We start from the raw sequence: 72089 nt of genomic DNA, 5'->3' as shown, positions 1-72089 counted from the left end.
TTTCTTATAATTTATTCAAATAGCAATAACGGAATATCAAACTAATAACATGTCATATATTTTGTTTAACACTAGAAAAATCAGGAAGAACCTACAAATTTTGAATTGTTTTGGAAGGTTTAGTAGACAATCAGGAACGCTATAATGAATAGTCTGATAAAATAGAATTTCATACAAAAACCACATCTAGAAGCTTCGAATGGTTATAAAACAAAGTTGGCTTACTACATTGGTACATATCATACCACTCCATGTTTGTGTGATTTAGTATCAACATTTAACTACAAAAACAGATTTATTAGGAACAAAATGCAAAATTTGAGTTTTTTTGGAAGGATTGATATATATTTATGAAAGTTGTCATGAACAATTTAAAAAAGAAAAAAACATACAAAAACCCACACAAAAGGGGTGTGAAATGATGTATTTGTTGTTCTCTTTGCACAATATGACCAACTGCTATGTTGGTTTTTGAAATTCCTATATGAACATGATATAAATATTGAATAAAATTCAAGAGAACTGAAAAATCACTTATATCACAAACTGGCTTGTTACATCTAGATGAATAAGAAAGAACCTGCAAATTTTGAATTGTTTTGAAAGGTTTAATACATAATTATGAAGGCTATCATGAATAGTTTAAGAAGTAGTTTTGAGTCTCTCAGAAGTTTCAGGCATACTATAAAATAAGTTTTGACTCTCAAGATCATATATGTCACTGCTTACATGTTGAAACTATTTCAATCAAAGAGCATAACAATAAGATACTATTTCATACAAAAAAACGTCAAAGAGGCTGTGAGCAAAAGCGTGTTTCGCCTCATGGTACATATGTGATGAGTGAAAAAGAACCTAATACCTAAGAAAATGCAAAAAGACATTCAGATTAAATTGAATATCATGATAAGCTAATAACATCATTACATATCAAACGAAAAGCTTCAAACAATCAGATAATAAGGTTTGCATGTCACTGTATTAGAGATTAAGGTTTTGTTAACTGAGCTACAATACAAACAAATCGTCGCAAGCTAAAGCTTAACAGCCCGATTCTCCGTGGAAGCAAGGAGACAACTCGAAACTTTAGTAATTATGGAACAAGTGGCCAAGCAAATATGGTTAGACCAGTTGATTCATCTACAACCAGGAACATACAAATGAAAACTTAACAATGATCACTTTTCATGTATCTTAGCTTGTTGTTCATCAGAATAATTAGCTTCTTTTGTAGCCACAGTGAATCTTAGCAAACATTGCTAGAGCTTTACTATATCATTGTCTAATGAAAGTAATTCAAAAGCACATACTCACTCTTATTGAAACCAAAATCACAAGAATCCATCAAAATGGATCAATCCTATAACTGTTTCATCAAATTGAGAATTGAAAAAGTAACATTGATACGAGATACCTTTAATACAACGAAATCAAATTTATTACTGAGACAGCGGAGCTGCGATTTGAGCTGAGGGAGACAAACGAAGATGATGACGGCGTAGATGATGACGGCGGAGATAATGGCGGCGGAGATGAGTAGTGCTGGAGATAATGGCGGTGGAGATGAGTCATGCCGGAGATGATGATGTCGGAGATGAGAGACGATGTCGTGATTATGGGTTAAAATTTCAATTATTTTTTTATTTAATATAATTAGAGAAGGAAAGGGACATAAGGGTAAATGATCCTATTAAATGAAACCTAATTTGGTGATTTTGAACCCTGAATTACGAATATAACAAAAGCTGACAAACGCATAAAATACTATCCTATTTAAATATATAAATATTCAAAGAAAATTTTGTTATTCACATTAAAAAATTATACTATTACTCAAAACAATATTTGAAAAAATTATGCTAATAAATAGTACTATAAACTATAGCAAATCATTGGAGAATGAGTGATAATGAACCTTCATTAAATTGATTGAATTTTATGCGATTGTGATTCTCTCTATATTTATGGTTTGTTAGTTTGCTCTATATTCTTTTAGTCATTTTTATTTGACTTAAGATTTAGATTTTTTTTTTTGGAATTTTAACATGGCTTAGTATTTTTATGACATATGATTTTTTTCTTTGACCCATAATGATTCTGTTGTGTCTATGATTCAAATTACCCTGAACAAATATGTTGTTCGTTAAAACCAAAACACGAATTATTTTACTTGGTTGTTATTGCACTGGTTATTGAAAATGTTGTAATACAATTTTGTGAATATAATTATTGTAATTGACTATTAAATGTTTATTTACACCAGAAAAACTTGTTAACAAATAAAATATATATTTCAAGATAACATTTAAAATGACAACATACATATAATTTATGTCAGATCAAACACCCAAATATACAATATATATATAGTGAATATGTAATAAACAATAAGATGATGGAAGACTGTAAATTTAAAACTAATTATTAAAAACATTTATTAAACTTTCTGCACATGTAATTCCTAAATGTCTCGACAACACCATTAGGTTTAGAAACAATATATTCTTCATGACTTGTTAGTTGTTTATTGCAAAACGTTTTGCAATCTACTTCACAAGTTGCCGGATCTGGTTTTCCGGATACTTTCATACACTGATTCAAGATGCAATGTTTGACACATTTCTCAACATTGGTTGAAAGAGAAATTTGTGCCGAAATCATCATTATATAAATAGCTACTATCATGAAAATAGTGCTTGAATTTTTCAAAATTTGAGTTTTCATAATGTATATACGATTACAACAAATGTAAATGTGTATGAGTTTAGTATTTTTTTAGATCGTGAACAAGAAGATTCTGATATTGTGTTAGTCTAGGTGAATTATATAGTAAAGTAAATCATGGGTATTTTTAGAAGTTTGTTTTAGTTAGTTTGTTGTTTCTTTTATTAATATATATACATCGATTAAGTTGTGTGGAACTTACCTGTATTTGTTTGTTAGCTATCTAACCAATTTTTGTTATAACAATAAAATATATCCTTTTTATCCGCAACAATAAGATATATTTTTGGTAATTATTATAGTCTTATATTTAAAAATATAAATGATATCATAGTATTACATCAAAACTTTGTGATCTAAACGCGCAAAAAATATGTTTTTATTTTGAAATTTTGAAGTATAAAATTATTCTTTACTTTTACAAAATTATGAATTTAAGTTTAAGTTTGAAATATGTTTTTAAAGTTTCTTATAATTTATTCAAATAGCAATAACGGAATATCAAACTAATAACATGTCATATATTTTGTTTAACACTAGAAAAATCAGGAAGAACCTACAAATTTTGAATTGTTTTGGAAGGTTTAGTAGACAAGCAGGAACGCTATCATGAATAGTCTGATAAAATAGAATTTCATACAAAAATCACATCTAGAAGCTTCGAATGGTTATAAAACAAAGTTGGCTTACTAAATTGGTACATATCATACTACTCCATGTTTGTGTGATTTAGTATCATCATTTAACTACAAAAACAGATTTATTAGGAACAACATGCAAAATTCGAGTTTTTTTTGGAAGGATTGATATATATTTAGGAAAGTTATCATGAACAATTTAAGAAAGAAAAAACATACAAAAACCCACACAAAAGAGGTGTGAAATGATGTATTTGTTGTTCTCTTTGCACAATATGACCAACTGCTATGTTGGTTTTTGAAATCCCTATATGAACATGATATAAATATGAATAAAATTCAAGAGAACTGAAAAATCACTTACATCACAAACTGGCTTGTTACATTTAGATGAATAAGAAAGAACCTGCAAATTTTGAATTGTTTTGAAAGTATTAATACATATTTATGAAGGCTATCATGAATAGTTTAAGAAGTAGTTTTGAGTCTCTCAGAAGTTCCAGGCATACTATAAAATAAGTTTTGACTCTCAAGATCATATATGTCACTGCTTACATGTTGAAACTATTTCAATCAATGAGCACAACAATAAGGTACTATTTCTTACAACAAAACGTCAAAGAGGCTGTGAGCAAAAGCGTGTTTCGCCTCATGGTACATATGTGATGAGTGAAAAAGAACCTAATACCTAAGAAAATGCAAAAAGACATTCAGATTAAATTGAATATCATGAAAAGGTAATAACATCATTACATATCAAACGAAAAGCTTCAAACAGTCAGATAATAAGGTTTGCATGTCACTGTATTAGAGATTAAGGTTTTGTTAACTGAGCTACAATACAAACAAATCGTCACAAGCTAACGCTTAACAGCCCGATTCTCCGTGGAAGCAAGGAGACAACTCGAAACTTCAGTAATTATGGAACAAGTGGCCAAGCAAATATGGTTAGACCAGTTGATTCATCTACAACCAGGAACATACAAATGAAAACTTAACAATGATCACTTTTCATGTATCTTAGCTTGTTGTTCATCAGAATAATTAGTTTCTTTTGCAGCCACAGTGAATCTTAGCAAACATTGCTAGAGCTTTACTATATCATTGTCTAATGAAAGTAATTCAAAAGCACATACTCACTCTTATTGAAACCAAAATCACAAGAATCCATTAAAGTGGATCAATCCTATAACTGTTTCATCAAACTGAGAATTGAAAAAGTAACATTGATACGAGATACTTTTAATACGGCGAAATCAAATTTATTACTGAGACAGCGGAGCAGCGATTGGAGCTGAGGGAGACAAACGTAGATGATGACGGCGTAGATGATGACGGCGGAGATAATGGCGGCGGAGATGAGTAGTGCTGGAGATAATGGCGGTGGAGATGAGTCATGCCGGAGATGATGATGTCGGAGATGAGAGACGATGTCGTGATTATGGGTTAAAATTTCAATTATTTTTTTATTTAATATAATTAGAGAAGGAAAGGGACATAAGGGTAAATGATCCTATTAAATGAAACCTAATTTGGTGATTTTGAGCCTTGAATTACAAATATAACAAAAGCTGACAAACGCATAAAATACTATCCTATTTAAATATATAAATATTCAAAGAAAATTTTGTTATTCACATTAAAAAATTATACTATTACTCAAAACAATATTTGAAAAAATTATGCTAATAAATAGTGCTATAAACTATAGCAAATCATTGGAGAATGAGTGATAATGAATTTTCATTAAATTGATTGAATTTTATGCGATTGTGATTCTCTATATGTTTATGGTTTGTTAGTTTGCTCTATATTCTCTTAGTCATTTTTATTTGACTTAAGATTTAGATTTTTTTTTTTTGGAATTTTAACATGCTTAGTATTTTTATGACATCTGATTTTTTTCTTTGACCCATAATGATTCTGTTGTGTCTCTGATTCAAATTACCCTGAACAAATATGTTGTTTGTTAAAACCAAAACACGAATTATTTTACTTGGTTGTTATTGCGCTGGTTATTGAAAATGTTGTAATACAATTTTGTGGATATAATTATTGTAATTGACTATTAAATGTTTATTTACACCAGAAAAACTTGTTACAAATAAAATATATATTTCATGATAACATTTAAAATGACAACATACATATAATTTATGTCAGATCAAACACCCAAATATACAATATATATATAGTTAATATGTAATAAACAATAAGATGATCGATGACTCTAAATTCGAAACTAATTATTAAAAACATTTATTAAACTTTCTGCACATGTAATTCCTAAATGTCTCGACAACACCATTAGGTTTAGAAACAATATATTCTTCATGACTTATTAGTTGTTTACTGCAAAACGTTTTGCAATCTACTTCACAAGTTGCCGGATCTGGTTTTCCGGATACTTTCATGCAATGATTCAAGATGCAATGTTTGACACATTTTTCAACATTGGTTGAAAGAGAAATCTGTGCCGAAATCATCATTATATAAATAGCTACTATCATGAAAATAGTGCTTGAATTTTTCAAAATTTGAGTTTTCATAATGTATATACGATTACAACAAATGTAAATGTGTATTAGTTTAGTCTTTTTAGATCGTGAACAAGATGATTCTGATATTGTGTTAGTCTAGGTGAATTATATAGTAAAGTAAATCATGGGTATTTTTAGAAGTTTGTTTTAGTTAGTTTGCTGTTTCTTTTATTAATATATATATATATACATCGATTAAGTTGTGTGGAACTTACTTGTATTTTTTTGTTAGCTATCTAACCAATTTTTGTTATAACAATAAAATATGTCATTTTTATCCACAACAATAAGATATATTTTTGTTAATTATTATAGTCTTATATTTAAAAATATAAATGATATCATAGTATTACATCAAAACTTTGTGATCTAAACACGCAAAAAATATGGTTTTATTCTGAAATTTTAAAATTATTCTTTACTTTTACAAAATTATGAATTTAAGTTTAAATTTGAAATATGTTTTTAAAGTTTCTTATAATTTATTCAAATAGCAATAACGGAATATCAAACTAATAACATGTCATATATTTTGTTTAACACTAGAAAAATCAGGAAGAACCTACAAATTTTGAATTGTTTTGGAAGGTTTAGTAGACAATCAGGAACGCTATCATGAATAGTCTGATAAAATAGAATTTCATACAAAACCACATCTAGAAGCTTCGAATGGTTATAAAACAAAGTTGGCTTACTACATTGGTACATATCATACTACTCCATGTTTGTGTGATTTAGTATCATCATTTAACTACAAAAACAGATTTATTAGGAACAACATGCAAAATTTGAGTTTTTTTGGAAGGATTGATATATATTTAGGAAAGTTATCATGAACAATTTAAGAAAGAAAAAAACATACAAAAACCCACACAAAAGAGGTGTGAAATGATGTATTTGTTGTTCTCTTTGCACAATATGACCAACTGCTATGTTGGTTTTTGAAATCCCTATATGAACATGATATAAATATTGAATAAAATTCAAGAGAACTGAAAAATCACTTATACCACAAACTGTTTCATTAAATTGACAATTGAAAAAGTAACATTGATACGAGATACCTTTAATACGGCAAAATCAAATTTATTACTGAGACAGCGGAGCAGCGATTGGAGCTGAGGGAGACAAACGTAGATGATGACAGCGTAGATGATGACGGCAGAGATAATGGCGGCGGAGATGAGTAGTGCTGGAGATAATGGCGGTGGAGATGAGTCATGCCGGAGATGATGATGTCGGAGATGAGAGACGATGTCGTGATTATGGGTTAAAATTTCAATTAATTTTTATTTAATATAATTAGAGAAGGAAAGGGATATAAGGGTAAATGATCCTATTAAATGAAACCTAGTTTGCTGATACTAAACATAGAGAATTATAAAAGATAAATATTATAATGTTTGCTTTATAAGATACTAAACATAGAGAATTATAAAAGATAAATTTTAAATTTTAAGAAAAATGTTAAACAAAAACGAATTGTAAAATCCTATAAGTACAATAAATTATTTAATAAAAAACGTGAAGAAAAACTAACTTTTAAATAAATAATAATACTTTTTAAAAAAAAACCTTATTAAATGAAAATCGTAGAAGTACTCTTATTTTTTCCTTAAAAGTAAGTAACTTTCATTTTTAATAGATAATTCTATGTTAAAAAAATTATGACCAAAAATTACTACAATATTTAATATCTATATTTAGATAATTGTAAAAGATTATATAAAACTTAGTTTTTCAAAGTTGGTAAAACATGACAGTAACACATGACAATTATATATTTAAGATTGTGACATGTGTTAAACTATCCCATAATTAAAAATATATATACTAACATAATAAATAAATTTAGTTAAAAATAGTAACTATAAATATTATTTTATTTTAATTTACAATTTTTAAATCCTAAACAAAATAGAATTTCAATATTGTGACATGTGTTAAAATTAAAATATCTATGATTAAAAATATATATACTAAGATAATAAAAACGAATTTTGGAAAAGAGATTTTAAAAATTATTTGAAAATATAACAAAAAAAAGCATGGTATGCAAGAGGATTGTTCAATGGTGATTCAGAATGGAAAGACGCTATGGATGAAGCATCACAATTTGAATATCCTTTCCAGTTTTGCCATCTTTTTGAAACATTGTTACTTTAATGTGAATTATGTAGTCCTTTTATTCTATGGGAGCATTGCTGGCATTACTTACCTGAAGACATATCCAATAAAGAGATATATTTTCAACTTCATGGACCAAAAGTTCAGTGATGAAGAGCTACAAAGTTACACACTTTTAGAAATAGAGAGGATTCTAACATAGAATGATAAATCACTGACTGATTTTGAAGACATGCCAAAGGCATAAGAAAGTGTATGAAGCTGTTAGTAACTCAATTACTATATGAAAGGAAAAACAATTTCCTGAATGGACGAGGAGGAACAGGAAAAATATATATGTATAAGACAATCATTTAAAGGTTAAGATCAGAAGGAAAAATTGTGCTACCATTGGCATCATCTGGAATTACAGCTATACTTTTACTTAATGATAGAACATCACATTCGTGTTTCAAGATTCCGATAGAACTTCATCAAGAAAGTATGTGCAATATTAGTCGTTGTACCATGATTTTTGCATTTGAAGCTCTTGATAAGACTCTGCGAGATGTACTCTTTGTGGCAGATCCAGATGCAGCAACAAAACTCTTTGGAGGAAAAACAATACTTCTTGGTGGTGATTTTTGACACATTCTTCCAGACATACCACAAGGCAGGAGGTAACAAACTATTATGGCAACAATCAACCGTTCATATTTTGGATTACTGCTCTATATTCACTCTTGAGAAAAATATGAGGTTGCATTAAGCTCGCAAAGAGTTTTCTAAATGGTTATTAGGTATCAGTGACGGCATAACACCTACACCAGCAAAATACAAAACCTCGAATGAATAAATCAGCATAATTGAGATAGACAACAAACTGCTCTTGCAAACCAATGCAGATCCTGTTGTATGCATTACAAAGTCTACATATCATATCAAGATTTCCAAATTCATTTTAAAGACAAGAATATCTCATCCAAAGAGCACTATTTACTCCAAAGAATGAAACGGTGGATGAAATGAATAACTATATGTTAACTTGCTTAGACGGTGAGTGAAATAAATGTTTGAGTTTTGATACTATCAGTGACCACAAGGAAGAAGTGGCAAATCAGCATATCCTATATCCCACAGATTTTTTAAATACGTTGAAATTTTCAGGGATTCCCAAATCACAAATTTGATATCAAAATAGGTGTTTCAGTCATGCTACTAAGAAATTTAAATCAACGAGAGGTCTTTGCAATGGAACAAGGTTACTAATAACTCGCCTAGCCAATATATGCCAGATGGCCTTTCAAACTAAAAAAAACGTCAATTCCCTAAATGAGTTTGTTATGCAATGACTATAAACAAGAATCAAGCTAAAATCTTAAACAAAGTTGGTCTATATATTCTAAGTCCGGTATTCTCTCATGGAGAATTGTATGTCGCACTATCAAAAGTCAATACAACGGCAAGGCTTAAGACTCTTAAAGTAGGCACAAAACATAACGACAATAGTATTCTACAAAATATTGTATAACAAGAAGTAATATATGATATATAGAAAAAGCGGTTAAAGTCACACCGTTGATACTAAAGTAAACTAATTTCATATTCATCTAGAAATATATTTGATATTTAGCTAACTATCAATAATACATATTGATTGGTGTCGGGTAACATTAATATTTTGAATTCTGTTGTTTTAATTTTTCTTAAGCAACGTAAACAATATCGAGAGTTTACAAATATATGTTTCAATTAACTACCACTAATATTATTTTGAAAAATAATTCAAAGTGAAGTATTTATAAAAAAAATATAAAAATGCTATTTTAAAAACCATGATTACTGAAATAGAAATACTAATCAAAATTTATGTAAAAAAAATATATTATTATTACTAAAATAATTCTTACACCAATATATACTGAAAAAATCAAAAACTAATTTGAAAAAAAAAATATTTCATTCTTTTTTATGTTTTCGTGACTAAAGCACGTGACTATGATGACATGCTCGCTTTTTTATAATATTTTTAATTATTTAATTAATAACAAAAATTAATAATAAATATAAATAGAAAATATTAAAAAATAATAAATATTAAATAAATATTCAAAAATCAATTATTTGTAAAATCAAAATATTTTCTTAAAATAAAAAGCACTTTGATTCTGGTTAAGTTGCTGTATAAGAAAAACATTAAACTTTTCAAAAATTCAATTTTTTTAAAATAATATTTTTTTAAAAATCAAATATAAAAGCTCTGAAAAGATTAAATAATTTCAGACATATTGTCATTAATAGTGATAATTTTTGACATAACAAAATTAACACCATTAGAAATAATATTTTATTTCTTCAAAAAAATAATAATATTTCTTAAGAATATTTTTTACATCATTTAAATAATAATTTTGAAAGTTGTGATGCAAATTATTTACATCATTTTATTAATAATAGTTGGAAAATAATTTCTCAGACAATAACATCATTTAAATAAATGATTTTGAAAGTGGTGATACAAATTTCAAAAAGTATTTAGAGCTTTTATTTGAATTTCATAAAACAATTTAGAGATTTTTGAAAAGTTTAAAAAATTTCTTATCTGTAAGAAAATATTTTTATTTTTAAATAAAAATATCAATGTTTTTATTTCTAAAATTTATTTGTTTCCTATTTTTATATATTTTTAATTAAAAATTAAAAATAAGAAAAAATTGACACGTCATTATAGTTAGAGGTAAACAAGTCAATTTTTAGCTTGATGAATAAGTAAGCCAGATTGAAAGTTTTTTATGATACAAAAATTATCTTGATTGTTTAATATTCTAGTTAAATAACTTTGTAGATTAAGATGTAAGTGAATGTAATTTTGAAGATTTTTATGCGATCTTCTCATATATGATTAATCAGAAGTGTATTTATATGTTGTGTCTTACACTGACTGCATCTAGGATATATGTCTTGCAGATATTTACAAAATATTTGTATAGAATCGATCATTTGGGTTATAATATATTTGTGGTTGTTTTGTTGCATTTCAGTAACATGTCATATGTTATTTTCACTTACTATTTAGTTATGAGGTTTATATCAAAAGTAAAAATTTAGAATCAGAAATGAATATACTTAGTCTTTAAGTAAATCTTTTGATCTTTGTCATGAACTATTTTTAGAATGTTGAGACATGATAAAACAATTTTTTTTTTTTTGTAAATATAAGTTACACTTATTTTGACACTCAGAAAAGTTACCTTACCTGAAAGACTTTAGTGTTTATAGTGATTTTAACGCTTATAGATTAACGATATATATTAGTTTTGAATAAGTCATATTTAAAAAGTTTAAGAAAACAAAAACTCAAACTGCTTCAGTAAATAAGTCTCTTTACGAAAAGTTGAGTATGTGAATTGGATCATAGTAAGTAAATAAAGTAGTCGAGATCGAGTCATTCTGAAGAGACGCTCGCTCCAACCCGATCTGATTTTCATGGGAAAAATGACACTATTGTTTCTCTTCTCCTTAGCAATAGAGTCTACATGTAGATTAGTAGCCTTAGGAATATAAGAAATGCTAAATCCTGAAACAACTGTTTCGTAAAAGCCGGAATGAAACTAATTCGGAGACAAATGCCGATCAATTAACTGGGTTAAGAGCATCTCCAATGTAAAACTCCATTTTTTCCTTTAAAATGGAGTAAAAGTGAAAATAGAGTAAAATTGCTCCAATCCTACTCTATTTCTCACTCCATAATGGAGTGATGAACAAACAAAAACGAAATTACTCCATTTATAGAGTAAATTTCATTATAGAGTAAGATATGAAGTTGAGTTGGAGCATTCCTTACTCCCTATTCACTTTTACTCCATTTTAGAGGAAAAAATGGAGTATGGATGGAGATGCCCTAGCAATCATGTCCATCAAGTTTAATCAAAATCCATTTCTATCTGGACAGCAGTAATATGTAATTCTCGAAGTCGAGATTGAGTCATTCTCATGAGACGCTCGATCGAACCCGATCTGATTTACATAGAAAATGGCACTATTGTTTCTCGTCTCCTTAGCATGGAGTCTACGACATTGCCCATATTAATCTCTTCATCTCAGCATCGAAAACCGCAATGTGACAGCTTTATAAAAAAGTTATAATATTTATTGAACCAATTAATATGTACATCAAAATAAAAAATGGCGTTAAGACAATTTAGGTGTATCGACAATGTTAGTTATAGTAACTCGGTATTTCTATTTTCTATTGTTGATAATAAAATGAACATTACATACAAGTTTATTTTTGCAAATTATAAAATACATGAGTATTTGTTTTATGTGCAATTAGAAAAAGTTCAAGAGTTTCTTTTTATACATATAATTTATTATTAATCGAGCTAAATATTTATAGTCAGAAACTATCTGATTTATAGTCGGTCAATGTGTAAAAACTTTAGGTGCACTCAAAAATATTGTCAACGTAAATTTCTTTTCTAGACAAACGGTATTTGAGCACCATCTCAACTTTTCATTTCTTTTTTTTTTTTTGAAATTCACATGGCCACAACCACAAAACACCAGTTTCATGTTCTTTAGACAGAAACTAAAGAAAAATCTGTCAATCTTGTCGGCCTCGATTATGACAATTTTCCGCTTTTAACCTACCATGCAACAGTGTGACACAAGAGATGAACGCCACAAAAGTGTTTATTATCGTTTAGAAACTAAGATGCACTATGAACCGCTGATTTACACCTAACAAGGAAACAAACGAGCCGCCTCATTCCACGGAAGTTTTGAGCTTATAGCAAATTGCATTAGACAATGAAAGAAACACATATAAAAGGGATAACCAAGAAGATAATTGCACAAGTCAAAAGTTGAGATGGTAGAAAATAAACAAATCAGGCGTTGAAGAGTCTCCTTAAAGGCCCATCTTTGCGGTCTTTGGCAGCTTCAGTAAGAGCAATGAACTTCTTAAAGCCAGTGGTTGCAGCTCCTCTGCCAAGAGCCGCTGCTCTCGTCAACACGTCCTCGCTGTTTGCTATGAATCCAGCGGCCGTAGCCTGATTAGTGATTGCCATTGGCGGTGCAGGTGTGGTTGGAACGGGTTGTCGCATTGCAGTTGAAACAGAGGGCTGTGTAAGTCCTGGGCCATGCTTGTTGAAATCATCAAGTATACTCTGCTGATCAGCTTTCTTAAGGCCCTGCATCAACACCACAAAACAATCCAGAGTTAGTTGCGTGACAGTCCAAACTGTAATATATACAATATTGTATAAAATTGGTTTTTAGAAAATCACCTTAAGCTCCAAGATGCGCTGAAACTCCATGGGAGTTCCTTCTGGAAACAGTGCACGGTAAGTGTCAGCCACTGAATCGATTGGAGAGAGTATGACCTTAAGGAGTGCTTCAGCTCGGCTCATTTCACGGCTCACAAACTTGGAATAGCTGGCAGCAGTTGAAGTCTGCAATGATAATTAAAGATCAATCGAAACCAGAAAAATACATCGTGTCATATTTAAAGGCTAAACTGGTATATACTATATCATATCGACCCTATCACTGAAACAAGATTATAATACTCGATGGGTTTTGGGCATCACGCCTTTGAGCAGAGTATGCTCAGATAACGTCAGTAGCCATATTTTCTAAATACAGAGTCACCAGCAGAGGCAGATATACATAAATTGGTACCGATGAGCTAACCTGTCTGGCAAGGGAAGGAATTTCTAGAAGAATCGTCTTCATGGCTTGAGTATCTAGTAACATCTGTGCAACCAAAAAGAAGGCTCAGATACATGATGTGTGAGAGTGATTTCCCGCAGCTAACATTTTAACTCTCAAAGCATGAATATGATTATTCCTAGAATGAATGCTTCCAGCACTAATACTGAAGTAAGGAAATGAACTGAATAAATAATGAGACTAAAGAGTCATTTCAACAGCAACAACAAGCAGAGAAGCTGAAAGAGAATGGGATATAAACAAACTGAATTTGGCACTAGTCTCTGGATACACCTGATAAACTAGATAACAATTTTTTCTCACATGGATTTTAGCCAAGTCACTAGTTGACTACTATAGAGAAATTACAACGGAGAGAATTAGAGTTATGCACATGGAGGATATAGAGCAAGAAGGCTGACCTGTTGGGCTCCAGTTTCGGATAGTTGCTTGCATCTGAAAATATTAGCATAGAACCGTGGTCCAAGGGATGATGCCAGCTGCACAAAGTTTTACTAATAAAAGGCCGTTCTCTATAAAGTTGGTCAAGTTAAACATCGTGGAACTATTATTGAACGAAACAGAAATCTATTTCTATTTTATACAAGACGCAAGCACCGTATAATAAATTTGTTGGGGTCCAAAATTAGTATGAGGAAGTACTCATCACATCACAAAGACATTCAAATTATACATTCTATATAATTACCTTGTCAAGGAAGAACTGGAAGTACACTGGTGTTAAGAGGTTCCCAAGGACAGGAATACTGCTGCTTAAAATTGTATTTATTCCATTCACGTACCTGCAAGAAGATACAAGTGCATGTTACTTACACTTGGTCATATAATCAGAAAACAATAGAAGCTTTAAACTCCAGTTAGATCTTACCCAGACTGGTCACCCACACTGTCAAGTGTTCCCCATGGAACACGTGTCATTGCTGCCATTTCATTGTCAAATTTAGTTTCAATTCCAAGGACCAGCGTCACCAATGATTTTGTTATAACGGCAGAAAATTCATCCTGCACAGAAACACAGCTTAAGAAGAATCCAAAATAAGTAGCAACTCAAAGAAAACTATAAGTCCTTCATGTTATCAGTACCTGGACCTCTGACATGTCTACGCCTTCAGCATAATGCGGGTCAATAATTTCTGAGACTTTTTCTGCCAATTCACCAGACTGCGATACAAATAACATATAATTCTTGTGAAGTGCCAATTGTCATTCAGTTCATCGAAACTTTTTGACAGAATCCTACCGACATCGACACACATCTTGTATCCCGGAACAACACAATCGTTTGCATATATAGAAGCAGCAGAGAATATATTACCACATCACAGATATTTAAGAAAATTTGCAAACAAATAACTTCGGTATAAGATCACATCACAAAAACATTGAGTAAGTAACTAGACCCATGAAATTTTCTTGGAACTTGATGTGAAGATTGATAGTATCACAGCTGGTCATTTACATGACTGGCTTTATACAACCCCAATTAACCTCTCCCAGCAGGCTACAAACATGTATCACCTATATGCTGCATGCTGAGGGTGCTAAAGGTGAAAGGAGGGAAGTAACAGAATGATATACAAAAAACAAGCTTACTGTTTTGTGGCAATACTCGGCAGAATTAACTATGTAACATATCACCCTTTCATCTCTATCAGAGACCTGCATAGAAAAGATGAAAAAGGATAAACTAAGTCGCAACGCAGACATGAGAAACAGGAAGAAGGAAGAGATGCTCAGCACCTTTATCTGTCCGTCCATGCCTGTGGCTGCAGCAACGATACCGGTGCCTCCTTTAGGGAGCTTAAGAAATAGCTTTGTAGCGTATGCCTTCAGAACTCGTTGAAAGACCTGTAAAGAGGAGACCATTTCAAAAGAATGAACTCGGAATCTCCATCCATCTAATATGGGACCGTGAATTTGAGCATTTAAAAAGGCCTGCAAACACTATTAAAGAGCACATGTGTATACGTCCTCCCTTGTAGAAACCTAGGCGGCTTGGAAAGCTGATCTAACGACAAGGTTTGTCCAAATAAAAATTATGATACTCCACAAACAAAGCTGGTTCTTATAAAAAATAAAACATTGCCCGAATACCCAGTAATATATAAAATACATATCGACGAATGAAAAATGTACCTTGAACAAATTGAATAAAGTCTGGTTCTTAGTGAGAACACTGCACCGTTTCAAGCTCTTCTTTATGTCGCTAAATAACTGCAAACAAAGCAAATAGTAACTGCGTAACAAAACAAAATTTGAATGGCTACAGAAGATAAGATATAATGTGACAGATACAGTTTGTATAGGAATCTTACCAAGTTCTCACAGGCTAATCTACTAATATCAAATTGATTATGATATACCCAGTTTCACATAGAAAACTTTTCCTACTAACTACTCAAACATCTCTTAGACATGACCCGGGTTTATTTTTGTCAGCTCAATGGGTAATGACCGAGTAGGTTCTGGGTTTCAAGTAGAGAGTTCTTTAACACATCTGTATAAAGAATCAAACTACCCGTGCCACAACCTAGTGCAAGTCGTGAATCATTTAATACAATGAATAAAGATGTAAATCTCTGTCAAAGTTAACACTCTCAGAAACCCAACTTAAAGAGGCTTGCCTAGGTACTCACCTGAGTGCTGCTATGTAAAACATTATTTTGACTTCCATCCTCAATATCCCATGTTTCCTCCTGATAAAGAAATGCAAATTATGAGAACTTGACAAAGCTTGGATCAAAAACAATTTCATTATGCGAAAAATTTAAATTACTTGAACAACTTTCTCCAGGCGTTCCATAAGTGTCTTCTCTTCCAACTCAATATATGGGGTTAAATGAGGTTCGAAGCAAGAAGAGATAATTCCACGGAAATTGAACTGCCAGGTCGAGATTTACACCAGTGAGTAAAGAAATCATTCAAATGATACTATGATAGAATAGCTCAAATGGATAAGGAAAGTCTTATATCAAAGCAAATGTTATGCCTATTACTAGCCACTTTCACTTGCTTTTTAAGAAACTCTAGAACTACAATAGAAATGACAACAGCCAAAATCAGAGAGAGATAACAAGAAAAAGGGGATGTACCCCAGCTCCAGGAGCAGATAAATCTTTGTTTCCGGTCTTTTCCTGTTGAAATAGAGAGCAAAAATTATCATAATAAAATTTAAGCGATCATATAACATTACTATACAGTTTTCCATAGTACATATGAAGAAAACATACATTTTCCCCGGATTCTTGACCAGCAGCAAATTTCTTTTCATACTTCTTGCGAATTTTGGATATATTCTGACTATTGTTTTCCCATGTACCAATTTCTTCAATGTCATCTCCGATATCACTAGTAGGAACATCACCACCAAATTTCTTTTCAAGTTCCTTTTCAAACTCCACTGTCCTTTGTAGTGCCTAATCAATCATATCAAACTTTAATAGAAGCCTGAAACATTCCACAAAATATCAAGAAGTAACAGGATTTCATGACATCGAAAAAGAGGGACAGCATAATAAGATTTATAATCATCAGATATTCGCTTCAGAGGTGAAACAATGCTGTTATAGATATACAATCCATCTGATAAATATAATGATTTTTAATGATATGACAAGCATGTGTATGCTACTATTGATCAGAGAGACTATGGCTGACCAGTAACAATGTCGCTACTTCTGGTTTCTCTTTCATGTTGACCAGAATAGATTCTACTTGTTTCCTGAAAAACATGATGGGAACACATGACGTTTAAGAAGGTTACATATTGTTGTTAGATTAAGATTAACAGTTAATACTGCCGCCGCTATATCTTTCACAGCGTAGTGACTACTACAATGCAGCAAAGCATACAGCCATACACACCAAAAAAATGAATCATCCATATACTGAAGCAGAACTTAGAGATACTTACAACTATTCTATCAAAAGGGGATGTGGTACTTATAACCAATTAACATTTATCATTTGTCTAAAAGATTTAACTGATTTTTGATTAGTAGTAGCTATTATAAATCATGCATTGGTTATAATTTCCATAACTATGGTCCATAACCAAAAACTAGTCACTCATATACCAATAATTCTGTATCAAAACTTTTCCTCTTTATCGAATTTTCATTTACATTTTCATTTACACCACGCAAAGTAGGGTTGTTATTTAGCTATGTTGTAACAATAAAAGTGTGGGTCAAATATCTAATTCAGAAGAGTAGGGGTGTTATGTTGCCATGCCCTAAAATTTTAATGAGCTCCAAGAGTAAAAATGAAGAATATTTGAGCAAATATGAAGATAATAGAAGGCCAGAGATGTTCATCAAAAAGTCAAAGGTAATACCTTGTTTTCTTGCAGAACTGGATGCAAAGTCTATAAGGCACATGCCAAGAAGCGGGAAAAATCTTCCAAATTTCTTCATTTGTACGGATTCGACGCTTTATCCATGCATATCTCCGCTCTGTTTTATCCAGCTTTGCCAATTCTGCCCGCAAGTAACCACTTAGCACTTATGTAAAACAACACATGAAAAATGTACGGCATTGTGCAACATACCAGCTCCTTCGAAAATTTGTTCATATGAGGTTAGCTCCCGGCTACAGAAGTTGTTTACCAACTCTTCCCTGACAGATGACTCCAGAGCATCAACAACCAAACAAGAATCAGATAACTGTTGTAGCAAATTTGTTTCCTCTGTCTCTTTCCCGGTACCTAAACTGAAATCACAACAATATACATTTTTAGGAAAAGTACCTTTAGGAAATTAACAAATAAAGGGGGATGTGGAGAGTGGGAGGGGGAGGGGGAATTTTATATAAAAACCAACAATTAGGAGTGTAGCACCAAGAAAAGAAGCAGTCAATAACCTAATCACTATGCAGATACTACTCGTACAAAACCGCATGCCAGCCAACAAGCATGTTGTACCAATTTCTGACATCATATTGCAAAATTTATCCCCTGATACGTTGCAATATTCTACGGATTGAAGATAAAGAAATTAAGAAAGAGAGGCAGGATCAATCACTAGAACTACAGTGGACCTCTTTTGGCTATATCTGTAGAACTATTTTAGCATAAATTACGGTAGGATCACTAGAGGCATTACCTCGAAAAATCAGAAAATACATGAGACTTGAGGACTTGCTTAATATTATTAAGCTTTTCCCTCAGTTCCATGATTTTAGGAACATCCCTATACGCTTCGAAGTGATTACATAATTGGTTTACGGCCTGAAACATATTACAAAAATCAACATTTTAAAGATATAATCAGAAAGTGAGAATAGTCATCTGCTAGTAAATCCAGCAAAGTGTCCTAGGGTTTACAGTTGATTGTGAAAAAGAGAAAGAGCTGCCTTGGGCGAACATAAAGAAAAAAAGTAAGTGAACTCTACAACCAACGTAACAGAAGCAACAGACGCATAAGATTGTTGAACTAAAATAAGAAGATACCTCCAGCTGTGCAGCTGCCTCCTTGTATTGTCTTTTTGACGCCATCACCTGAAGCTGTTCAACAGCAGAGACTGCCATAGCAAGGTAGCGAATTTTATCAATGTGGTTTGTGTACTTGGTCAACTTATACTAGGCCGATGACATATATTTGATTACCATGTAAAGATTAACATAGATCCACAAGTAGATTAACCAGAAACATCATGCATAACTTGGAACCCTATTTATATAGGGCTTTATTTCACTTAAGGTGTGATTCTGATTTCAGGATACTATGCCCAGATAAGTTAAGTTAAATTGCTGCTAACTGACCTAACATTGTGAGACGATGAAGAGCAGTGATGGTCGTGGTTATGTTCTTTTTTGCAAAATCTAACTTCTTAATGTCACGGCATATTTCTTGCACCATTGCTTCACTTTGCTCAGCTTTGGATTTAATCTCTTGAATCTTATAGGAGAGTTCCTGTGTTAATTAAAAGCCAAAATCAAATCCCCTTGCGACTGAATAGATAGGAGAAACGAAAAAGGAAATGATATATTAAGAGTAAGATGGATACAATACATAACAACGTATGAGAAAACTAACCTCCACAGCACGCGTAGCATCAGCAAGATCTTCTTTCGCTTTAGTTCCGGAGTTACTCTGGAGTATGATTTCCATCCCAAGAATAAGATTCAAAACCATATATTATTCTTTCAACACAGAAAAAAAATGTTGCTTTTTTGTGCACATCCACAAGAAATCGATAAAGAGTGACTCACAAATGTTCCAGACAACACTAAGTATTAAGAATTAAAAAAAAAAGGGAGCTACAAACTTCTGTAAGGGAGCAATAAGGAAGAAGCAGATCTGACCTGTTGACGAACAGCAGAAAGAATGCTAGCATCAACCCGGCGAATCTCACCATGAATCTTTTGCATAAGCGGCTCAACGCCAGATAGCGATGCTTCTGTAAAGGGAAACACACCCATTTTGAAACACATGTTAAAGCAAGAAAGTACCAGTTCATCAGCAGCAGCAGAACTACGCGTCCTGATTACAGAATCAAAAGATAAACAGCTCCAAACCATAAAGAGCATGACTGTTCTGAAACAAAAGATCACCTGTTGGGAACATCTGGTTGATATACTCCAACGCACTCGACTTATCCATGGCTTGATCAAAACCAAAATCACTCGAAATGATCTGTAAACCGAACATAAGGGACAAACTCTTTTAGCGGGAATGAACACATGGCCCCATAAATTAGGCAACGCAACCATTACTAGATCACGAGTTGCGAATACTTTTGCTGAGATCGGGGACAATTAGTGTGACAATCGAAGAAGCTTACAGAATTTGAAGACGTAAGAGAGAGAGAGAGAGAACGCAACGCATACCTGAGTACAGCGAGGACGATCGGCAAACGGCGGCGATGAATGCCGGCGACGGCGACTGAGATCGGATCGGATCCCAACGGACGATCCAAACACTCTGGATTGAAAATTAGATCTCTCTCTCTCCCTCTCCCTCTCCAACTCCAAGGTTTCTTACAATACCGAAATAATCCGAACCGATCAATAATCATGAACCGAACCGAACCGGTTAAGAAGTACCAGTATGTAGATACACAATTTAAGCTCCGGTTTGTTTTGGTTTTGTTTCGTCTAGTCGTCTACAACGGTGAGAGAGAGTTAGAGTACTTCTTCATTCCCTGCATCGCGAACTTCTTGAAGAGAAATGGCTTCTTCTTCTTCTTCCTCTTCGTCTGCTCTTTATAGAATCTCAAATCTCCAGAATCATATCTCCCCTCTTGAAGCAACCAACAAGGTTTCTCTATAAAGAAAAAGGATCCTCCTTTTTTTTTTTTTTTTGCAGTCTCTTGTTCTGATCTTGATTTGCTTTCTGTTACAACTGGGTTTGAAGCAGCTTAGGAGTATTGTCAAGATATCTCCACAAGTGTCCGAAGCCTTATCCAACGGACGTGCTGTGGTCGCTCTTGAGTCAACCATTATCTCCCATGGTTTAGATTAGATCATTTGCTGTTTCCAAAACTCAAAGCTTATTGGTCTGATTTCAACTGCATTTTGGTAGGGATGCCTTACCCTCAAAACCTGCAAACAGCAAAAGAGGTGGAGTCTATTGTGAGAGAGAATGGAGCAGTTCCTGCCACAATAGCTATCTTGAACGGAGTTCCTTGCATAGGTGAGTTTGTTCATTTTGGTTTAATCATTAAATGATCTGATTATGTGTAAGCACTAGACTTTCTTGTACGTGTTTTCTTCTCCTTATAGATAGATGCTAATTTGTGGTGAACAGGTCTGAACGAAGAAGAACTAGAACGTCTTGCATCTCTGGGGAAAAGTGTCCAAAAGACTGCAGGCAGGGACATAGCATATGTTGTGAGTCACTCTATGCTCTCCTCACTTCTTGTGGCTACTATCATAATGTTCAACCGAGATCATAAGACTTGCTTCTTCTGTTTAAGGTTCTTTTCATAGTTCATAAAATCAAAAACTGCATCATCAATTCAATCAAGCTAGCTTCTTTAACCTACCTATTCTTCCATATATTGCCTTAAAAAGTTTAACTTCAGGTGGCTACAAGAGGAAATGGTGCAACTACAGTCTCTGCAACCTTGTTTTTCGCTTCTATGGTAACTCATTTGGTATTATTGTTATCATTTATACTCATTTAATCCAAAGGACTTTGGTTGTTGTAGGTTGGCATCCAAGTCTTTGTAACCGGTGGAATTGGGGGTGTACATAGGCATGCCAACCAAAGTAAGTTTCATCTCCATTTTGTACCCTTTAATTTTCAAAAGTTCTATCTACGTGGTTAGAATCTCTGTTTGGATGCTACTAAAGCCAATATGCACTCCCCAAGCGATGCTAATTTGTGTTTGTGATGCAGCTATGGACATATCATCTGATCTTACTGCACTTGGAAGGACTCCTATAGCTGTGATATCAGCAGGCGTTAAATCCATACTTGATATTCCAAAGACTCTTGAATATTTGGTAACAATCTTAAAAGTTGAGCTTCCTACATAATGTTGTGATGTCAGAATTTGAGTTTTGAAAAGAGCTATTCGTTGGCAATGCAGGAAACTCAAGAAGTGTATGTTGCTGCATACAAGAGCGATGAGTTTCCGGCATTTTTCACAGAAAAAAGCGGCTGTAAGGTGCAAAATTGTCCATTAGCACTGATCTTAATCACTTGGTTCTACTTAGACGTTTAGTTCTGATGTGGATATATTGGATTCTTTAGGCACCTTCTCGTGTAGATAGCCCTGAAGACTGTGCTCGAGTAATAGGCAAGTGTAGACTTTGTCTCTAAATTTCCTTTTCTTAAAAGTATTTCATATCTCTTACCACCGTGAGAAAACCACTTTTGTCAGATGCAAACAAGAAGCTAAACCGTCAGGCAGGGATTCTATTTGCTGTTCCAATCCCGAAACAGCATTCAGCCGCTGGAAATCTTATAGAATCAGCAACACAGCGTGCTCTTACAGAAGCAAGGTCCATAGGGAGTAGCTAATATCTTCCATGCATACTTGCATCAGAATAAATTAAAGGCTTTGCTTCTTTTTCTTATTTCATCACAATCTGAAACCTGAATTTGTTTTTTTTTTCAAGGGAACAAAACGTTACGGGAAATGCAGAAACTCCGTTCTTGCTTGCACGGGTAAATGAGTTAACTGGAGGCACTTCACTTGCAGCAAGTATCCTTTCTCTGGAGGTTCCCTTAATCTCTTATGATAATCTACCAAAATCTTTCAGTGTCTAGTCACTTTAAGTAGTTCAGAAATTTATATTGTATCCAAAACAGCAATGTCTCAGTTGAGTTCCTTGACACAGTTTCAGACATTGCGCTTGTGAAAAACAATGCACTTATCGGTTCGCAGATTGCGGTAGCCCTTTCTCAGCTAACGTGAGCTACCTTATCAATCTAAAGCTCAAGCTCGATTCAGGACTTCTCAAAAACGTTCTGGATTGGTAGTTATCTAGTGTTTTTTAACGTTTTTCTTTAACCCAGGAAACTCTTTTAAACATATTTTCACATGTTTATATTAAAATTTATTTTATATATCATGTGGAACCTGATTTACCGCCTTGTGTAACGTTTTTCCCTGAAGATTAAGCTATTTAATTATTGATTATATATCATAGAGGATCTCAAGGAAAGATCTGTTCTAGAGTAGTAACACTATCTCTTGCTTTAAAGCTCTCTATAGATTTTCTTGACAACAATGGCTGCATTCACCGTTGACTTTCAACTCTGCTTCATCGCCATCCTCGTATGGCTCTTCTCATGCTTCTGCCTCTCTGCTTTCTTCTTCAAGAAACGAAAGGAGCCAGAACTCCAAGACTGTAATCTACCTCCGAGCCCACCGTCTGTTCCGGTCATTGGTCATCTTCACCTTCTCCTCTCTGTTCCAGTTCACAAATCATTTCAGAAACTCTCTCTTCAAAGTATGGTCCTCTCCTTTACCTTCGCGCCCTTACTAGCCCAATTGTTCTGGTCTCATCGGGCTCCATGGCCTAACGAGGTTTTGAAGATCCAAGACCTGAACTTTGCTACTCGCACCCGCCAGGATCCCATAATGGAAAACTCAAAATACTTTTTGGATCTTTTGGCTTTATCTCAGCTCCTTATGGAGATTACTGGAGGTTCATGAAGAAACTACTAGTCACAAATCTTCTGGGCTCTCATTCTCTCGAGCGGACACGGCTCATCCGTGGGGAAGAACTTATGACATTCCGTGCTATGTTACGTTGTTTGACAAGGCGACAAAGAAAGAGGCTGTTGATGTTGGTAAAGAGATGATAAATCTGACGAATAACACCATTTGCAGGCAGGGGCGGACCCATGCCTTCATGAGGTGTGGCACATGCCACAGACTAAGTTATAAATATTTGTATAAAGTTAGGTAAAGTTGGAAATTGTCAGCTCTGTTGGTTTAAAGTATTCATTAGTGCCCCACGTATGCTAAGTTCGAAACGTTAACTGTTTTTTTTTTGTTTCCAGATTCTTTTACACATATTTTTCTAGATAAAAGAATCTCTTACACATCTTATTATATTTTAATCACTTATCTATAAAACAAGTTTTCATTTTTCCAATGTTCTCAACTACCTAATAGAAAAATTTTCTTTTCTTATTTTTCTTTAATATTAGTTTAACTTTTCAAAATAAAAGTTAATTTATTTAAGTTTAACTTTGAATATTTTTTTTATCAAGTTTGTATTTTACAATATTTAAATTAAAAGTTTAACTAAAACGAATCATTTTCATAATAAAGTTATATATAATATGAAGTTTTTGTGGTATTACTTAAAAATATTTAACATTATAAAAAATGTTTTATTTTTATTTTACTCATTTAAAAAATAAATATAAAAATTATAAGAGTAAAGTATTTTTAAAATATAATATAATTTATCATAAATATTACTGAATAATTTAATTAATAATTATTTATATATATATATTTATGATAGAACTTTACAAATATATATTGTGCCCCATGTTAAATTAGTTTCTGGGTCCGCTCCTGTTTGCAGGATGATCATGGGGAGCAAATGTTCAGAGGAGAACGGTGAAGCAGATCAACTTAGAGACTTGTTGACCAAATCACTTAGTTTGGTGAGGAAGTTCCTTATAGCTAGCACGGTTGGTCGACTTCTCAAGAAGCTCGGTATCTCGTTGTTTGAGAAAGAAATCATGGAGGTCTCGCAGAAGTATGATGAGTTGCTGGAAAAGATTATTAAGGAACGTGAAGATAATCCGAACAAGAAAGAGGACAGATACCTGATAGATGTTCTGTTGGAAAGTTTGTGCAGACGACAACGCTGAGTTTAAGGTTTAAGGAACCCAATCAAAGCGCTTTTTGTGGTAATGTTCTAAAAACTTCTTTTCATGTATGTTAGCAAAAATAAATAAAAAGAGTTTATCTTCAATGGCTACCAGATAATAAAAGATCATATGCAAAGTCTCTTACCTTTTAACATTGTGTGTAGGAACTTTTCCTTGGGAGGCATAGAGACTTCAGGACAAACAACATCGTGAATAATGGCTGAACTCATTAACCATCCAGAGATGCTCAAAAGATTGAGAGAAGAGATAGAATCTGTTGTCGGAAAAACGAAGTTGATTCAAGAAATAGATCGCTCCAACCTGTCGTATTTGCTGGCTGTGGTGAAAGAAGGGCTTAGACTACACCCACATTCGCCAATCGTGGTGAGGAATGCAACTGAAGGGTGTAAGATCGGAGGGTTTTACATACCACAGAACACAACGATGATCATTAACACTTATGCGGTGATGAGAGATCCAGATTCATGGGAAGAACCAGACGAGTTTCAGCCCGAGAGGTTCATGGTTCCTCCTTCAAAAGGGAATAAAGAAATGAGAGAGCAGTTAGATTTGAACTACATTCCTTTTGGGAGCGGAAGAAGGGGATGTCCTGGATCAAACTTAGGTTCTATCTTCGTTGGACTAGCCATTGGAACAATGGTACATTGTTTTGACTGGAGTATTGATGGAGAGAAGGTTAACATGGAAGAGGCTGGAGATGTGAACCTGAGCATGGCTCATCCACTTTAATGCACTCTTGTTGCTCGAGACCCTTTGGCCAAAACCTGCAGGAAAGTGAAACAAATCTGTTGAGGAAAGATATAACTCTTTCTCCAAATTTCTCATTTCTCGGTCCTCACTATCATTTCAGACAAAGTATGAATCCACGTAACACTTGTATTGAATTGCTGCTCATTATAGAATGAATCCACGTAACTTTAGTATTGTAATGTTTGATTCTCAAAGTTAAATCATTCAACTTCCTTCTGTTGTCACTAAACTTTGGGGCTTTCCCAAACAAGCAAAGAAAAGTCTCTTTTTACACAACCTGAGAGCACAAATCATTCTACTGACACAGTTGTACAGCTTAGTAAGCTATTGGATGAAGAGTCCTAAGTCGCTCTCCTGTATTTTTCATCATATGTTTTCCTTCTACAGTCAAGCTCGAGGAGTGCAAGAAGAGGTAAAGACTCAATCAGCAACATGGATTTGCAATATATATAATGTTGATTTGGAAGATAAAATAAAATGATCAACCTGCAATGTGACAATGTTGTGCAGAATCAAATCGATCTCTGACTTAAATAATAGTGATAATATCTTCCTAACTGTGTCATCCTTGTGCATTATCAGGATCGCAGAGACAACGCATTGTATCAAATGCAATGACGTTTCGACTAACCATCAATCCCATTCTTTTCAGAACCTCTTCTGTGAGTTTGGAGCTCCGGTCAAACAGGAAAAAGCAAGGTACTAAATAGTAGAAACATGGTTGTAGGCGAAGGTCAGAAGGCTTGTCCTTATCTGACGCAGTCGGAAATCACTAAGATTAGCAAACACTAACCCTTAGATCAAAATCAAGCTCTCAAGCAAGAACTCGAATATTAAGCTCTGGAATCCACCAGAAAAGATAAAAGCTTGAAAACTTCTATTGATAAGAAAAGATATAAATGTCTAAAACAAAATACCTAAAACCCTCTTATATAGAGAGAGCCTAAAACATAAAAAAGTAAATCCCTACAAGACAAGGAAAACATGAAATAAAAGGAAAACTTCTAGATTAGGTTCTGTAAATCTAAGAGAATCCTACATCAGTCTCTTCCACCTCGAAAGAACTCGACCCCGAGTTCTCTTCTGGATAAAGAACACCATCAGCATGATACTCATAGATGTCAGCCACATTGAACGTATTAGAAATGTTCATGTCTTCTGGAAGTGCCACCACATAAGCATTATCATTTAACTTCCGCAAAATCTTGAATGGACCATATTTGCGAGGCTGTAGCTTGCGATATGTGCCCACTGGGAATCTTTCATTTCGTAGAAACACCATCACTTCATCTCCTTCTTTGAAAACCTTGAGTCTTCTACGCTTGTCTGCTGCTTCTTTATTCTTTTGACCCGTTGCTTCTAACTTCGCTCGGACAGCGTCTCTAGTTGCTAGAATATCCTCTGCCATAGCCTCAGCTGAGATACTAACTCCAGGAGCTTTAGGAAACTTAACCAAATCGACCACATGCTTCGGAATAGAAGTATAGACCAAAGAAAAAGGTGATTTCCCTATAGCTGAGTGCACGACACTGTTGTAAGCAAACTCCACTTGAGGTAAAGCCAGATCCCATTGTTTTGGTTTATCTCCACAAACACTTCGAATCATATTCCCCAAAGTTCTATTCGTCACCTCGGTTTGCCCATCAGTCTGTGGATGAGCTGTAGAACTCCGTTTCAAGCTGGTTCCAAACATTCTCCAAAGTGTAATCCAGAAGTGACTCAGAAACTTGGTATCTCTGTCGGAAATTATTGTCTTAGGAACCCCATGAAGACGTACCACTTCCCGAAAAAATAACTTGGCGATGTTAGAGGCATCTGCAGTCTTCTTGCAGGCGATGAAATGTGACATCTTGGAGAATCTGTCAACGACCACAAACACAGAATCGACGCCTCGCTGTGTACGAGGTAAGCCTAGCACAAAATCCATAGACAAGTCTTGCCAAATATCTTCTGGGATTGGTAATGGCATATAAAGTCCAGTGTTCTGAGATTGTCCTTTAGAAACCTGACAGATATAACACCTTTTAACTATAGCACCCGCATCTCTCCTTAAATGTGGCCAATAAAACCTTGTCTCCAAGCTAGCAATGATCTTGTCTCTTCCCAAATGACCACTAAGGCCGCCACCATGCAAATCGCGAATCAACTTTTCTCGTAATGACGAGCAAGGAATGCACAGCCTGTCTCCTTTAAAAAGATAACCATCTCGTATGTGGAAATCTGCCGAAGGATGTTTCCCATTACATTTGCCCCATAACTCCTTGAATTCAGCATCACATTCATACAACTCCTTCAAAAACTCGAAACCCACAACCTCTTGTGCTAAGATAGTGAGTAAGGAAGCTCTTCTACTCAAGGCGTCTGCCACCTTGTTAAGAGTCCCAGACTTATGCTGAATAATGAAAGGAAACTTTTGCAGAAAACTTACCCAACGAGCATGCATCTTATTTATCACTTTCTGGCTGTGAAGATACTTTAGAGCTTGGTGGTCTGTAAATAGAACAAACTCTCTCTGAGCCAAGTAATGCTCCCATTGTCGAAGAGCTCGAAAAACCGCATAGAACTCTTGATCATACGTGCTCCACTTTTGGCGAGCTTCACTTAACTTTTCACTAAAGAAAGCTATCGGTCGTTTTTCTTGTGATAAGACGGCACCTATTCCCACACCACTAGCGTCACATTCCACTTGAAACACTTTGTCAAAATCGGGTAAGGCTAATACTGGTGCAGTACAAAGCCTGTCTTTAATTAAAGCAAAACTCTCTTCCTGTTCGGATCCCCAATGAAACTTCCCTTTCTTCAAACACTCAGTGATAGGCGCAGTAATGGTACTAAAATCTCTAACAAATCTTCTGTAGAAAGTAGCTAGACCATGAAAGCTGCGTATCTCAGTGACTGACTTAGGAACCGGCTAATCCCTTATGGCACTCACTTTCTCCTGGTCAACCTGAATCCCTTCTTCACCAATAACAAATCCAAGAAATAACAGCTTGTTGGTGCTGAACGTACATTTTTTAAGATTGATGTACAGTTGGTTTTCTTGTAAAACCTGCAAAACTTGCTTCAGATGTTCCATATGCTCGTCTTTTGTTTTACTGTATATCAAAATGTCATCAAAATAAACCACCGCAAAAGAACCAATGAACGGGCGGAGAACCTGGTTCATTAATCTCATGAAAGTGCTAGGAGCATTTGACAACCCAAAAGGCATCACCATCCATTCGAATAATCCGTCTTTACTCTTAACAGCAGTTTTCCACTCATCTTCAGGCCTGATTCGAATTTGATGATAACCACTTCGAAGATCTATCTTTGAAAACACCTTAGAACCTGACAACTCATCAAGCATATCTTCCAACCGGGGTATAGGGAATCGATATTTAATGGTTATCTTATTAATGGCTCTACTATCAACACACATCCGCCACTGGTTACCTTTCTTAGGAACTAGCAGAACCGGTACGGCACATGGACTCATGCTCTCACGAATAAATCCTTTTCTCAGCAAATCTTCAATCTGTTCCCTTAAAATCTCATTCTCCTTAGGGCTCATACGGTAATGGGGAAGATTTGGTAGACTGGATCCTGGAATCAAGTCAATATGATGCTGAATATCTCTCATGGGAGGTAGATCATTAGGAAGTTCTTCCGCAATCAACTCTTTGAAATCATCCAGAATTTCTAACACTTCTCGTGGGGTTGACGTTTCCTCTGTTGCTGCACTCAACAACCCTTTAACAACCAAGGGATAGAAACACTTTGCTTCTTGAACATCCCCATCAAGCTCTTTGTCGTCATGTGTCATAACCAAGAAAATTGACTTCTTTTCCTTTGCAGTGTTACAAAAATCCTTAACAGGTGCCATGGCAATTTTATGGTTGCCCCACGTAAACATTATCACATTGTCTCGACCTCGATATGTGATATCGTTATCATACTGCCAAGGTCGTCCAAGAAGAATGTGACAAACATCCATGTCAAGAACGTCACAAGTGATCTCCTCCTTATAATGTTTACCTATAGATATGAGAACTTTGCAAGTCATGCTAACTCGAACTTGTGATCCTCTCTTCACCCAATCAAGACCGTACGGTTTCTCATGACGGGTTGTGGGTAGCTTCAGATAGTCCACCAGCTTTTGAGAAACTAAATTCTCTGAGCTTCCATTATCCACAATCACATTACACACCTTGTTTTGAATAGAACAATGTGTTCTAAACAAATTCTTACGTTGGCCTTCTTCTTTAGATGATAACAAGACTCGTTGCAGCACAAGGTTTATCATCTCTCCAGATTCTTCTTCAGCGAATTCAGCTCCCTCATATTCTTCATTCTCAGCGAAATCCCTTTCATCCTCTTCATCTTCTTCCTCTATTATAGCACCTGTTCTCCGACTTGGACAGACATTTGATTTATGACCATGTCCTTGGCAACAGAAACACTTGTCAATGGAAGGCTTAGCATAAGGATTGTTTTGTCTCTGAGCTGGTGCCTTGTTCTGTTGGGTTGAATTAGAGCTACTAGCTCCTTTGTTTCCCGGATTGGAGTCTTTATTAGCTACACTCTTTTCTTTCTCACTTGTTGGTTCAAAATTGGTTTGAGCCGTGTTTCTTCTAAATGTTGAGAACCCGCGTGATGACTTCTCCATTAACTCAGCTTTTAATGCTAGACTGGAAGCTTCCTGCACGGTCTATACGGTTTGCAAACCCATCTTTCCCTGAAGAGAACCCTTTAACCCACTGATGTACCTAGCCACCTTCTGATTCTCTGTTTCACCTAACTCATTGCGTTCAGAGAAATGCAAGAATTCAGCTGTGTACTCGGTCACAGTTATGTTTCCTTGAACACAATCGAGATACATCTTGTAAAGAATTTGTTCGTAATCTTCCGGTAAGAATCGCTCCAGCATTAATTGCTTCATTCGACGCCAAGTCCTAACTGGTCCTCTCCTTTGTCTTTGCCTTTGGACAACGAGTTTATCCCACCACACTGCAGCAGTCTTCTTCAGTTTGACAGCTACCATCTTAACTTGTTTATTCTCAGGAACGCCCATGACATCAAAAAATCGATCAACATCAATTTGCCAATCAAGAAACTCCTCCACTCCCATAGTTCCATAGAACAATGGAATATCGGCTTTTACCCGATAATCATAATTGTTTTGTAGGTTTCCTTCAGCTATTTCTTCTTCTGATTCTTCTTCTGAACTAGAATTATCAACAACAACATCACGATTGTTTCGACCTTGTTGACCTCGAATTGGTCTTCTTTCTCCACCTCTTTGACCGGCGTTATTAACCTGATTGGGATAAGCCACAACCTGATTATTTAACGCAGTTACCAGATTTGCCAATTGAGCAGTTACGGCAGTGAGGTTTGTGGTTGCCTCCCTTAAACCTTCTGCGAAACCCTCGAAGTCGGCTTTGGTTACTGGTTGATCACCCATGGCTGATCAAGCTTCGAAAAGAGAAGGAGAAGACCTTGCTCTGATACCACTTGACGCAGTCGGAAATCACTAAGGTTAGCAAACACTAACCCTTAGATCAAAATCAAGCTCTCAAGCAAGAACTCGAATATTAAGCTCTGGAATCCACCAGAAAAGATAAAAGCTTGAAAACTTCTATTGATAAGAAAAGATATGAATGTCTAAAATAAAATACCTAAAACCCTCTTATATAGAGAGAGCCTAAAACATAAAAAGGTAAATCTCTACAAGACAAGGAAAACATGAAATAAAAGGAAAACTTCTAGATTAGGTTCTGTAAATCTAAGAGTCTCCTACATCATTATCTTCTGGTATACACTGGCATCAAAGAAGAGATGTGTCAAATCCCAGAAGATTAAAAATGAAACATTTTAACCCATATCAATTCTTTTTTTTGTCATTGATTCAACCAACGGAAAAAGTACCACGAATACAAACTGCAAACAAAATGAGAAAGACAACACCAGTAGGTGTTTTTTAAAAGTAAACAAAACAGAAACTTCTGCAGATGAAGCATAAACCCATATCAATTCAAAGAGATGAAAAAAGTTGTTTGGTGCAACTGGATTACAATATTTTGGAATGGAATTATGTGAAATGGTTGATTCCATCAATTCCACAAAAAAATTTACCATTTGCTATGAATGGAATGGAATGTTCATTCCACCCATTTCAAAAGTAATTAGATAAAATACAAAGAAAACTATTCCATAACAAATTTGTTCATGAATGAAATGAATGAATTTCATTCCATTACAAGAAAACGGATTTGAGATTTAATCAAAGTGTGTGGAAAGTGAGATTAGCCACATCATGAAATAAATTTTACTTACAGGGATAATCAGGTCTCTAACAACTGAAATGCAAGCTAATTTAAGTGGAGACTCTGGTTTGCAATTGCATGCTAGTAAATGCCCGAAAATATAAACAATCATATATATAAATGAAATTGCATGCTAGCTATGGAAGGAACTAACATAGACGAACCTGCATAAGATTATCTCTCCAATCACCGTCCAAGCTCAAAGTAAGTTTTTGAACAAAAGGCATGAGTGCAAGTAAGGTCTTTTCACGAATAGATTTACTAATGCTCCTGGTAATCTACAAACATACATGTTCACATGATAAACAATGCAGTGCAGATAGAGTACGGGCAACAAAAACAAAAATCAACGATAACTAATCAGCTTGAGTTATAGAGTACTGAGAGTTAGCTAACCTTTTCTAGTAGGGTATTCTCAATAAATACCAGAAATCTACTGGAAAGATCCCAAGGAAGGTGGCGCCATCCACTTACTCCCGAAAAGATTTCGGTCAATACGCCGTTGAGGAGAAAGTAGCTTTCATCATTCTATATATCAAGAAAATAATCAACGAAGTGTTTAGGATAATAAGCTAATGAAATATGTTACTATAGAATAATAAGCAAAGCATAACATATGATCATTAGGGAAAATACAAACAATGGCAAGAAGAATATAATGATAAGCACAAAACAAATATCAAACAGAGGCTATTACTAATCTAGCGTTGTGTGATGATTCATACCTTTTGAGAGAGATTGTTTCCGGGATTGAGCGGAAAGGAACCAAATAACTTTTTCGATAACATACTGAGATGGACGGCTTACTTTGGACAGTTTCACACATGAGAGATAAGAGGATATCATTGATCTGTTTCGAGAGACTGCTCAGACCTAGTTGACATAACTACAAAGTCCATCATTCGCGTCAGAAATTAAAAAATTGATGTGTTCTGGAGATTAGAGGAAGACTTCGAATAAGTGAATCTAATCTCTATATATTTCTCAGAACAGAAATGGCCGAACGGATTCACTGGCAAAAGAGGCAAGGGCCAGATGATGTATTTTCTCTCATATATATCAGACACTGATAGACAAAGTGCTCTTCAGAAAACTTGTTCTAGTTAAATATGTAGTTGACAAAAAAAAGATCTAAGAGCATCATTTGAGGTAGATTCTCTACCAAGAGTATCTCATCAATATTATATTAATTATGTAATAACATAAATAAATTTTAAAAATAAAAAAAAGATGGACCACGAACTCTTTATGTGACATCTATAAAAACAATTTATTAACTCAAATGAGTCTTCTGAAAAAATCGTCCCTCAAGTTTCTATCATCTCTCTCTTCCTTTTTAGTTTTTCTTTGTTATTTTAATATGAAGAAACTGTGTGAGAAACCTCTACTGTTAAAGCTATAAGAGAAACCTTAACGGTAAAGTATGCAAAAAAAAGTTCTTGTCAGATTTAAAATTATATTTTAGTATACCTTATTCTTTTTTTTTTGTCGTCTATAGATTATCATTAACTTAACGGAAGTGCACAAAGCCAAATACACAAAGCCGGCAAAAGAACAAACCTTTCCGGAGACAACATCCTGCACGATTAACAATATCGTCTGGAGACTAGAAAGACAACTAAAAAGAACACAACCTTACACGACCTAAAAGCAAACAAGGTCACTAAGAATTCTGGAGCTAACAAAACATTATCAAGAAAGTGAAGCAATTCGATAAGGACGTCGGGATAAGCGAGAAGGCGATGAGGGTCAAAATTATTGGGGGTGATAGCAAGGCTTCAAGACAAGTTCAGATAAGAACCACAAGCAACCGCCACTCACGAACAAACTTCAACTAAGAGAAGCAACGAGAGAACGGATCTCCACCCGAGCAGTAGACGAAGAAACTGATTACAGTCAAACTACTCCATGACCAAACGCGATTGAGCTGAAGCTCCAAAGTCCCTTACCAAGAAATCCGGAAGAACCCGTCGGTTTAAAACCAAGGAATGGCACAACGTCACTAAACCGAAGCTTCACAATGGATAATTCACCAACAAACGCAAAGGTAATTCGGGAAGAAACAAGAGGCTATCGAGAACAGAGGATAGAGCCTTAGAATCCAGTTGGGAGATCCAAACGGAAGATACAAAGAAACCAACACTGCCTCACGACCAACCAACTCCATCACAGAGAGCCGAGCACTCCGCACCACCAAACGCCAACCTGAAATCACCTCTCCAGATCCGATGGAAGAAGTAACTACCCACATCATAGTCAGCTGAGTCCTGCACCGCGCTCCTGAAAACCGATACGAACCTAGAGGAGCAATCCAAGCCAGGCGAGATAGAGATACATAACCCCCACACTCTCTGGTGAATCCAAGACCATCAAAGCCTCGTGACCATGAAGCAACAACAAGAACCTAATAACAACACAACTACAGACATGAAAACCAACCTCGACCTTCAATAGCGACAACCAGAAGAAGAATCCCAGAGAATGCTTGACCGTCTAGCTACAGCGGTGCCAGAATCTGCCAGACTGATTCGGACCACCACACCAAGGCCAAAGAGACCAGCACCCATCGATTCTCCCATCCAGACAAGGGCGACCAGAGACCAACATCAGAAACGTCAGAATCTTACCTTGAGCCCATATCTGATTCCACTACAAGAAAAAATGTCGAGAAGCCGAAGAGAAAACCATAAAATCTTACACGGAACTGAGACGGAACCGCTCCCGGCGGCAGTGAGAACCACCGACCGCCGGAGCTACTGAATCTGCGCTGGTGACTTTTTCTTCCTAGGGTTCTATCGGCGGCAGAAGTCGAGCGTCTAGGATAAGTTATTTTTATAAGGTTTGTAATGAGTATACTTTATTCTTTTTTGATTAACTTTGTTATTTAAAAAGAAAATTAACTAGTTAGAACATTACACGTGGCAAGTAGGTATGTGAAGAGGTTCTCTAAGCATCTCATTTCAGATACAAAGTTTATCTTTTTCCTATTTTGGTTATTTTTTTATGTTCTTTTAATTTGAGAACTTCACTTACATATTGAATTGGACATGCTCTAAGAGCATGATTAGTGGATAGTTTCTCGTAGAGCATTTTGCCATTAATATATTACTAGTATTCTAGTATTAACTTTTTATCTAGTTAAATTTTATTGCAAATAAAAGTTTAAGCCAGTTAAAAAGTGTGAAATGGCATATGGGGATTTCTTTTTTGATGAAATATCAAATTTATTGATCAAGCAAAGAATGTTATTTACATAAGTATGACTACTCTACTATCTTTATGTATGAACCAGTGCTTCTTCACATACTAAGCTGGAACCAACGGCTGAGTAATCCTCCATATTTGTGATCGAACCTGTATTTGAGTGATGAGATTCTGTTTCTCACTGCCTTATCAATGCGCCGACGCATATGATCAGTGGTGACTCTGCTTTGCTGATGACGCCTCCCATTCCTTTCTCTCCAAATGTGGTAAATTGTGGTCTGCAACAAAAGCTTCACCAAAACAGTATCAGCTTTCCCTTGACTCATTCTTTGTATGCGATGCAGTGTCCATTGCCAATCCGGATTGATGCTGATGCCAATAAGTCTCCTAGCCAGACTCTCCCACACTGTGTAGGAATAAGGACATGCGAAGAACAAATGATCACGCGTTTCATCTCTCTCTCCACAAAGTTCACAACTCTGTACCATTCCCCATTGTCTCATACGATCACCAGTTGATAGTCTATTCTTCACTGCTAGCCAAGTTATGAATGAGAATCGTGGGACCCCTTGTGTGAACCAGATTACTCGACTCCACTCGACTGTAGGCCTCCTAGACCTCACTTGCTCCCACGTACTAGCCGCAGAGTAATGATCTCTGTAATCATCACTCCCATGCTTCCACAATACTATGTCCTTGCCGTTCTCTGGTTGCGGAGGTTCTCTTTGTAAGATACTATTTCTCAGCTCGTGGAACCTACGGCTTCTACTTCCTCGTATGCTCCACTCTTCCAATGTAACAGCATCGCTAACCTTAGCGTGTCTCCTAATGCCCAAATAAGTAGTGCCTGTAGGACCTGTGATGTCGATCAGCTTCCCTTGCCCCAACCAATCATCAAACCAAAAGTGACAGTTGTTGCCATCTTGGATATCAAACCTCAAAAATTCATAAGCCACATCTCTCAATTTGAGTAACTTCCTCCATATCCAAGATCCCTTTGTGTCATCTCTTACATCCCAGAATGAATTATATTTGAGCAAATAATGCTTAACCCAGCTCACCCACAGTGAAGTAGGTTGAGTGAAGAGACGCCAAATGAGTTTCAGAGCAAATACTCTGTTCGTCTCCCGCAGCTTCCGGATTCCAAGACCTCCCTCCTCTTTTGGAACACACAAATCATCCCAACTGACCTTTGCTTTATGAGTTTGTGTTGGTGAGCCTGACCAGAGGAAGGCACTACACATACTCTCTATCTTATCAAGACATTTCGCAGGCAGTATGAATGCCTGACTCCAAAAATTGACCATACTGGCTATGACTGATTTAATCAGCTGTAGTCGTCCTGCAAACGATAGAGTTTTGTTGGACCAGCAGAGCATTCTACTTCTGATTTTATCTATCAATGGCTCGTAGTCATGGCTGGTAAGTGTCTTAGTCGTCAGTGGCATGCCGAGGTAGCGAATAGGTAGTGTGCCCACTCCAATATTTAACGATTCTGCTGCAGCAAGTAGGTCACTGATATTATGCCCTGATGCGAATATAGAAGACTTAGCCACATTAATGTGGAGACCAGACATTCGAGCGAATCTTTTCATAACCTCCAGAACGCCCATAAGTGAACCCGTTGTGCCCTTGGTGAATACTAATATATCATCAGCAAAACTCAGATGCGTGAGCTTAACTCCCTCACACTGCGGATGATAAGCAAACTCACCTGCTGCTGCTGCTTTGTTCAAGAGCTTAGAAAGCACATTGTTCAGTATAACATAGAGATATGGTGAGAGTGAGCAACCCTGCCGTATTCCTCTAGCACTAGTGAAAAAACCCTCCAGACTTCCATTAACAGACACTGAAAAAGCCGCAGTAGTGATGCAGAGCCGGATCCAATTGACAAACTGAGGAGGCAAACCCATGGCAAGCAGAACCGAGGTGATGAAAGACCATTTCACTGTATCAAAGGCCTTGGATATGTCAAACTTGATAGCACACTTCGCTTCGGTCACTGATCTGTGATAGCCACTAACTAGTTCTGAGGCAAGCAAAACATTCTCCAATAATAAACGATCTGTGATGAAAGCACATTGGTTGGCTTCAATGGCTTCCGGGAATATGATTTTGAGTCTATTAGCAAGTACTTTGGAGATAACCTTGTACAAGAAGTTACAGCAGGCTATTGGTCTATACTCCTTCATTGTCTGTGCATTCGTTGTCTTCGGTATGAGAGAGAGGATTGTAGCATTAACACCAGTAGGCATGAAGCCGAAGAGAAAAAAGGATTGCACCGCCACAATGAATTCCCTGCCTATAATAGACCAAGCTGCCACGAAGAACTCTTTGGTGAAGCCATCTGGACCGGAGACCTTGCCGTTAGGTAAAGCTTGGAGAGCCTGATATATTTCCTTCGCTGTAACAGGGCAAGCCAGCGCCGCTGCAGTTTCATTTGAGCACCGGTATGTTAATAGCTCCTGAAGGGAAGCAACTGAAGTTTCCTCCAATGTAGCATCCTGGCTCTGCAAGAATGTCTGAAAGTGAGAAACTGCCTCTTTTTTAATATCCTGATCAGATGTGAGCACTTCTCCCTGCCCATTAACCAAGCTTCTGATCGTGTTTCGAGCAGCCCTTGTCTGCACCACTGAGTGAAAAAATCTTGTGTTTTGATCTCCCACTTGTAGCCAACGAACACAAGATTTTTGCATGTAAAATTTCTCCTCAACGCGAGCTAATCTATTCCACTTCTCTTCTGCTGCTGCTGCTCTAGCTATGTTTTCAGGACTAGGATCTTGTAGCACTGTGTTCTGACAGTTACACAACTCTTCATAGGCCTGCTTAGTTCGCGCTGGTAAATCCCCATAGTGTGTCTTGTTCAATGCCCGCAGAGGCTGTTTGAGGAGTTTAAGCTTCTTATGAAACCTAGAGAGGGCTGACCTCGAATGGTAAATAGGCTCTGTATTATCCCATACGTCCTTAACCGTAGCTAGGAAATCTGGATGTTCTGTGAGGTAGTTAAAGAACCGGAATGGTTTTCGAGCTTGATTCACAGCACCTGTCACCCGTATCACACATCTGGCGTGATCAGAGACTCCCCCAGCATCAAACTGTGCAGAAGCCTGAGGATAATGGCTCAGCCATTCACTATTAACCAGAGCTCTATCTAACTTTTTCCCAATCGGGTCTTCAACTCTTTTATTCCACCATGTAAAAAGAGCCCCTGTATATGGCAGATCCGTGACCATACAATCAGTTATCGCCTCCTGAAAGTGTCTCATCCCTATCTGATCACCTCTGTAATCCATAGCCCGAGAATGCTCACTAGAAGAGAGTGTGGTATTAAAATCCCCCAAAATTATCCACGGTAATTTGAGATGACAGTAAGCCGCCTTAGTACCCCTCAGCTCTTCCCATAGTGTCATTCTCTCGCCAACTGTGTTGAAAGCATATATCGCTGAGCAAATAAACTGCTCACCTGTGCTTGGAATTTGAATAGCACAGGTAATAACTTGTGCACTCATATGCAGCTTCGTAACTATAACATCATTAGACCAGCAAAACCAAATTCTGCCAAGGTGATGAAATTCATAATTAGTCAGAGAATTCCAAGTGGGCATCGCTGCATTCATACACCTCGTATGATTGTTTTCCTGTACCCTCGTTTCCAAAAGACAGCCAAAAGATGGTTTTTCCTCTTGTAACCATGTTCTAAGGGCTCTGTGCTTGCGTGTCATGTTGAATCCACGCATGTTCCACGCGAAGAAGGACTTCATAACTTCCTACCGGAAGTTTTTTTCGTTGTGCCCTGCATCCCCACATACAGTAGATCCTTAGAACGGGCAACCTTGCCCCTCGCTTGCTTCCCAACCGCTACGGAACGCCTACTACTCACTGCTTGCGTTCTCTGAACTTTCTTTCCTGCTACTTTACTATCCACGATCTCCCCATCCTCAACTTCTTTTAATATCTCTTCTTCCTCTTCCTCCTCCTCTTCATCCTCTACGATATCTTGTAGAGGACTAAATCTGGATGGTGAAACTGCAATTCCTTTTCCATCTGCACGTTGATTTTGCAGTACTTCCTGGTGGCTCTGATTACCACCTATTTCTGTCCCTTTCCTCCCTCCATGAGCATTTTCCCAACCACACGTGTCATTAGTGTGAAATGCTTCGGTGGTCGGCTCAATCAACTGGATCCCTTGTGCCTTTTCTCTAGCCTGTAAATGCTGCTCATCTAAGGTCTTATGATTGATATCAGTTTCCAAATCATTGGATGAAGCACATATAGCAGGTCGAGGAGTGATCGCTTCCAGATCCTGAAGAAGATCACTTAGAGCCCTATCATTCAACCCAACATCCTTTTCAACATCAGCCAATATCTCTACTTGCGTCCCTTTCTCTTCTTCTTCTGGTTTCTTCAGCAGTTTGACTTCCTTTCCAGTACAGTCTTGTGCCTTATGCCCCCATTTCCTACACACAGTACATCGAGGTGGAAGCCAAGGGAAGTTCACCCCAATCTCTCTTTCCACTCCTTCCTTATCTTTAAAAGTGATCTTTTCCACCAAAGGTTCATGAAGATTCACTTCAGTCAGAACACGCGCTACATCCAACCGAATACATCTCTCCGTGTTTGGATGCAGCTTAACAAAACGCCCTACTGCTCTTGTCAGACACTTCAGACCTTTATGTGAGTAAAGATCATTTGGAACTCCACACAAATCAACCCATAGCGGCATTGAAGTCAGGTCAGGAGGGTTGAGTGCCGACTCCGGAGACCAAACGTTTACCACTAATGGAACATTTGCAATGTGCCAATATTTCCTCTGTAACACACGAGTCCTCATCTGACTGTTATCAATACGAAACAGAACAGTATTCTTCTCAATAAACTGCACATCAATCTTTGATCCATCTTTGGGTGTAGACCAAATGCGATTCACAGTCGCGTGCACTGAGCCAATATGAGGGGCATCTCCAATGAAATAGCCTACTACAAATGACTTCCACAGCAATTCAGACTCATCAAAGATATCCTCTGGAATTTGCATCGAAGCCACTCCTCCGACAACTTCAATTACCGGTACCGAAGGACCAGCCTGACTATTCTTCAACCATGGAGAATTAGTCTTACTGGCACCATCCTTAATGGAGATCGGAGACCCAACCGTAGCCCCCGTTCTCCCTCCCTCATTCTCCCCTTGCGTCCCCGCCTTAACGATATTCGAAGTCCCGCCTTGCACTTCTCTCGCCTCGGAATCCATCAGTGAAACACGTAACAGATCCCCTTCCTTTGTGCCTGTCGAGGCTGAGCCTCCGCCACCAGCGCCTCCACTAGGGTTTTCGCCTTCAGAATCGCCGTCCGTAAGAATCGCCATCTCCGGGTTGATATATATATATATAAAAATGTTGAACACTCTTGAGAAATCCCAGAGAATGCTTGACCGTCAAGAGTGTTCAACATTTTTCTGCCACCAATCGATTCTCACTTTTTTAATACCTTCTTTTATACCTTTTTATTTTTTAATATTATCTTGTTTGATAGATTCTAATATTTTGGTACCAATACTGATGCTTTAAGAGCACCTCCAATGGTCAAAGACCATGAAAATTTCTAAAAGAAAAAATTATTTATATTATAATTATTGTTTTATTGTTTATTTTTTTTAAACTAGTTGAAGCACTTACTCTCTTTAATAGAATAACATGTGTTTTTTTTTGTAAGCTGCAGGAGACATGAGTCCCCTATTCTTTATTCAAAATATAAAAGATTACATGCAAATATGCCGAGGTCTCGATATCCCATTAATATCCTCCAAAGAAATAGCACCAACGCTATCAGGAACAAACTCGAAAACATGCAAACCAAATGATAAAGAAAAAGCATAAGTAGCTAATCCATCGGCTAGATGATTAGCTTCCCTATACACATGCGAAATCTTGACTATCCAGTCTCTTGATATGAAGCCATAGCACAGACGTACTAGGAATGACAGGGGATGAGAGTCATTGATCCCTGTCCGAAGAAAACCCACCACACTCTCCGAATCCACTTCCAGCTCTACCCGACGAAAACCACGCTCCCATGCTATGCACATCCCATAGTATACTCCCCACAACTCTGCCATACGGGCAGAGCAAATCCCAATATTAAGCGCAAAGCCTCCATGCCACATTCCATACTCATCTCGCAGAACTCCTCCTGCCGTGGCAAGACCCGGATTACCTTTAGCCGCTCCGTCGGTATTGATTTTGATCCATCCGGACGCTGGTTTCTGCCAAGATATCTGCATCTCCACACGTTCCCTCCCCTGACTGCGTCCACAAAGATTATCGTTCGCTACCACCACTTCCCGAGCTTTTTCTCTAAGAAATTTAACCCTGTCTCGACACTTCCCTTCATCTCCAAACACGTAACCACACCTCCATTTCCAACACCACCAAACTGTTAGAGCAAAGAGCGTGGGCCATGAGTCTCCCCAATTCGGTTCTCTCTTCGCAAGGTTCTCAAATAGCCATTCTAGGAGGGGTAGAGTAAAAAAGCGTTGCTGTTGACTTATAGGGACAAGTCGTATCCACAACCCTGCAGCCGCCGGACATTCCCGAAGCACGTGGAGTATCGTCTCATCTCCACCTTTGCACAACGGGCATACACTGTTTTCACTCAAGTGTCGGCGTTTACGTTCCATGTTCGTCATGATCACCTGATGAGTTACCAACCACAAGAAAACCCGGACCCTTTCTGGGTTTATAACACTCCACACCCGCCTATACAAAGCTTCCATATTAGGCCTCGGTACCGTGTTTCTTGTAAGGAAAGTATAAGCTGACTTCACCGTGAATAGGCCATCTTTACTCTCTCCCCACGACATTCTATCTCTAGTCCCAGTTACCTCATCAATCACTACTGAAGCCAGCCTAAGACAGTTCATTTCTGACATATATGGTTCAATTATCTCCTGTATCCAACCTGTTCCCGTCTGCCATAAATCACAGACCCGTTCCTCTAATCCCTCTTCAGGTAACTCTACCGTACTTAACTCAGACAAAAGTTCCTTCAACAGCCATCTATCCCTCCAGAAGCGAATCTGACAGCCATCACCAGTCACCCAAGCCATTCCCGGAATAACATGTGTTCTTTGAGCAGTCTAATAGTTTTTTAAAACTTTTAAGTTAAGAACATTTTTCTATTTTCTCTCCTAATTTTTTTTTAAATGTTTAAGCCTCCCCTACTACCATGGTCGGAGGTGCTCGCCCGATATTTTCCTAATTAAAAAAAAAAAGTAAACCTCACCGCTCGCCAGTTTTTAACCAATTCTCTGTGCATCGCATTACCCCTCAATTAACTTAGAAAAATGAGGGGTAACGTGAGAAAATAGAAAAATGTTTGGTCAAATGTGATTCTCTGTGCATCGCATTACCCCTCAATTAATTTGGTCAAATGTTTGCAGGGAGATTACTTTGCCTTCACTGAAATTACATCTTCTTGATTTCTTATAGAAAAAAAAACGTTTAAAATTTACATAAATAAATAATAAGAGTGTTAAACGTTTTCAACGTCAAAACATAGTTTCTTCACTTTCTTGTGAAAATAAAAAACATAAACTGTATACTTTAAAATAGAGAAAAAGACTAGAATAGCACTAAACCAAATTTTTGTTCCCAAAATAGCACTCAATGCTCAAAGTCACAAAAATAGATTTCATTAAAGAGGTAAATATACACTTATACCCCTTGGGTTAATTAATCTAAACCTTAGGGTTTAGAGTTAAGGGGTGAGGTTTTGGAATTAGGGTTTAAAATTTTATAAAAAATAAATACTAAAATAAAAAATAAAAATTTAAAAACAGTTTCAAAAAGTATTTTTAAATTATAAAAAGAAAATTTGAAAAAAAAAATAAAAAAAAAAAATTTTTAAAAAAAATTTATAAAAATTTCGAATCTGAAAACATGTAATCTGAAACTATAAAAAAAATTATTTTTTTTATTTTTATTTTTATTTTTATTTTATTTATTTTAATTTATTTTTGTTTGTTTATTTAATTTTAAACCAAGGGTATTATGGATATTTTACCCTTTAATGAATGTCATTTTTGTGACTTTCTCCTTCTAGTGCTATTTTTGACACATAAACTTCAAAAAGTGCTATTATTGATAATTGCCCTTTAAAATATGACCACCACACTACGACTATATACTACTAACATCTGACAACTGCTTCTTCAGTTCATGAGTTTTTTTTTACTTTTACAAAACACAACCTGCAAACTTGTAAAACATTATCTAAAGCTATTTTCTTCATTTTTCCTTTTGTTGTTGTTACCTCCAAGCACAAGAAGTGACAAGAGGCTGATTCTTCCACCCTAAATACAACGCTCCATCTCTCTCTTCAAGTGTATACTTCTCTGAATAACTCTCAAGCAACCCTTTGATCGTTGCGTTTACATAAGAGCTCAACGGAAACGGCTTAAACCCCGCCATGTGAAACCTGGACCTCCACTTCCCCAACGGCTCATGCCTCTCTTCTCTTTCAACCCCTTCGCAAGCTACAAGGTTCACCACTTCCCTAGCTAAACAGTGCTGCTCCACATTGATCCTCTCCTTGTGATCTCTAGCGAGCTTCACATCTATAGACTCGAACACCGCCAAGTAATGGTTCATCGTCTCCACAACCCGAGGAAGAAACGGCGCAGTGTTCGTATTCGCTTCTTGCTCGACCAGAGTCACAACGTTCGGAGACAAACGCTTCACCAATCTCAACAGCCTGTCTCTGTGATTCTCCACGGTTACACTCTCATCAGGCATGTGGTGAAGCACCAGCGGGAAGTTAACCGCTAGAGCTTCACCGTTTCTAACTCCAAGCTTCTCTATCTCAACCTCAGTGCAGCATAGAGCAGCTCCGTGAAACTCAAACGGCACACCGTACATCTCAGCGAGCTTACCAAGTCTTTCTCCAACTAACTCAAGCCCTCCTTGTCGAGCAAAAGACGATCTAGGATCATCAATCCCCGTTATCCTCACTCTCGGAGGTCCACCAGGACGAGCACCAAGAGCGCGGATCAAACTCACCCACTGACCTCCTTGTGAGATTTGAAAATCTATAATGTGCACAAACCTCTCCTTCTTCACAGCTTCAGCTATGGCTCCGTTAGCAGATTCATAACCGAACTTGAAGTAAGGACAAGCTTCGTATAAGATATGCATGTAGGTGAGAAGCTCAGGACCTGTAGGGTCTTTGCATCTCAAGGCTTTGTAGATTGAGCTACCGGAAGAAGCTAGCCGAGCTATAAGCCCTTCAAGCATATACGCTCCTAACCGCTGAACAGGCTCTCCTGAGACCGAAACCATTTGCTGCAGCTGAGATGATTAACCAATCAGTCATTGCCACGTCGTGGTTTTCAACTGCTTTGGCGCATTCGTAGAGGTTTCCTATTAAATCTCCTTTAGAGATCATCTCCATGGATCTGTGCATAGCTGAAGAAACAGCTCTGTGTTGTTGTTGTCCAAACTCACAACCATTGAAGCTGTTGTCTAGTTCAGGCTCCATCATTGCAGTCTCTAAGTCTTTAAGCATGAGACTAAGCTCTACCTCGTTGTTGTTTGTTGCTGAAGAACCGCTTAGAGGAGAGTAGTTGTTGTTGTTGTCCTCAGGAGAATGATTCAACTCTGATGAGTTGCCGTTAGAGGAAAAGCTAGTGGTTGAAGAAGTGTTGTTGTTAAGACAGGGATGAGACTTGGTGCCTGGAGAGGATTCAAGTTTGCAGTAAGAATCAAATGTTTGAACAGAAAGGTTCATTTGCTGGAGTGAAGATGGTTGATGATAAAAGATTGAAGATCCATCTTGAATTATATGTTTCTTCGTAGCCTCCATATTATAACTATCTGCCACCAAAAAAATCAGTTGCTTAGAACATGATTTATCACAGAGACAACCTTAAAGGTTGTGTGTTTATTTAGATAGATTCAAATGAAGATTAACCCAACAGACAACAACCATCAGTAAGGAAGACAAAGTTCATAGCTTTCAACTGTAGTTCTGCGCTACATATGGATCTTACATAACCCTAAATCTTGATAACTCTATTTCAGCACAACTTACTTACTCAAACAAGAAACTTCCATAAACAGAAACTCAGCTAAAGCACCCGACAGAAGAGAATAAAGATGGAAACTTTGAAATCAAGAACACGAACCTTGTTTGGTTTTGCAGAGAGAGAGAGAGAGAGAGATTGATTCTTGCAGATTGAAGCAAAAGATTTATTGGTTTATGATATGAAGATTCAAAAGAGAAGTGCTTTGTTGCTACCACTTGCTGTCCGCTTTCCACCAGGAGAATGAATTTTCCACCAGGAGAATGAATAATAATCGTTTCGCTTCATTTTTATCCTCATCTCTTTACATAAACAAAATGCCCCTTTAGCTATTTATATTTACGTATTTGCCACTGTTGATATTTTTCCGTAACGCGTAAGAACCTTTATTTTTATTTTTATTTTTATTTTTATTTTTATTTTTATTTTTATTTTTATTTTTATTTTTGTCAGTCAATGCCTCAATGGTATTATGAGGATTGATGACTAATAATAATAATCTTGTGCTTGATCAGGTTGTCTGAAAATCAAATTATTGTTTTTGTTTGTGGATAATAATGATATCACTATTAATATGCTTGACTTATTTTTTTTTCAGTCTATTTCAAAATGATATATGTTGTAAAGGTTTTATACATATTTAAAAATATATTAAATTTTGATTATAAATATATTATTTTTTATGATTAGTTATTTTCACAATTTTAAACAATTAAAATCTAATAAAATTTTTTTTTTAAATGACTTATCATCATTATTAACTAATAAAAATATATTGAAAATATAAAATTTATCTTTTGGAAATATTTATTTTCTAAAAGATGGCCCATTTTGAAAAGAAAAGGTATTGATTAATAATAGAGAAATTCCATAGAATATCACTAAAAAGTTTTTTATAATAAATATAGCATTCAATGGTCAAAATGACCAAAATGTTTCATTAAAAAGTAAAATACTTGTACTCTTAGGTTAATTAATCAAGATTTAGAGTTTAGATATGAAGGATGAGATTTATGGTTTTTTTTAAATTAATATTTTAAATTTTAAATAATAATTTTGATAAAAAGTTTAAAATAATTTCCATATTTCAAAATAAATTTGAATTTTTTTTGAAAAAATAATTCCAAAAATCAAAAACTTTCGAATTAATTTTTTTAAAGAAAATAATTAAAAATATATATTTTATTTGTTATTTAAATAATTTTTTATATTTAAGTATTTATAAAGTAAGGGTAGAAGTGTTTTTTATATCTTTAATAAAACCTCTTTTGAGCAATTCTATATTTAGTTTTTGTCTTTTTTTTTTCCTTCAAACGGCTATTATATTACTCAAGTTTAAGGTCCAGACCAGAACAGAACAACCAATGTAATATCAATACTATTAAAAGGGAAGGAGTTTTAATAAATCTACCTATGAAAGTTGTTTGGACCTTTTTGTTACACTTATTTTTTTTTGGTCCTATAATTAATCACTCTAATTATACATAATTAATAACTTTAACTACCTATGAAAAATTGTGGTGTTCGTGAGATATTAATTGTGTTACCATAAATATTAACGAACACCCCTAATTTCGTGGGATCACAATCATTGTGATATGTGTGGGATATTAATATCACTAAGATCACAATCATATTAAAGCTAAAATAATATTCCATATTTTATACATGTACTAATAATATCATTAAACATTGTATCATGACATCTTATATAGTTTCAAATATTTACAAAATTAAATTTGATAAATCGCAAATCATATGTTAAAATAAAATTATATTTATATTATGTTAAATTAATTTATTATTAATAAAGTTTAAAAACTATGAGAAATCTTACAAATATGTTCTATTGAATTAGTTAAAAAAATCTATCAAATAAATCTTAACCATATCAATTTAACAAATGTAAAACTTATAAAATACACACAAAATATAATGAGAAAATAGGTTTGGGTACTCAAGTATTCGGATCGGTTCCTTCCTATCTTGGTTATTTGGATTCTAAATATTTGGACCCAAATAGATATTTGATTTTTTTTAATCAGGTTTAGATGGGTTCTTTCATGTTCAGATCAGTTTGGAATCATAATTCAAATACATGTAAAATACATGTAATATTTGAGTATGTAGCATGGATAGGTCGGTTCATATAATTAAGTTTTGACAAAGATTAGAAGTACCTGAAAACCAGAAAAATGATAGCGGGTTAATAGCGTGTTTTGGCTTTTACCGTCTTTTTATCATATTTTGTTTTATTAAATTCAAAATAGGATTATATACAGATTTATTTGAATCTATCGGTTTGACTATGTTGCATATGTATGTCTTAAATCTCTGTGCACCAGTAAAAGTCCATCACTCGTGGGTCGGACGATTTGGAAAATTTACTTTTTCTAGATAAGTATGTATTCCTAAAAGATAAAGGAAATCGGGTTTTGAGGCTGCCATAAATATGGGTCTAAGAATTTGTAAGATTATTCATTCACACAATAATAAGAAACTCTAAACGGGTATTTGCCTCAATACATTTTGTTCTCTATTGTTTTCTTGATTAATTTGTAGCTGTTCACAAAAGACTATATGTCTGGATTGGATATGAAAATACTATTTAAAGTTCAAACATTATCATAGAGAAATTTTAAAATCATTTATTCCTAATAAAAAGTTATAAATTTATTCAAATTTTATCAAACGGACAACAAAAAATATCCGCGCTTCTCAAGCGCGGGTCAAAATCTAGTAATTTCTTATGGAAGGATCTCGCTATCTTAGCTAATGAATCAGACGATACATTTTCCGAATGAGGAACAAAGACAATCGAGAACTCTGTGAATCTGATTTTCAACTTCATAAACTCCTTCAGTTCGGCCATGCTCTTAGTTTTTGTCAAACAATTGTTTTTGGCAACATATATATCTAACATACATATCTATGGTATTTACTCTCTTGTTCGTATTATACTTAAATTCATATTATTTCATTGGCTATAAATTTCTTTACTACCAACCAGAAAATTAAAATAGAAGCGAAGTTGATGACATGATAAAAGAAAAACTAACTAGAAGCTGGAGTAGGTAAAGCGAAAAAAACTATCTAACTTTCCTCTAAAAAACCATGGGTCATTATTTTCTCATTTCTCTCTCGTTTCTCTGATGTTGCCTCTAGTGGTGCGAAAGTTACTTCGCTTCATCCTTTATGTTTACTTTAGTAGTTTGGTTCTTCATATATATGTTCTTCTATTTTCAAAAGCTTTACTAGATCAGTGGTTTTACATGAAGGCATTTGACTTGTGTTTCGGCTTCAGTGGCTTACCGGTTATTTTAGGACTGCTCTAACGGCCTCCAATACTTTTTTCCTCCTTTTTAATCAAATTTGGGCTCTGGATTTGGCAGTTGATATTTTGTGTGATGGAGTTGCGGTGGCGCTAAAGTAATGTGTGTGGTGCGGTGGTGTGTGGGTTGTGGACTTGGTGAATGCTCGTCGGATGTCACAATGCTTGGGGACGGCACATTTGCCTCTCTACAAATTTTTATTGACATTTTCTCTTCCTCGGTTAGCCCATTTTGTCTCGCCTTTCGTTCTTGCTTGGAGTAAGTTCGAACACTCTTCTTGATCTTGTCATGGAGCTCGTTAGCGTGCATTTTTGGTGTTATTGGTTTGAAGAGATGGTTTGTATATTCTATGCTCTGGATGGTGTTCTGTCTTCTAGAGTTTTTTTACGACGGAGCTCTGGTGGATATAGACGGTGATCGCCAGTGGCAGATTCAGAATAGGTTTTAAGGGGTGTCACTAATTGGGCTTGGCCCAAATTAAACAGAAATAAAGGAAAAAAACAAGCTGGCAAGAGGTTTGAACCCAAGTTTCTAAGTTTAAGGAGTGTCAAGAGGGGTGTAAATACACCAACTGAGCTATGTATTTTTCCATTACTTGATACAAACTTGCTGGTATATAAATTTAACCTGTGTCAGGTGACACCTCTTTACCCAACGTGGGTCTGCCTCTGGTGATCGCGCGTTCCGTTGTTTCTGTAAGGTTTTCGTTTTTTATAGACCTAAAACTTTATTGGATTTTAGTGTTGGTTTGGATTTGGTTTAGGATTTAGTGGGTTTTTGTTATTATTAGTTGGGTTTTTGTTACTCAAAACCTAATTATCATGGACATATGTAAAAGTATTATAAAAACATTAAAAGCTTTAATCTTTTTTTTGATAAAAAAAAGCTTTACAAAATTAATTAATACAAACAAAGTTAAAGAAAAGTGTTGATAACCTAAACAGGCGGACACCATAAAATTTCATGAGATCTAAGTCCTAATACTTAAATACATTTTTGAGTAATTCTCTTCAATAGACTTTTTTAAGTTTTCTGTCATAAAAATAGACCTAAAAAGATAAAATGATCAAAATAAAGTTATTTATTTTGAAAAAATTTCATATTTTTCAGTTTTTAAAATTTGAAATCATATCCCCAAAACTTCACCCCTTAACTATAAACCCTAAACCCTAAATCATAAACCCTAAAATCTAAACCTAAACCCAGAAATACACCTCTTAATAAAACATTTTGATCATTTTGATCCTTAAAGTCTATATTTGTGATAAAAAAAACTTTTTTAGGTCTATCCTATGGAATTTCTCTGCATTTTTTTAACATTGAAATTTCAATTGCTACGGTTCAATGCAATAGCATTGTTATCCAAATACAAAGTGCAGAGAAAAAGAAAAGACCCACCAAAAAGTGGTATAAGAGCTCAAAAGAGCAGAAAGATAATATTTAAATACTATAAAGATATTAAATGATGACATAGATGAAATACTTAGGAGTTAAAGAGAGTGGGTGAAATGTCGTGGGCTAGGCTTACCAAGTTTTAGCAGAGTCAATTCTTTTTCTAACGTGGGGTATCCCGAGTATAGAAGGGTCTAGACTAATCTCTAAGAAAAGGTGCAGTCTACGGATATACCTTCTTTTCGGGTATGCAAATGGGTCCTAAAACATAGGTTCATATCCGTATGCTGTCCAGAGACATCATGAAGTAGTTCCCTCCAGCAGGGTTCGAACTCACAACATGGATGCATGAAGGAGTCTGTCCTTATCATTGGGCCATGATGTTCCGGACTACCATAGACAATTCTAACATATCAGTTTTCTATTAACCGAAACTAGGGCAGAGAAAAAATCTAAATCTAAAGAACGGAACAGAATGCGTGATAGCAACAAAGCAGCTAGCCGATCATTCATGCCAATCCGATCTAAAAAGTAGTATCAACCCAAACTAAAATTATTTAAATATCTGAATGAGTTCAAAATTTTAGTATCTAAAAAATTGAAACATTATCCGACCCAAACCAAAATATTCAAGATATCCGAATATATCCAAATCCTATTTATATTTTAAATATATTAACTATTTCAGATTTAGCATAAAAATAAATATCTAAATATATAAAATATTTTGAAGTTGTCCAAAATATTTGAAAATATATACAAACTAGCACTACAAGAAAACACAAGATTAACAACGAAAATTAACGAGGAAAACTGGTCCTCGTAAATTTACGTCGACTTTACGAGAATCTTACAAGGAAATTTACAATCAACGCCAGTTCGTCGTAAAATAACGAGGAAACAATTTCCTCGTAAAAACCACGTAAGGTAACTTCGTTTTTACAAGGAAAAACTGTTTCCTCGTAAGCTCGACGTAAAAGTAGCGTCTTCTTTACGAGGAAATATTTTACGTTTACTTAATGAAGAATTTTCGAATCCCCCCACTTTGTAATTGTAACACGTTTTTTGTTTCGGCTATCTTACTAAATTCTGCATAATCATGAGTAATGAAAATGATGATGTTTCTGGTGATGACGAGAATGTCGATGTATCCGATTGATGTATTTATATTTTAATATGATTAATTTTTAGACTTAATGCATGTGATTTGATGGATTTAATCATGGAAATCTATTTATATAATTTAATTTTGTCTAATGGGGTTTGAATTAGAAAGAAGAGATTGAGATCATTAGTTAAGGAATTGTGGTTTTAGAATTTGGGGTTTGGAATGGATAGAAGAGATTGAGGTTAAAGGGAGGATGGGGTTGGGGTTTGGAATATATGAAGTAGAAGATAAGGAAGATAAGGAAGATGGGTTTTGGGGTTTCAGATTGTAGGGATTTAAACATAAACGTAGTTATTTCCTCGTAAATTAACAAGAAACTTATGATGATTGTTAAAAATAAAGAATGCGGCACTCGTTAATTCCACGTAAGCAGAAATCGTCGTAAAGACCTCATAGTAAAAAAACGCTGGCATCGTTCATTCCTCGTAAAAATAAAAGTGGGCCTCGCTAATTCCTCGTAAATTAACGACGATGTTACGAGGAAACGAAACGGGAATAAATTGGTTTGCCGTGATCAAAGTTACACCTCGTGGACGAATCATCAGTGGAGAAGAACCACCATTGCAAGAAGAACAAATAGATGAAGTTGAGGTACTTGAATAACAAATTGATGTCATCCTTCTCATTGATCTGCATAATCATGAGTACGAAGATATTACCAACGATGCCACGGACGAAACTGTTGAAGACGAGTTTAATGAAAATGATGATGTTTCTAGTGATGACGAGAATGTCGATGTATCCGATTGATGTATTTGTGTTTTAATATGATTGATTTTCATACTTAATGCATGTGATTTTATGGATTTAATCATGGAAATCTATTTTATATAATTTGATTTTGAGTAATGGGGTTTGAATTATAAAGAAGAGTTTGAGATTATTAGTTAAGGAATTGTGGTTTTATAATTTGAATGGATAGAAGGGATTGAGGTTACAGGGAGGATGGGGTTTGGAATGGATAGAAGGAATTGTGGTTTTAGAATTTACGATGTTTCATAATTTCCTATATATACACGCGAGTTCTCACTTCCCATTTTGTCTCAACTTCCTCTCCCTTTCGTAGCTATGGTGCGCTCTCTATTTTCTCTCTAATTCGATTAGTTTAGGTAGATTAGGTAGTTAGTGTAGGGAATTTAGATAGTTTTACGGATTTTATGTTAATTAGTGTTGATTAGGTGGTTAATATAGGGAACTTAGTTAGATTTATAGAATTTGTTAATTATAAAATTTGTTAATTATTGTTGATGTTAATTTTAGGCGACTCATCATCCGACACACATGCCGACGCGGATGTAGAGAGGAGGAGTGAGGAATTTTACCGGGGGATGAACGACCCTTAGTTTTTTTTTTTTTTTTCGTTGGTTGTATTATAAATTTAAAAATTATTTATGTATAAATTATATTCGTATTTAATATTCTTTTTAAATTACATTTTTATTAAATAATTAAATAATTTTTTTTTAATCTGGAAAATATAAAGTCGAAGTAAATTCGTAGCTAAATTTCGACAACCTTACGTGGAAATTTTACGAGGAATTAACGAGTAAAAGATTTACGTCAACATTACGAGGAAAGATTAACGAGTATTTGACGTGGAAACATTTACGTGTTATTTACGAGGAAATGTTTTCGAGGTATTTACGAGGAAATGTAGCGTCCCCCTTACGTGGAAGGGTTACGTGGTTTTTACGACGAATATTTTGCTTCGTCTTTACGAGGAAATGTTTTCTTACTAGTTTACGACGAATTAGCGAGGAAATATGTGTTACGACGAACGAATAACGAAAAAACGTGTTTCCTCGCTAATTCCTCGTAAAGCTGATTTTACGACGAACTTACTACGAATTTCGTCGTCGTTAATGTTGTGTTTTCTTGTAGTGTAGATTTTGACTCGTACATTCGTGCAGATATTTGTTTCATTTTGTAAATTTATAGGAAAATCGTCTATGTTGAGCATCTATATTAATTTTTTTATTGATCATCCTCACATAGCACATGTAAAACATATGAACAAAATCATACAACGTAGAACATTTTTTTCTTTTTTTTAAAGAAAGACCTATAGAGAACTTGTTCGAAGCTTTTTTATGTCTAATTGAATAGTTTGCGCTTGCCATGTAATCATTTTTCTAATGAACTGGGTTTCCATCATCTACATTAAAGTTTTAATATAGAACATAACTAAGATACAAACAATAATGTATAAGGGTGATGAAGTTTAAATTATACTTCCGAATCAATCTAAATCGTGTATCATAAAATTATAATAATATATTTGTACATATACATTCATTGAAGGTAAATATATTAAAAAAGCTGGTGATATGGCATCATTTGATGGAGGGTACTGTCTTTCCCAACGATGTATGTATGTGGATTATTAATTCATTGAGATAAGTACTTTATTAATTATTACGCACATAATGTGATGTAATTTCGATATGAGTTTGTTATATTAGCCTATTAAGCGGAGGATTTTATTTGAACCGAGACAAATTAATCCATCGGAATAAATCTTTCTATACATTAAAAGAGAAGTCACTTTAGTAATTTTTGCTGACATGGCATTAATATAGAGCTTCTCAAAAAAATTGTTATAATTCTATTGGTCGATTTTTTTGAATTTTATTTTTCATTTATTTTAATCAATCGCTTATGTAGACAATTCCAAAACTATTGTCGATTTCGTTAAGCCCATATATAGGTAGGGGATAATAATTATCGATTTAGTTTAACATTGGGCAAGATTTAGAACTAAGACAAATATTAAAAACTTTTCTTATTATTCAAACAGTAAACTTGCGCATGTTGATATCATATTGATTACATTTGCTTAGAAAATATTATAATGTTTCTAATTAGTAGGGTGGGCATTCGGGTACCCGTTCGGGTTCGGGTCGGGTATTTTAGATTTTCGAGTATTTCGGTATAGAGGTGTAGAACCCGTTCGGGTATTTCTGTACTTCGGGTCGGGTTCGGGTATTTTTAGTTCGGATTCGGTTATTTCAGATCGGGTTCGGATATTTAGATTTTGAAAAAAAAATTAAAATTTTTATTTCTCAAGTTTCTTATATTTAAAAATATAACTTTCAGTTAACTAATTTTTTTATTTTTTTTTAGATTGAATGGTTAATAGATTTTGACATAAAAAATTAAAACTAAAAAGGTATTAATTTAGTTATTTTTTAAAAAAAATTGGATGTAATTTTTTGTTAATTTTTTAAATAAAAAACTTGACACACATTTTCGGATCGGGTTCGGGTGCCAATTCGGATATCGGGTAAAGTGACACCCCTACTAATTAGGTTATTTGTTTTTAATAACTTACCTTTTTAATATGGATTACTTGGGCAAGTTAAAATCATTAAATATGCAAATAACTTATCGACAAAATTTGTTATTAATAGCTTATCTTTCTAATATGGATTACTTGCGCAAGTTGAAATCATTAAATATGCAAATCACTTATTCACAATATGGATTACTTGCGCAAGTTAAAATTATTAAATATTATCGATTTAGTTTACCCTTGGGCAAAATTTAGAATTAAGACAAATATTAAAATTTTCCTTATTATTCAAACGGTAAATTTGCGCATGTTGATATCATATTTATTACATTGCTTACAAAATATTTTAATTTTTCTAATTAGGTTGTTTGTTTTTAATAACTTACCTTTCTAATATGGATTACTTGCGCAAGTTAAAATCATATCATATGCAAATCATTTTTTGACAATACACATTTAATATCTTTCTTTAAACGATTTCATTATTTATTGTGCAAAATATTGTGCGTCATTAATATGAGAAATAAATCGACTATATATATATATGAGACACCCAAAGTCTTAAAATACAAACATTCTCTTTCATACTTTAAAGTATTATTCACAAATCTCTCCTCTCATACTATTAAGGTATTACGACGATGCTGCTTGTATGCTAAAAAAATGTGTTTAGACGCAAAGGCTCCTCATCTTTCATCGACTCTGCCACTCACTTTGCCTTGGAAGTATTATATGCTACTTGATGAATCGACTCTGCCACCCACTTTTATCGACTCTGCCACCCACTGTACCTTGGAAGTATTATAGAAAGATTAATAATGTTTTATTTATTACTTTTAATATTTATAAACTATAAAATACAATGAACGAAATTTTATATAAGATAATTATAATAGTTTTATACTCTACTTGCTAAATTATGTTCGAATATAATTATATAATAACTATTTTAAATATTACAAAATCCAAAAATGTTTATTAATATTATTTTTAAATTATTTATCGTTGTTTAAAGAATAAATTTATCATAATTTTAAAATAATTTATAAAATGCTTACAAAATACAAGGCAAAATTTTACTTTCAAGAGTTAAGTCGAGATCTGGATTAAAAATCCTAATAACTGGTAAAGAAGGGAAGCCGCAGACAAAAATATTGAATGTTGTCTACAAACAAGTTTTTCAGAATATTTCGTAGTCACGGTACGTAATTTTAATCTACTTTTTTTCAAATACAAATTTTAAAATGAATAAACTGTTGCAATTATTTATTTTTTGTATTTGCTATATGGGTTGTGATGAGTTAGGAGACCCATGACAGTATGTCAATTTAATATTATTTCATGTTCAATAAAATTTAGAAATTTATAAATCTATCAAATAATGTTAACCCGTCAAATTGCTTACAAAATTTATTTAATTTTTTGCAAGTTTCTAATTGAATTTGCTTTCTTTATCAAAAAATATACTTCATAATTTATATTATTTGTGGATAATATTTTGATTTTTATTATATTTTCTTTTAATATGTCTACATAAATGTTTGTTTATTATTTATGAAATAAATGTTTGTTTATTATTTATGAAAAATAATATTATTCACCTAAAATAAAGAATTACGAAACATATACAATACAATTCTAATTAATGATAATATAAAATTTGTTACTTCTAAAACTATACACTATTTATTCCATTTTTTGAATGAAAGTATCTTCGTAAACACACAAAATATTTTGTGACGTTGCAATTATACATACACACAATATCTGCCTCTTCATACTGACGTTACTGTGTTCCCTCTCGTGAGGTATGGACCGAGAGAGAACACAGGGTGCGGACCGATCATGTTCTTATGCCCGCACAGGGTGCGGACCGGTCACCGAGTAGTATATTAAATGGACCAAATATTGTGTACCAAAGACAAATTTAAAATAGGACTCTATTTTAATAGAGTAGATTAGGGGTGAGCATTTTATCCGATACTTGAATCCGTATCCGAACCCGACCTGAAAAATCTGAACCGAAATAGTAAAATATCCGAACAGGTATTGATTTAGGAGAGATTGGATATCCGAACCTGAACGGATAATAATTGATATCCGAATATTTAACATATGTATACTTACCCTTATATTTCTTGTTTACATCTCTCATTTTATTTAAAATATTTATATTAATGTTACATATACTTTAAGATCATATAATACATATAATTACGGAAAAAATGATTTGTCGCTCAATTTAATTGCATGTCAAGTTTTTTGTTTCATGTATTAACAAAAGTTACATTCAAAATTTCAAAACAATAGCCAAATTAATGTTTATTTATTTCTAAATGTTATCTCCAAATCTATCAATCATTCAATCTACTAAAAAAATCAGTTAAGTGAAATCTATATTTTTAAATAGAATAAAACTAAAAATGAAAAAAAAAATTCTTCTAAAATCTCAATATCCGAACCTGACCTGAAATAAACGAACCTGAACTAAAAATACCCAAACCCGGCTCGAAGTATAGAAATATCCGAACGGGTTCTATACGTTCGGATATTTATATCTGTCTATACCAAAATATCTAAAAATCTGAAATACCCGACCCGAACTCGAACGGGTATCCGAATGCCCACTCCTAGAGTAGATAGTCAAAAATAAATGTCTAATAGTTAAAAAATACTAGAAACACCAAAAATACCTTAAATTTCTATTTATTTTCTATCTAAATATTTAGTTTTCTGGTGGGATTCAAATAGGGTTTTTCTAGATCCGGGTGGGTTTGGTTTTTATGTGTAGGAACATAAAAATGAACAAAATTTTATATATTTAGGAATGTCATTAAACTATTTATAAAAAAATTAAAAACAAATATTTGCGCGGACACGCATTCAAGCTTTATTGTATGTTAAAACTAGATTTCGAAAGTTCATGTATTGAATTTAAATTTTGTATTAGTTGATGTATGTTTTTGCACAGTTGAAATGTTTATGTATTATTCTGGACCACTGGTCCCTGTTGATATAGGAATTAGCCGATTTTCTGTTACTGGTTAACGACAACTCAACGTTTGACTAACGGAAATTAGGTCAATGTATGATAAAACCAAAATTTGAAAGTTCGCGTATGAAAATTAAATTTTGTATTAGTTAAATTTTGTTGATGTATGAATTAGCCGATTTTTCACCGACGGATTGAATGGGTTCAGCTTTGCTTTAAAAGCATTTGAGGCGTTCTTTTTTTTTTGGGATCAACCTACCTATGTTGTCTTTGAAGAATTTCATGGAAAAAAAATAGATATGACCTCTCATATTATTTTATTTTATTTTGATTTCCATCCACTATGTAATAAAATTACTCATTTCCTCTCTTTCGAACTCGAATCGATGTCTTTGCTTCCTTTCTTGGTCTTCTCACGAGTTAACATTGTCGGACAAAAAAATCAACTCTTCCAAGTTACAATAAAATCGACAATTCGTGCGGTCACAGAATTTCAAAAAGGCATTATAAAGTCATCATTTTAATTTCTTTACGAGACTTTTGAATGGAAACAAATATTTCCGTACTCACTATAAGAAAAGTGAGGGTTAACGCCGCATGCATTCGTTATAAATTCGTTTTTTTTTTTTTTTTTAACACTGATTTATTATGATCTTACAATTATGATATATGAAATATTATATAGACGATTCGACAACCGACAATACTACCTGCCTTATGAAGACCTACGCCTAACTGCATCGCCGTCCTATGAAGATCCACGCTTGGCCAGATTTATTTGCACAATGTTGAAGATCTCTTGCAAGTCTTTCCTTTGTAGTATGCATAATTGTTTAATAAACCGCTCTCTCCGGGACTTGAAACCTGGATTTACTGTAATCTGCAATAAATTGCATAGTCCGAGATTCGAACCCCAGACCTGGATGTAGAAGCCTTTAAACCTTAACCAATAGGCTACGGTGCTTCCACAAAAAAATTCGTCATAATGCGCTTAACAACAAATTAACAATGAAACACGACTTGTCGCTAAATGGCCAAATAGTATTTAACTATTTTACTACACATAGAAGATAAAAAAAATGTCACTATACATATCTTATATATTAAAACAAAATTCAGAACTTTGATTCATGTGTAATTTTTTTTTAAATGGACCTTTGCTAGAAATCAATTATTATTCATTTATTACTAATAATATGAATTAATAATATATCATTCCTAATATAACATCGACTTCTAAAAACCTGGATTAGTTAACAAATTCACATTGATTCATGTGTGATATTTTTATTTGGATCATCATTTAAATTTTTTATTAAATTTATTTCCTTAATACAAATATATAATCTTTTAACTACTTAAATCATAATATAATTTAATATCTTTTAATTTAAAATATAAATATAAATATATTTTTTAACAAATGTGTTGGAAAACATTTTAAAAATATCTTAATTATCAAAAATTGAATATAAATATTTTCACTAATTTTGTAATTAGTAATGAAATTAATGTTATTATACATTAGTATATATATACTCAGTTATCTTTTATATATGAAAAAAATTATATCAAATTTTACTATTTTATAGTTATATCTATCATTTTAAAGTAAAAAATTGTATTTAACTAAATATGATAAAATTGTTTTAAACTGATAAATTAATATATTTTATTTTCACAAACATTAAAAATTTATGCTGGAAATAGAATATATTGGTAGAACGAGTTAACATTAGTAAATTAGATAATTCATGTATAAAATTAACTTATCTTAAACTTTTATATATATATAGTTATTATCTTAAATGAATAAACATAAAAAAAATATTGATAAAAGAAATCTAGCGCTTTGAATTACGGATCAGGATCATAATAATTAAATAAAAATTAATTTTAAAATATATATAATAAAAATACCAAATATATGTGATGATTTGAAATAATCAATTAACTTACAGCATGAAAATTATCAAATTGTTATATTTAAAATAATTATATAAATATATTTATTTATGTAAAATATATGTAAACATGAAAATTAATACCCGCACTATTGTGCGGATCCAAATCTAGTTTTAATTATTTTCTCAATGACATAATTTAATTCATTTGACAGATAATAAAGCCAAGCTAAATATCACGGTAAAAAAATCAAGCAAGCTAGTAGTCTTTTTTCAAAATAGTAATAAAATATTTAAGTTTTAACTATAGATACATTATTTCATATGATCAATTACTTTCAACAAATTTAAACCGATAGTAATTCTACAAATTCAATCAATTAAAATTTAGAATTACTAATAATAAAAATAAACAAAATAATGAAAAGTTACAAAAAATCTATTAAAAACTGAAAGAATATTATTTAATTTGTAGTGTAACTGGCAATAAAAGAGAAATTCATAAATTCTACAAGCTCTAACTTATAACACATTGTTTAATTAGTCCAGATACAATATAGAATAATTTACCAGTTATAGGCTAATTCTTGAAATTTGTTCAACCAAATAAACCATCTAGAAACGAAAACAACAAAGATATTACATATATATAACTTAAACAAGATAATTGAATGGTTACCCATTTATCTCTCTCCCACCTAATAACAATCTTAAGATGTTACAAATCCAAAAACGAAAATAGAAAGAAAAAGGGAGAAAAGAATCACATCTTTGCCAATTTACACACTCGTGCTTTGTCTATTCTTGGTAGGTTTTGTTCTTCCCTCTTTCCGTTCTTACAATTTCTTGTCTCTCACGGAACACACAAAAGCAACAAAAAGAAAGATTTCGCAGAGATCAAATCGATTCCATCACGTCTGTAACCGCAATGCGCAATTGGGAGAACCCGGTTATGCTTGCGTGTAACACGGCTTCAAAGAAAAATCTACCTTCTTGCATTGTCTTCATCATCATCTTCATTACCTTGTTATGTCCGGCCGTAATGTCTCAAGTAGTTGTGCCAGGTTCAGACGCAGATTGTCTCTTGAGATTCAAATATACATTAGCAAATGGTTCGGTGTTTTTTAGTTGGGATCCATCAACATCACCATGTCAAGGAAATGACGCAAATTGGTTCGGTGTTCTTTGTAGCAATTACGTTTGGGGGTTACAACTCGAGGGACTTGAATTAACCGGGAAACTAGATCTCGACCCATTGGTTCCTATGAAGAATCTACGAACCATAAGCTTCATGAACAATGAATTCGATGGACCAATGCCTCAAGTTAAGAGGCTCACTGCGTTGAGATCTTTGTATTTGTCTAATAACCGGTTTTCGGGGGAGATACCCGCGCTTGCGTTTCAAGATATGCCTCATTTGAAGAAGATTTTGCTGGCTAATAATGCCTTCCGAGGAACAATTCCTTCTTCTTTAGCTTCTTTGCCAAGGCTTGTAGAGGTGAGGCTAAATGGTAATCAGTTTCAAGGGCAGATACCACATTTCAAACAAAAGGATCTTAAGTTAGCTAGCTTTGAGAACAATGACCTCGCTGGACCGATACCTGAAAGCCTCCAAAACATGGACCCAGGCTCTTTTGCAGGTACATTTTCATTAGTCTGTATAGATGGTGCTGGCCCATGGATTAAGCCACATAAACGACTGATTAAAACACACACACACATATATATATATATATATATATATATATATGATTTTTGAAAATTTTCACTATATATTTTCATTGTTTATATATTTTTGTTGTTCTTAGCTAGGGCTGTAAAAATATTTGCCAATGTACTATAGATAAAATGAATTTGGATTATTTATTCATTTCTGATAAGAAAAAAATTGCTTAACATGAATGTTTTTATGTTTTGTATATTGTAGGTAACAAAGATTTGTGTGGTCCTCCCTTAAGTCCATGTTCTATTTCCCCTCCAGTAATTCCTGTTGATCCAAGAACTCATCCTAGTCCTCCTCTTAGTTCTCCACAGGGGAACAAGACCGGTTCATTTAACACTATAGCGATCATTATGATTGTTCTTGGCTTACTACTAGTGATCATCGCACTTGTATTCTGTTTCATTCAGTCAAGAAGAAGAAGAAATTTCTTGTCAGCTTATTCTTCCTCTGGTAAGGAAAGTGTAGAGAGCTACACTTATCATGAACCAGTGGTTAGGACCAATAAACCCGCAGAATCTCTTGTGAATCACGCAAGGAGAAGATCAACGCCTGATCCAGGAGGCAGGCTTCTATTTGTGCGGGACAATGTTCAAAGATTTGGTCTTCAAGATCTTCTTAAAGCTTCAGCTGAAGTTCTTGGTAGTGGAACGTTTGGTGCTTCATACAAAGCAGCAATATCTAGCGGACAAACATTGGTCGTGAAGAGGTATAAACATATGAACAATGTCGGAAGAAATGAGTTTCATGAGCATATGAGAAGGCTAGGGAGGTTAAACCATCCGAATCTATTGCCTCTCGTCGCTTACTATTACCGGAAAGAAGAGAAGCTTTTAGTCACTCAGTTTATGTCTAATAATAGCTTGGCAAGCCATCTTCATAGTATGTTTTAACATTTCATTACTCATCTCACAAACTTCCATCTCAATACCAAATTATACTAACAATTTGGATTCTATGTTCTTTGTTTTTGCAGCTAATCATTCAGCGGATCAACCTGGTTTGGATTGGATCACACGTCTAAAGATCATAAAAGGAGTAGCAAAGGGTTTATATTACTTGTTCAACGAGTTACCAACATTAACTATCCCTCACGGTCATATAAAGTCTTCAAACGTGGTTTTAGATGAATCACTCGAGCCGTTGCTAACAGATTACGCTCTAAGACCAGTGATGGGCTCAGAGCACGCGCACAACTTCATGACTGCATACAAAACACCAGAGTATGGGCCGGCAAAAGGACAAGTCTTGACAAAGAAGACAGATGTTTGGTGTCTCGGTGTGTTGATATTAGAGGTTTTGACAGGGAGATTCCCTGAGAATTACTTGTCGCAAGGTTATGATCCAAACATGAGTCTTGTGACTTGGGTTAGTGACATGGTTAAGGAGAAGAAAACAGGTGACGTGTTTGACAAGGAAATGGAAGGGAAGAAGAATTGTAAAGGGGAAATGATTAATTTGTTGAAAATAGGGTTGAGATGTTGTGAAGAGAAAGAAGAGAGGAGGATGGAGATGAGAGAAGCTGTGGAGATGATTGAGATGTTGAGAGAAGGAGAATCAGATGATGAGTTTGGTTCCATTGATCAACGAGTGAGTAATGATTTATATTCTTCAATGTTGTGGGACGATGATGACTCGTTGAATCGATGAGTTATTCGGATTTTCAGTCATTTCTTTCTAGGAATCATTTGAACATGTATAAAAGTGCCGTGGTGGCTTTACCGGAGAGAAGAAAGAAGAGCATGTGATGGATTGTTCTTCTTCCTATTGTTAGTGCAGATCATTAAGAAAAATGTATGAGCAGTTTATGGACCAACAAATATGTATATAGTTTGTATCTGTATATCTCCATCGTTGTCAGCTTTAGTTCTTCACCATAACCTGGACTTTTATAGCATTATCATCTGCTTTAGTGCTTGTTCTTTTGTCCTAGCAATTAGCATTTGTGGAGTGATCTTTCTTTCTCTCAAAAGGTAGATTTTTACAACTGTCTTTGAGAAATATGAGATGTGTATTAGAAACTTTTAAAATATATATGTAAAAATGGTTTTGAATTTGAAATTAGGATGTTAATAATCAAAAAAAGTGCTGATAAATAGTAAATCTCGAGTTAACAACAGATATTATCTCCTCTTTGAATACATGTATATATCAAGCAGAACGGTTAGTACAAAAGATAATTATACTATTAACAGTACTCCTTGCACCATGCTGAGTTCTCTTGTAATATTTTTTTCTCCTTTATATGCATAATTTACATTTTCTAGAGTTTAAATCCCAGATTTCATGGTGTATAATCATTAATGAACCATTAGACAAATCGCTCGACTAAGAGAATTCCGTTGCATAGAGTTTTTATACAGGGGTTTTATACCAAATAAAACTAATAATGTACTAAAACTTATTTATTTAAATAAATTAAATGCATTTTTAGGTGGACATGTATATGTAAGGGTTCTAAAAAATATTTAAAAATATCTAATATGAGATTTTTTTTTTGTCTCTTTCATGTCTTTTCTTGTTTTTTTTTTCTTTTTTTTCTTTTATTTAATTGCTGAGATATTCAATGAATATTGTCTATGTAACTACTCCTAGAGTAACCTCAACATTTTAGAACCCTACCACAGTTTCTGACAGCTTTAATATTATTATTTTAACTAAATTTTATTTATGCAATTAATATTTATTTACAAATCTCAACTACTAATAACTTGACACTTAAAGCAACTTCATTGCTGATGATGAAAATTTGAAGTTCTTGACAATAGATATTCAATATTTTAGTGTGTTGTAGTTGTGGTTGGGTTATTAAATTTAATTGCTTTAGAATCTTAGATAGATATAGACTAGTGAAAGTGAAAATGTGTTATCAAAGTTTCTAAATAGACTCTTAAAGTATCAGTTCAGACAACCTCAGTCATCTCTCTTTTATACTTTTCTATATTTTTATTTGATTAGATACTTCTTTAGAACTTGTCAATGGACAAGATTTTAGAATACTGATATCTAAAAAGTTTATCGAATGTAAACATATTTCTCTCTCTCACTTCAACTTTTATTTATTTTTTATTTTTTTTTATTTTGTAGATACTGTAAGAATGAATGTGCTCTTAAATAGTTACAATAATGGAAGGCTTGAGACAATCCACACTAAAATGCGCTAACTCACAAGAAACAAACAGTTTCCATGTATACAATTATTAATTTTAATATACGTTATTTTCTTACAAAATTGATAAATCCTCTAAACTATTTGTGAAGTGATGTTTTAATTTTTTTTCTTACGTTTCATCTTGACATTTAGGTTTACCAAAAAAATATAAATATTTTCTAATAAGTGACTAACATCAAGTTAATTATGATATTGATAATTTGATTTATTTTAACATATTTTTGATAATAGTTTTGAGTTATGGTAATCACTCAAATATTCACAGCAGATTAAACAAATATAACATTATTAAAAATAAATTAATAATATAACTATAAATATAGTAATATATTCATGTAAATTCAGAATAAAAATGATATAAATTTGTGTAAATAAATTAAACAAATTAATATAAATGTGACTCAACCAATAAAAATGAAGATACAATTAAAACAAGTCACAATTAATTGTAAAAGTGTGTTAAGACTATAAATTAAAATAACAGCAAGTCAAATTTTTGTGGATATTTAAAAGCTTAAAACTATAACTAAATATGTTAGTCAAGGTAAGAATGATTATAAAGTAATCATATTTTTAATTCATGCCTAACAGCAATGGAGTAAATGAGTTGAACGAATGAGAGTTGGATCACTAGGTTAACTAATAAATTAATTTTTATAAGTTATTATGTCTTATTTTAAAGCAAACTAAATATCATTTTTAGAATATATACATTTATATATATTTCTAAAATAAATATAGTTACCAAAATCTATTTTTTAGAAAAGGAAACAAATATATTTTAAAAACAATTTAACTAGAATTAAATAAAATCAAAAGTAAAATATTTAAATCAAATTAAAAAAAATTAAAAAAATTATGATTTTTTATTTGTAAACTGATAGAGTAAAATAAAAAGTTATTAATGCATCAACTAAATATTCATTTTGAAATTAAAATACTAGTTTAAAACTATAATATTTATGTATGGCGTGTGATACCTCGTTGTAAACTATAATATTTATGCATGGCGTGTAATACCTCGTTGTAAACATATAGCGTGTTTACCGCAAGGAACATATAGTTTGTATACTATATTTAAATCGTACCAGGAACTAAGTTCCTATTAACGAAAATCAAGCTATGTTCTAGACCTCATTAGAAAAAAATAGTTGTTGGTATTTTCCTCCTTAGAAATTAGTTGAATTTCAATCTAAATACTCTTAGATTATAAAAAAATATAGTTTGTAGTGTTGTTTCTCTAAACCATATATACAATGGTTTGAACACCCATTTCATTTTCAACATATTTTTTTCCTATTTTTAACATTCCACATCATCTTATTTCTCTCTTCAACCTAATTTATTCCACTTCATTTTTAACCTATACAATAGTTTGTTTAAAAAAAAATCAACACTCTATCCCACCATTTTTAATTCATACTTATATTTTTCATATTATAATAAATACATATTAATAATATTTGTAATTGTAATTAACTTAAAAACAAAAACAAACATAACTAGTTTGGTTTTGAAATTAGTAATTGTTGGAATTTTGGTAGTTAAACGGAAATTAGAAGAATTTTGGATGTTATTGGGATCCATTTAACAAAAATATTTTTTGGTTTGCAAAAGAAAAAGGTTTAAATCACTAAAATAGTTGATTATAATGAAAATGACGTTTTATGTATCCAAATGAAGTGAGAGTAGTCTATATTTATAAATCATAAAAATCATGAACTTTTTTAATTTAATTAAAAGTTTTATTATATAATAAATGAGCTCAAATGATTAGATGAGTTAAAAAATGCACAACCGATCAATTTACGCCACGTGGCTAAGTTGGACAACTAAAAAAATATTCAACGTTGAAACTTTACAACATCTTTGCAGCCACCTAGATATGTAATAAAACTTCAACAACCCCATTGTTGATTATTTAAGAGTTGAATTTGGTTTCAACACCACCATGTTGGGTGAACACTATCCACAATATGTAAAATTATTCAACACCCTTGCTTGCTCTTTTTAACATTCTACATCATATTATCCCTCTTTCTCCTAATTACTTAACACCAAATTCATTTTTAACCTTTACAATAATTTTTTAAATAAAATTCAACATCCTATTCCACCATTTTTATTTTATATTTTACGTTTGCATACTTGTATATCTGGATACTAGTTTTATAAAAATATCTAACTTTTTTTTTAAACACTAGAAATTTAATCTTGAAGTGTTACACAAGGAAAAAATTCAAACATAGACATAGAGTGGATTTTGACTTAAACGAAAAGATTAGTAAGCCAAGAAGGATGTCCTCTAGCAATGTAAGATTGAAAGAGATCTTCTTTAATCACACTTTCCGCAATAAGCATGGCTCCTTTGATGTTGTGTCGAGAGTTGAATTGTGCTTTCCAGTCCTGGAACTCGTTCAAAAGTGGTAAAATCTTTGAAGAGTAGAACTTAAAATAAGGCCAAGCATGAGTTTTAGAGATAGCTTCAATCAAATCATGATCTTCACTTGAAAATATGATAGAGTCATACTGAATTGTTTATAAAAATATCTACCTATTAACAGAAATAATAAAATAAAATCAAATTAAAGGAAATAAAATTTTAAAATATATTATTTTATCTTGTTTTATATTTTTCATGTAATCAAATTAAACTAGTTTACTAAAAACTTGTAAAACTATGTATTATTATTTTTAAATCCAAATCAAATAAAACAACTTTCTATTTGTAGAATATGAAACACAAAAATTTTTGTGTTACAAAAAAAAAACACAAAATTTTTTGATATAAAATAAAACAAATTAATCTATTTATATAAAAAACTAATCACAAACAATTAGGATAAAAAGTATCAAATATATCATTCTCTCTCTTCTTTCTTATTGAAAAATGATACATTGCACCTGTGGACCCAATTTTTTTTTTATTTTTCAACATGTTGAGAAGATTCAACTCATTTGAATCCACCTAAGCATTTTGATTTTTTTCAACATGTTCTTGAAAGTTCAACTGTTGATTCAAAAATTCAACAACCCCATTGTACATAGTCTAAGTCCTCTTCATTATTAGATTTTATTCAATAGGACTTTTGTTTCTGAAAAACATATTTTTCGCCAACAACTTTTTAAAAAAAGTTTCCTATTTCTGCAGGTTTAAATGTTTACCTTGTATTCCTTCACATTTATCATTTACTTTTCAATATATTATCTGTATGCGAATAAAAAATTTATACAAATAATAATGTTTGATACATAGTATAACCAATATTCTCTAAGCCTCTTTTCTCAGATATGACCCAACAAATAATCTATTTAGTTGATTTTTTTATAGCAGATATAAATGAAATTGGAAGCGTTCATAACGATTATCATAGAATCAAATAAAAATTTCATTATGTACATCAAAGATAATTAATAATATTTTATAAGCATTCCATTGAATTCAAATAACAAGCCTCTAGTTGAGGACCTTAGCTATCTTCAAAAAGTATTTGTCTATTTATTTCTCAGAGTAAATTTTTTATAGAATATTTTTAGTAAATAATTATCATAACCAACCATATCTATTAATATTTCACGTGGTTTAGAAAACATCAAAATTGGTATGATATATGTCATCTAACTATCATCGTCCACTGAGTCCAATTTTCTCTCAAATGAAGCAAAAAGCCAAATCAAGCAAGTGGAGATATTGTTCATGATTTAGATGCATCAACTCTAAACCCATCCACCCATGATAAGATTTATTCACTTTCCAAAGTTTGTTTATATTTCATTTATGTTCTAGTTTCGCTTTCTTAAAGCATAACTTTAATAATGTCAAGACAACAAGCCATTTCTCTCATTATTTAAGTAATAAATATATAAATACACTGCTGTTTTTATGTCTTTCGATTGTAAAATTGGCTACATGTTTACGATGCTAACAACGACTTGGGAGTTATACAAATAATAATGTAAACTAAAAATTTAGAACTTATGATTCAGTGTATTGCATAGCACTCAACTTTGTATGGCTCTTTTAGATCATCACTATCCTCTTCTACTCAATAAAAATCTAAGAGATTATAAATTTAGAAAATTGAAATTTTTTTAGGAAACTGAAACCATATTATGTTAATATTGTAACATGACTATTCAAATGATTGTGTGACATATGTTAAAATGCTAGATTTTACACATGAGTTTCAAAAAAAATTCTCTAATGTTTATTTAATAAGTAAAGAAACAATAAATACATTGGGTAATCTAAAAACTACTCTCTCTGATATATATATTAAGTATCGTTTTAGAATTTCGAACTTATTTATAAATGTCGTTTTATATTTTTAATCCATATATTTAATAATTTTCCAGTTTTACCTTTACTTTTAGCTCACTAATTAACAAAATAAAAAATAATACTTGGGGAAATTGTCAAAAAGACTCAAAATTTATTTTAAATACAAAAGTGTGCCCCGAATTCAATCAAATGCAAAAGTAACCTAAAATAGTAGTGAAATTACAACAATCTTCTTATGACCAAACAAAAAAAATTGTATTGAGTTTTACCATTATAACCCTCTGCGTGAGAACACTTACAAAGAAGTAGTAGATCTTTAAAATAATTTAAAAAGTTTATAAAAAATGTTTTGATGGGGAAAAAACTGAAATCATGTAATAATAAACATTTCTAAATGATGTGAATTTAGTTTTACTAAAATTGAGTTCTTTTCAACATAGATGAATGAATGTGGATTGAGTTATGATAGTCCTTGATTTAGGGTTTGGTAACATATAGTATAGTATTGTTGGTATTTTTAGGGTTGGATTTTGAAATCTTATCTTATTCTTTTGGTTTGACCTATATGTGTTTAGTGACTATCTAATAACTTGATTTAAACACTTTTTAAGTATCTTTAAAGTTTAAGAAAGTGTGTTTTCTTAGTTATTTGATTATAGGGCATGGAAGACTAACATAAGACTTCCCAAGAAGTCTTCTGACACATCTCACCTAAAGTTTAGTAGAATGTAGGGTTCCCACCTAAATTTTAGAAGAATTTAGGTTTCCCGCCTAAATTGAAGTCTTATATGGGAAGTCTTCTCATGTATTAGATCTTAAAATTAATTAATAATTTTTATAAAAAATATTTTGAAAGGGAAAAAGTCGAAATTATGTATTAATAAATATTTCTAAATGATGGAAATTCAGTTTTACTGAAATTGAATTATTTTTAACATAGATGAGTGAATGTAGATTGGGTAATGATAGTCTTTAGTTAAGGTCTGGTAACATATGTTATACTATTGTTCGTATTTTTAAGGTTAAACTTTGAAATCTTATATTTTTCCTTTTTTTGAAAAAAAATTGACTTATATGTGTTTAGTGACTATCTAATAATTTGGTTTAAGTACTTTCTAAGTATCTTTTACGGTTAAGGATGTGTTTTTTGCTTAGTTATTTGATTATAGGGTCATAAAGACTGACATAAGACTCCCAATAAGTCTTCTGACATATCCCGCCTAAATTCTAGTAAAATTTACGATTTTCGCTTAAATTTAAGAAGAATTTAGGTTTTCCGCCTAAATCTACTTATCTTCCGTCGGAAGACTTCTATAGAAGTTTTCTCTCGTAACCAAAAATTTGACCAAAACCTGAAATAAAATTTGTGAAGACTTCTAAAGAAGTTTTCTCATTAATAATAATTTTTTTACTATTATTTTTCAATTGCAAAAGTATTACACATAAACTTCTTGCAACAGTGAGAAGACTTCTATAGAAATTATCCCCGGGAAGTCTTCTATAAAAAGTCAAATTTCTGATAAACTTTGGTCAATTGGAAAACTAACATGTTTATCCGAGAAGTTTTCTCTGAGATTTTTCAATTTGTTTTTCTTAATAAAGAAAACTTAGAAGTTTTCTAGGGAAGTCTTCTTGATGGAGAATACATCTTGCAAAGTCTTCTGAAAGTCTTCCCGAAGTCTTCTGAAAGTCGTCGCAAAAAGATCTGAAAAAAAACCATTTCATACCTTGAACCTATGAGATGACTTGCTTAGCTTCTCTAAGCACCTAGAACTTCATTACAAAAGCTACCAAGTCGTTAATGACCACGCATCATGAGTTTCAATGTCTCTATGAGCCTTACGTAACTTGGAATCAAAATCTTTGTTTTTGGATGAATTTAAAGAGAGAGTGAAAGAGATGTGATTTGTGTGCATAAGTAATGAGATATGAAGATGAAAATTGAAACTTTGGTGCATTAAGAGCTTCAAATTGGTTGTTCATGGTGGTTAGTGTATTGATGGCAATGACAGTATGATAAATACTTTGTGAAGATGAGGATGATAAAGTAAAAGACTCATTTTCGGAAAAAGAAAGAAAAAAATGATATTTTCATGAATAACTCGAACTTCTAGGGTGAATAGAAAAAAAAGTTATTAAAAAAAATATAGGTTATTTTTATGTTTGACTTGAAATTTTAGGCCATATTTGAAAAGTCCATAATACGTTAAGTAAGAGTAAAAAAACTTTAATTAGTTTTTTAAAATATATATATAAAATAAAAAGACCATATTCTTAAAATGGAGAGAGTACGATATTATATCAAAGAATTGGAATATATAGTGTATTTTTATGGAAACAATTGTTGTCAATTTAACTAATAATCTCTTTTATGTTTTGTTAAAAATTGTATATATTCTTTTGATGAATAATTTTTTTTGTCAACATTTGTATTTCATTAAGCCCAAAGGGCTAAAGCAGTAGTACAATTTACAATTAATGTAAGATACTAAATGCAAGACAGAGAAACACATGTATTAAAATTTAGAGCCTTCAGCCACGTGGCCTTGATTAAGCGTTCTCTGTACACCACCGAAGTTGCTTCCACCGCTTGATCATCTCCGATGACAAACCTCCGATAGAGCAATTCATCAAAACACCGTGAACCTTGGATCTAGTAAGCATTTTTACTTCATGCTCACTAAGACGCCTTCCAGCATTGAGTCATGATTCACAAGTCAGACTGAGTCAAGAATCTCTTCAGGCCAAGTAGAATATACTTTATGTCGGACCGTTTATCAAAACGCCAACTTTACTATCTTAATTTCCCAGCTTGAGCGAAAGTAATCCATCTTCTCCAACCTTTCTCTTTAAAAAGAAACTTTACCTAAGAGCCTTACATGTGATGATGGGTAAAAATTAATACTCTTAAGAGGAATTAGGAGAGAACTAGTTAAAAAGGAAACCATATACTAGCCAAACAGTTTGGGATGCGTTTGGAAGGGTCAATCTAAAGCGATTCAAGCCGAACCAAAAGATATATAACAAAGAAGGTGAAGAGTAGATTCGAATGCGCACATGAAAAAATCACTTATGTGAAGAACAAAATATAGATTATGGAACTTGACTCGTATTAGAAGCTATGCATTACAATATATAGAGAGCAAGTCTCGACACTAAATAGGTTAACCTCATTTACATAGAAGTCATTTCCATATATACATTCTTCCTCAATACGCCCTCTCAAGATGGAGGGACTCTTGTGACTCCAATCTTGGATGTTGCTATGATGAACTGCTGCTTACTCAGTGGCTTTGTTAGTGCATCTGCAAGTTGATCTCTTGTAGAAATGTGTGCAACTCGAACCATTCCCAGCAGGACAAGATTCCTTATAAAGTGGTAATCAATTGCAATATGATTCATTCGTGAGTGAAACACCGGGTTTGCACACATATAAGTCGCACCA

General features: G+C 33.7%; 5 protein-coding genes and 2 pseudogenes across 6 annotated transcripts; 3 read left to right on the top strand and 4 right to left on the bottom strand.

Moving 5' to 3' along the window:
- Nucleotides 1–12685: 12685 nt before the first annotated feature.
- LOC106451660 (vacuolar protein sorting-associated protein 53 A) lies at nt 12686–20741 on the bottom strand. The gene is made up of 24 exons (XM_048778934.1): nt 20574–20741; nt 20298–20379; nt 20049–20143; nt 19780–19836; nt 19506–19656; nt 19194–19264; nt 18847–18971; nt 18294–18454; nt 18081–18222; nt 17402–17465; nt 16975–17160; nt 16837–16878; nt 16521–16625; nt 16381–16440; nt 15881–15958; nt 15485–15592; nt 15338–15403; nt 14828–14905; nt 14613–14746; nt 14433–14526; nt 14146–14223; nt 13706–13768; nt 13300–13464; nt 12686–13203 (listed from the first exon to the last, which is right to left on the bottom strand). Exons 2-24 carry the CDS (start codon nt 20344–20346, stop codon nt 12901–12903), a joined length of 2475 nt encoding a protein of 824 aa, XP_048634891.1. The 5' UTR covers nt 20347–20379; nt 20574–20741; the 3' UTR covers nt 12686–12900.
- A 110-nt stretch (nt 20742–20851) lies between these two features.
- On the top strand, nt 20852–23337 carry LOC125608522 (pseudouridine-5'-phosphate glycosidase-like). Of its 2 annotated transcripts, none has more exons than XM_048778936.1 (12): nt 20852–21003; nt 21103–21196; nt 21268–21378; nt 21493–21575; nt 21770–21829; nt 21896–21956; nt 22087–22193; nt 22280–22357; nt 22444–22489; nt 22574–22694; nt 22812–22897; nt 23040–23337. In XM_048778936.1, the coding sequence occupies exons 1-12, from the start codon at nt 20914–20916 to the stop codon at nt 23108–23110; spliced, it is 1008 nt and encodes a 335-aa protein (XP_048634893.1). In that variant the 5' UTR covers nt 20852–20913; the 3' UTR covers nt 23111–23337. The 2 variants fall into 2 exon arrangements, with proteins under 2 accessions (XP_048634893.1, XP_048634892.1); XM_048778935.1 differs by having other exon boundaries at nt 20867–21003; nt 21100–21196.
- An 88-nt stretch (nt 23338–23425) lies between these two features.
- On the top strand, nt 23426–25845 carry LOC106413235 (annotated as a pseudogene).
- Nucleotides 25846–27389: 1544 nt separating this feature from the next.
- LOC125608564 lies at nt 27390–30451 on the bottom strand. Its single transcript, XM_048778982.1, has one exon. The coding sequence runs from the start codon at nt 30449–30451 to the stop codon at nt 28715–28717; it is 1737 nt and encodes a 578-aa protein (XP_048634939.1). The 3' UTR covers nt 27390–28714.
- Nucleotides 30452–35410: 4959 nt separating this feature from the next.
- LOC106362763 lies at nt 35411–40677 on the bottom strand. Its single transcript, XM_013802610.2, has 2 exons — nt 39125–40677; nt 35411–38870 (listed from the first exon to the last, which is right to left on the bottom strand). The coding sequence occupies exons 1-2, from the start codon at nt 40675–40677 to the stop codon at nt 35411–35413; spliced, it is 5013 nt and encodes a 1670-aa protein (XP_013658064.2).
- Nucleotides 40678–43433: 2756 nt separating this feature from the next.
- On the bottom strand, nt 43434–45661 carry LOC125608521 (annotated as a pseudogene).
- A 14674-nt stretch (nt 45662–60335) lies between these two features.
- On the top strand, nt 60336–63188 carry LOC125609544 (pollen receptor-like kinase 5). The gene is made up of 3 exons (XM_048781023.1): nt 60336–61110; nt 61398–62072; nt 62167–63188. The coding sequence occupies exons 1-3, from the start codon at nt 60399–60401 to the stop codon at nt 62838–62840; spliced, it is 2061 nt and encodes a 686-aa protein (XP_048636980.1). The 5' UTR covers nt 60336–60398; the 3' UTR covers nt 62841–63188.
- The last annotated feature ends 8901 nt before the right edge of the window (nt 63189–72089 follow it).

This window comes from Brassica napus, chromosome A5, assembly GCF_020379485.1.
Source record: "Brassica napus cultivar Da-Ae chromosome A5, Da-Ae, whole genome shotgun sequence".
Taxonomy (NCBI): Eukaryota; Viridiplantae; Streptophyta; class Magnoliopsida; order Brassicales; family Brassicaceae; genus Brassica; species Brassica napus.
Note: the sequence above shows the minus strand (reverse complement) of the source record. Positions and strands in the feature narration are given on the sequence as shown.

Bases quoted from the DNA above. Each gene is read 5' to 3' on its own strand.
- LOC106362763 (XM_013802610.2), bottom strand. From the start codon at position 40,677: ATGGCGATTCTTACGGACGGCGATTCTGAAGGCGAAAACCCTAGTGGA. The intron at 38,871-39,124 runs GTATGTGGGGAT...TCACCTTGGCAG, and splicing joins GCCCGTTCTAAGGATCTACT to AATTTGGTTTTGCTGGTCTA.
- LOC125608522 (XM_048778935.1), top strand. From the start codon at position 20,914: ATGGCTTCTTCTTCTTCTTCCTCTTCGTCTGCTCTTTATAGAATCTCA. The intron at 21,830-21,895 runs GTAACTCATTTG...TGGTTGTTGTAG, and splicing joins CCTTGTTTTTCGCTTCTATG to GTTGGCATCCAAGTCTTTGT. The intron at 21,957-22,086 runs GTAAGTTTCATC...TTTGTGATGCAG, and splicing joins ACATAGGCATGCCAACCAAA to CTATGGACATATCATCTGAT.
- LOC125609544 (XM_048781023.1), top strand. From the start codon at position 60,399: ATGCGCAATTGGGAGAACCCGGTTATGCTTGCGTGTAACACGGCTTCA. The intron at 61,111-61,397 runs GTACATTTTCAT...TGTATATTGTAG, and splicing joins GGACCCAGGCTCTTTTGCAG to GTAACAAAGATTTGTGTGGT. The intron at 62,073-62,166 runs GTATGTTTTAAC...TTGTTTTTGCAG, and splicing joins CTTGGCAAGCCATCTTCATA to CTAATCATTCAGCGGATCAA.
- LOC106451660 (XM_048778934.1), bottom strand. From the start codon at position 20,346: ATGGATAAGTCGAGTGCGTTGGAGTATATCAACCAGATGTTCCCAACA. The intron at 19,657-19,779 runs GTTAGTTTTCTC...TAATTAACACAG, and splicing joins ATGCTACGCGTGCTGTGGAG to GAACTCTCCTATAAGATTCA. The intron at 16,626-16,836 runs GTACATCCCCTT...TCGACCTGGCAG, and splicing joins TATCTGCTCCTGGAGCTGGG to TTCAATTTCCGTGGAATTAT.
- LOC125608564 (XM_048778982.1), bottom strand. From the start codon at position 30,451: ATGGAGAAGTCATCACGCGGGTTCTCAACATTTAGAAGAAACACGGCT.